This window comes from Macaca mulatta, chromosome 6, assembly GCF_049350105.2.
Source record: "Macaca mulatta isolate MMU2019108-1 chromosome 6, T2T-MMU8v2.0, whole genome shotgun sequence".
NCBI lineage: Eukaryota > Metazoa > Chordata > Mammalia > Primates > Cercopithecidae > Macaca > Macaca mulatta.
The window spans coordinates 49055941-49128029 of NC_133411.1; positions in this window are offsets into that span (position 1 = coordinate 49055941).

Below are 72089 nucleotides of genomic sequence, written 5' to 3' on the forward strand. Positions count from 1 at the left end.
TTTGAAGACTATAGGGTCAAAGGAAATATCCTCCGATAACAAAGAGAAAGAAGCTTTCTGAGAAACTTCTTTGTGTTCTGTGAAATCATCTCACAGAGTTACAGCTATCCCCTCAAGAAGCGTTTCGCTATGACAGTTCTTATTGAATTGTCAAAGTGATATTTGGAAGCCCATAGAGGGCTATGGTGAAAAAGGAAATATCCTCAGATGAAATCTGGAAAGAAGCTTTCTGAGAAACTGCTCTGTGATGTGTGACTTCCACTCACAGAGTTACATCTGTATTTCGTCTATCACTTTGATAGTCTTATTTCTGTGCAATCTGAGAACAGATTTTTCGGATCCCTTTGAAGGCTATAGGGCCAAAGGAAATATCCTCTGATAACAAAGAGAAAGAAGCTTTCTGAGAAATTTCTTTGTGTTCTGTGAAATCATCTCACAGAGTTACAGCTTTCCCCTCAAGAAGCCTTTCGCTAAGACAGTTCTTGTGGAATTGGCAAAGTGATATTTGGAAGCCCATAGAGGGCTATGGTGAAAAAGGAAATATTCTCAGATGAAATCTGGAGAGAAGCTTTCTGAGAAACTGCTTAATGTTCTGTTAATTCATCTCACAGAGTTACATCTGTATTTCGTGGATCTCTTTGCTAACCTTATTTCTGTGGAATCTGAAAACAGATATTTCTGATCCCTTTGAAGACTATAGGGCCAAAGGAAGTATCCTCCGGTAACAAAGAGAAAGAAGCTTTCTGAGAAACTTCTTTGTTTTCTGTGAAATCATCTCACAGAGTTACAGCTTTCCCCTCAAGAAGCCTTTCGCTAAGACAGTTCTTGTGGAATTGGCAAAGTGATATTTGGAAGACCATAGAGGGCTAGGGTGAAAAAGGAAATATCCTCAGATGAAATCTGGAAAGAAGCATTCTCAGAAACTTCTCTGAGATGTGTGACTTCCATTCACAGAGCAATATCTGTATTTCGTGTATCTCTTTGCTAGCCTTATTTCTGTGGAATCTGAGAACAGATATTTCGGATCCCTTTGAAGACTATAGGGCCAAAGGAAATATCCTCCGATAACAAAGAGAAAGAAGCTTTCTGAGAAACTTCATTGTGTTCTGTGAAATCATCTCACAGAGTTACAGCTTTCCCCTCAAGAAGTCTTTCACTAAGACAGTTCTTGTGGAGCTGGCAAAGTGATATTTGGAAGCCCATAGATGGCTATGTTGAAAAAGGAAATATCCTCAGATGAAATCTGGAAAGAAGCTTTCTGAGATACTGCTTAGTGTTCTTTTAATTCATCTCACAGAGTTAGATCTGTATTTCGTCGATCTCTTTGCTAGCCTTATTTCTGTTCAATCTGAGAACAGATATTTCGGATCCCTTTGACGACTATAGGGCCAAAGGAAATATCCAACGATAACAAAGAGAAAGAAGCTTTCTGAGAACCTTCTTTGTGTTCTGTGAAATCATTTCACAGGGTTACAGCTTTCCACTCAAGAAGCCTTTCTCTAAGATAGTTCTTGTGGAATAGGCAAAGTGATATTTGGAAACCCATTGAGGGCTATGGTGAAAAAGGAAATATCCTCCGATGAAATCTGGAAAGAAGCTTTCTGAGAAACTGCTCTGTGATGTGCGACTTCCACTCACAGAGTTACATCTGTATTTCGTGGATCTCTTTGCTAGCCTTATTTCTGTGGATTCTGAGAACAGATATTTCGGATCCCTTTGAAGATTATAGGGCCAAAGGAAATATCCTCCGATAACAAAGAGAAAGAAGCTTTCTGAGAAACTTCTTTTGTCCTGTGAAATCATGTCACAGAGTTACAGCTTTCCCCTCAAGAAGCCTTTCGCTAAGACAGTTCTTGTGCAATTGGCAAAGTGATATTTGTAAGCCCATAGAGGGCTAGGGTGAAAAAGGAAATATCCTCAGATGAAATCTGGAAACAAGCTTTCTGAGAAACTGCTCTGTGATGTGTGACTTCTACTCCCAGAGTTACATCTGTATTTCGTGGATCTCTTTGCTAGCCTTATTTCGGTGGAATCTGAGAACAGATATTTCGGATCCCTTTGAAGACTATAGGGCCAAAGGAAATATCCTCCGATAACAAAGAGAAAGAAGCTTTCTGAGAAACTTCTTTGTGTTCTGTGAAATCAACTCACAGAGTTACAGCTTTCCCCTCCAGAAGCCTTTCGCTAAGACAGTTCTTGTGGAATTGGCAAAGTGATATTTGGAAGCCCATAGACGGCTTTGGTGAAAAAGGAAATATCCTCAGATGAAATCTGGACAGAAACTTTCTGAGGAACTGCTTAGTGTTCTGTTAATTAATCTCACAGAGTTACATATGTATTTCGTGGATCTCTTTGCTAGCCTTATTTCTGTGGAATCTGAGAACAGATATTTCGGATCCCTTTGAAGACTATAGGGCCAAAGGAAATATCCTCCGATAACAAAGAGAAAGAAGCTTTCTGAGACTTATTTGTGTTCTGTGAAATCATCTCACAGAGTTACAGCTTTCCCCTCAAGAAACCTTTCGCTAAGACAGTTCTTGTGGAATTGTCAAAGTGATATTTGGAAGCCCATAGAGGGCTATGGTGAAAAAGGAAATATCCTCAGATGAAATCTGGAAAGAAGCTTTCTGAGAAACTGCCTAGTGTTCTCTTAATTCATCTCACAGAGTTACATCAGAATTTCGTGGATCTCTTTGGGAGCCTTATTTCTGTGGAATCTGAGAACAGATATTTCGGTTCCCTTTAAAGACTATAGGGCCAAAGGAAATATCCTCCGATAACAAAGAGAAAGAAGCTTTCTGAGAAACTTCTTTGTGTTCTGTGAAATCATCTCACGGAGTTACAGCTTTCCCCTCAAGAAGTCTTTCACTAAGACAGTTCTTCTGGAATTGGCAAAATGATATTTGGAACCGACTAGAGGGCTATGGTGAAAAAGGAAATATACTCCGATGAGATCTGGAAAGAAGATTTCAGAGAAACGGCTTATTGTTCTCATAATTCATCTCACAGAGTTATGTCTGTATTTCGTGGATCTCTTTGCTAGCCTTATTTCTGTGGAATCTGAGAACAGATATTTCGGATCCCTTTGAAGACTATAGGGCCAAAGGAAATATCCTCCGATAACAAAGAGAAAGAAGCTTTCTTAGAAACTTCTTTGTGTTCTGTGAAATCATCTCACAGAGTTACAGCTTTCTCCTCAAGAACCCTTTCGCTTAGACAGTTCTTGTGGAATTGGCAAAGTGATATTTGGAAGCCAATAGAGCGCTATGGTGAAAAAGGAAATATCCTCTGATGAAATCTGGAAAGAAGCTTTCTGAGAAACTGCTCTGTGATGTGCGACTTCCACTCACAGAGGTACATCTGTATTTCGTGGATCTCTTTGCTAGCCTTTTTTCTGTGGTATCAGAGAACAGATATTTCGGATCCCTTTGAAGACTACAAGGACAAAGAAAATATCCTCCGATAACAAAGAGAAAGAAGCTTTCTGAGAAACTTCTTTGTGTTCCGTGAAATCAACTCACAGAGTTACAGATTTCCGCTCCAGAAGCCTTTCGCTAAGACAGTTCTTGTGGAATTGGCAAAGTGATATTTGGAAGCCCTTAGAGGGCTATGGTGAAAAAGGAAATATCCTCCGATGAAATCTGGAAATAAGCTTTCTGAGAAACTGCTTAGTGTTCTGTTAATTCATATCACAGAGTTACATCAGTATTTCGTGGATCTCTTTGCTAGCCTTATTTCTGTGGAATCTGAGAACAGATATTTCGGATCCCTTTGAAGACTACAGGGACAAAGAAAATATCCTCCGATAACCAAGAGAAAGAAGCTTTCTGAGAAACTTCTTTGTGTTCCTTGAAATCATCTCACAAAGTTACAGCTTTCCCCTCAAGAAGCCTTTCGCTAACACAGTTCTTGTGGAATAGGCAAAGTGATATTTGGAGGCCCTTAGAGGGCTATGGTGAAAAAGGAAATATCCTCAGATGAAATCTGGAAAGAAGCTTTCTGAAAGACTGCCTAGTGTTCTGTTAATTCATCTCACAGAGTTACATCTGTATTTCGAGGATCTCTTTGCTAGCCTTATTTCTGTGGAATCTGAGAACAGATATTTCGAATCCCTTTGAAGATTATAGGGCCAAAGGAAATATCCTCCGATAACAAAGAGAAAGAAGCTTTCTGAGAAACTTCTTTTGTCCTGTGAAATCATCTCACAGAGTTACAGCTTTCCCCTCAAGAAGCCTTTCGCTAAGACAGTTCTTGTGCAATTGGCAAAGTGATATTTGGAAGCCCATAGAGGGCTAGGGTGAAAAAGGAAATATCCTCAGATGAAATCTGGAAAGAAGCTTTCTGAGAAACTGCTCTGTGATGTGTGACTTCCACTCACAGAGTTACATCTGTATTTCGTCTATCACTTTGATAGTCTTATTTCTGTGCAATCTGAGAACAGATTTTTCGGATCCCTTTGAAGGCTATAGGGCCAAAGGAAATATCCTCTGATAACAAAGAGAAAGAAGCTTTCTGAGAAATTTCTTTGTGTTCTGTGAAATCATCTCACAGAGTTACAGCTTTCCCCTCAAGAAGCCTTTCGCTAAGACAGTTCTTGTGGAATTGGCAAAGTGATATTTGGAAGCCCAAAGAGGGCTATGGTGAAAAAGGAAATATTCTCAGATGAAATCTGGAGAGAAGCTTTCTGAGAAACTGCTTAATGTTCTGTTAATTCATCTCACAGAGTTACATCTGTATTTCGTGGATCTCTTTGCTAACCTTATTTCTGTGGAATCTGAAAACAGATATTTCTGATCCCTTTGAAGACTATAGGGCCAAAGGAAGTATCCTCCGGTAACAAAGAGAAAGAAGCTTTCTGAGAAACTTCTTTGTTTTCTGTGAAATCATCTCACAGAGTTACAGCTTTCCCCTCAAGAAGCCTTTCGCTAAGACAGTTCTTGTGGAATTGGCAAAGTGATATTTGGAAGACCATAGAGGGCTAGGGTGAAAAAGGAAATATCCTCAGATGAAATCTGGAAAGAAGCATTCTCAGAAACTTCTCTGAGATGTGTGACTTCCATTCACAGAGCAATATCTGTATTTCGTGTATCTCTTTGCTAGCCTTATTTCTGTGGAATCTGAGAACAGATATTTCGGATCCCTTTGAAGACTATAGGGCCAAAGGAAATATCCTCCGATAACAAAGAGAAAGAAGCTTTCTGAGAAACTTCATTGTGTTCTGTGAAATCATCTCACAGAGTTACAGCTTTCCCCTCAAGAAGTCTTTCACTAAGACAGTTCTTGTGGAGCTGGCAAAGTGATATTTGGAAGCCCATAGATGGCTATGTTGAAAAAGGAAATATCCTCAGATGAAATCTGGAAAGAAGCTTTCTGAGATATTGCTTAGTGTTCTTTTAATTCATCTCACAGAGTTAGATCTGTATTTCGTCGATCTCTTTGCTAGCCTTATTTCTGTTCAATCTGAGAACAGATATTTCGGATCCCTTTGACGACTATAGGGCCAAAGGAAATATCCAACGATAACAAAGAGAAAGAAGCTTTCTGAGAACCTTCTTTGTGTTCTGTGAAATCATTTCACAGGGTTACAGCTTTCCACTCAAGAAGCCTTTCTCTAAGATAGTTCTTGTGGAATAGGCAAAGTGATATTTGGAAACCCATTGAGGGCTATGGTGAAAAAGGAAATATCCTCCGATGAAATCTGGAAAGAAGCTTTCTGAGAAACTGCTCTGTGATGTGCGACTTCCACTCACAGAGTTACATCTGTATTTCGTGGATCTCTTTGCTAGCCTTATTTCTGTGGATTCTGAGAACAGATATTTCGGATCCCTTTGAAGATTATAGGGCCAAAGGAAATATCCTCCGATAACAAAGAGAAAGAAGCTTTCTGAGAAACTTCTTTTGTCCTGTGAAATCATGTCACAGAGTTACAGCTTTCCCCTCAAGAAGCCTTTCGCTAAGACAGTTCTTGTGCAATTGGCAAAGTGATATTTGGAAGCCCATAGAGGGCTAGGGTGAAAAAGGAAATATCCTCAGATGAAATCTGGAAACAAGCTTTCTGAGATACTGCCTAGTGTTCTGTTAATTCATCTCACAGAGTTACATCTGTATTTCGAGGATCTCTTTCCTAGCCTTATTTCTATGGAATCTGAGAACAGATATTTCGAATCCCTTTGAAGATTATAGGGCCAAAGGAAATATCCTCCGATAACAAAGAGAAAGAAGCTTTCTGAGAAACTTCTTTTGTCCTGTGAAATCATCTCACAGAGTTACAGCTTTCCCCTCAAGAAGCCTTTCGCTAAGACAGTTCTTCTGCAATTGGCAAAGTGATATTTGTAAGCCCATAGAGGGCTAGGGTGAAAAAGGAAATATCCTCAGATGAAATCTGTAAAGAAGCTTTCTGAGAAACTGCTCTGTGATGTGTGACTTCTACTCCCAGAGTTACATCTGTATTTCGTGGATCTCTTTGCTAGCCTTATTTCGGTGGAATCTGAGAACAGATATTTCGGATCCCTTTGAAGACTATAGGGCTAAAGGAAATATCCTCCGATAACAAAGAGAAAGAAGCTTTCTGAGAAACTTCTTTGTGTTCTGTGAAATCAACTCACAGAGTTACAGCTTTCCCCTCCAGAAGCCTTTCGCTAAGACAGTTCTTGTGGAATTGGCAAAGTGATATTTGGAAGCCCATAGACGGCTTTGGTGAAAAAGGAAATATCCTCAGATGAAATCTGGACAGAAACTTTCTGAGGAACTGCTTAGTGTTCTGTTAATTAATCTCACAGAGTTACATTTGTATTTCGTGGATCTCTTTGCTAGCCTTATTTCTGTGGAATCTGAGAACAGATATTTCGGATCCCTTTGAAGACTATAGGGCCAAAGGAAATATCCTCCGATAACAAAGTGAAAGAAGCTTTCTGAGACTTATTTGTGTTCTGTGAAATCATCTCACAGAGTTACAGCTTTCCCCTCAAGAAACCTTTCGCTAAGACAGTTCTTGTGGAATTGTCAAAGTGATATTTGGAAGCCAATAGAGCGCTATGGTGAAAAAGGAAATATCCTCCGATGAAATCTGGAAAGAAGCTTTCTGAGAAACTGCTCTGTGATGTGCGACTTCCACTCACAGAGTTACATCTGTATTTCGTGGATCTCTTTGCTAGCCTTATTTCTGTGGAATCTGAGAACAGATATTTCGGATCCCTTTGAAGACTACAGGGACAAAGAAAATATCCTCCGATAACAAAGAGAAAGAAGCTTTCTGAGAAACTTCTTTGTGTTCCGTGAAATCAACTCACAGAGTTACAGCTTTCCGCTCAAGAAGCCTTCGCTAAGACAGTTCTTGTGGAATTGGCAAAGTGATATTTGGAAGCCCTTAGAGGGATATGGTGAAAAAGGAAATATCCTCCGATGAAATCTGGAAATAAGATTTCTGAGAAACTGCTTAGTGTTCTGTTAATTCATATCACAGAGTTACATCAGTATTTCGTGAATCTCTTTGCTAGCCTTATTTCTGTGGAATCTGAGAACAGATATTTCAGATCCCTTTGAAGACTACAGGGACAAAGAAAATATCCTCCGATAACAAACAGAAAGAAGCTTTCTGAGAAACTTCTTTGTGTTCCTTGAAATCATCTCACAGAGTTACAGCTTTCCCCTCAAGAAGCCTTTCGCTGACACAGTTCTTGTGGAATAGGCAAAGTGATATTTGGAAACCCATAGAGGGCTATGGTGAAAAAGGAAATATCCTCCGATGAAATCTGGAAAGAAGCTTTCTGAGAAACTGCTCTGTGATGTGTGACTTCCACTCACAGATTTACATCTGTATTTCGTGGATCTCTTTGCTAGCCTTATTTCTGTGGAATCTGAGAACAGATATTTCGGATCCCTTTAAAGACTATAGGGCCAAAGGAAATATCCTCCGATAACAAAGAGAAGGAAGCTTTCTGAGAAACTGCTTTGGGTTCTGTGAAATCATCTCACAGAGTTACAGCTTTCCCCTCAAGAAGTCTTTCACTATGACAGTTCTTGTGGAATTGGCAAAGTGATATTAGGAACCCACTAGAGGGCTATGGTGAAAAAGGAAATATACTCCGATGAGATCTGGAAAGAAGATTTCAGAGAAACGGCTTAGTGTTCTCTTAATTCATATCAAAGAGTTACATCTGTATTTCATGGATCTCTTTGCTAGCCTTATTTCTGTGGAATCTGAGAACAGATATTATGGATCCCTTTGAAGACAATAGGGCCAAAGGAAATATCCTCCGATAACAAAGAGATAGAAGCATTCTGAGAAAATTCTTTGTGTTCTGTGAAATCATCTCACAGAGTTACCGCTTTCCCCTCAAGAAGCCTTTCGCTAAGACAGTTCTTGTGGAATTGGCAAAGTGATATTTGGAAGCCCATAGAGGGCTATGGTGAAAAAGGAAATATCCTCAGATGAAATCTGGAAAGAAGCTTTCTGAGAAACTGCTCTGTGATGTGTGACTTCCACTCATTGAGTTACATCTGCATTTCGTGGATCTCTTTGCTAGCCTTATTTCTGTGGAATCTGAGAACAGATATTTCGGATCCCTTTGAAGACTATAGGGAAAAAGGAAATATCCTCCGATAAGAAAGAGAAAGAAGCTTTCTGAGAAACTTCTTTGTGTTCTGTGAAATAATCTCACAGAGTTACACCTTTCCGCTACAGAAGTCTTTCGCTAAGACAGTTCATTTGGAATTGGCAAAGCGATATTTGGAAGCCCTTAGAGGGCTGTGGTGAAAAAGGAAATATTCTCAGTTGGAATCTGAAAAGAAGGTTTCTGAGAAACTGCTTAGTGTTCTGTTAATTCATCTCACAGAGTTACATCTTTATTTCGAGGATCTCGTTGCTAGCCTTATTTCTGTGGAATACGAGAACAGATATTTCGGATCCATTTGAAGACTACAGGGCCAAAGGAAATATCCTCTGATAACAAAGAGAAAGAAGCTTTCTGAGAAACTTCTTTGTGTTCTGTGAAATCATCTCAAACAGTTACAGCTTTTCCCTCAAGAAGCCTTTAACTAAGACAGTTCTTGTGGAATTGGCAAAGTGATATTTGGAAGCCCTTAGAGGGCTATGGTGAAAAAGGAAATATCCTCCGATGTAATCTGGAAAGAAGCTTTCTGAGAAACTGCTCTGTGATGTGTGACCTCCACTCACAGAGTTACATCTGTATTTCGTGGATCTCTTTGCTAGCCTTATTTCTGTGGAATCTGAGAACAGATATTTCGGATCCCTTTGAAGACTATAGGGCCAAAGGAAGTATCCTCCGGTAACAAAGATAAAGAAGCTTTCTGAGAAACTTCTTTGTGTTCTGTGAAATCATCTCACAGAGTAACAGCTTTCCCCTCACTAAGCCTTTCGCTAAGACAGTTCTTGTGGAATTGTCAAAGTGATATTTGGAATCCCATAGAGGGCTATGGTGAAAAAGGAAATATCCTCCGATGAAATCTGGAAAGAAGGTTTCTGAGAAACTGCTTAGTGTTCTGTTAATTCATCTCATAGAGTTACATCTGTATTTCGTGGATCTCTTTGCTAGCCTTATTTCTGTGGAATATTAGAACAGATATTTCGGATCTCTTTGAAGACTGTAGGGCCAAAGGAAACATCCTCCGATAACAAAGAGAAAGAAGCTTTCTGAGAAACTTCTTTTGTGTTCTGTGAAATCATCTCACAGAGTTACAGCTTTTTCCTCAAGAAGCCTTTCACTAAGACAGTTCTTGTGCAATTGGCAAAGTGATATTTGGAGGCCCTTAGAGGGCTATGGTGAAAAAGGAAATACCCTCAGATGAAATCTGGAAAGAAGCTTTCTGAGAAACTGCTCTGTGATGTGTGACTTCCACTCACAGAGTTACATCTGTATTTCGTGGATCTCTTTGCTAGCCTTATTTCTGTGGAATCTGAGAACAGATATTTCGGATCCCTTTGAAGACTATAGGGCCAAAGGAAATATCCTCCGATAACAAAGAGAAAGAAGCTTTCTGAGAAACTTCTTTGTGTTCTGTGAAATCATCTCACAGAGTAACACCTTTCCGCTAAAGAAGCCTTTCGCTAAGACAGTTCTTTTTGGATTGGCAAAGTGATATTTGGAAGCCCATAGAGGGCTTCGGTGAAAAAGGAAATATTCTCAGATGGAATCTGAAAAGAAGCTTTCTGAGAAACTGCTTAGTGTTCTTTTAATTCATCCCACAGAGTTACATCTGTATTTCGTGGTTCTCTTTGCTAGCCTTATTTCTGTGGAATCTGAGAGCGGATATATCGGATCCCTTTGAAGACTATAGGGCCAAAGGAAATATACTCCGATAACAAAGAGATAGAAGCTTTCTGAGAAACTTCTTTGTCTTCTGTGAAATCATCTCACCGAGTTACCGCTTTTCCCTCAAGAAGCCTTTCACTAAGACAGTTCCAGTGGAATTGGCAAAGTGATATTTGAAAGCCCACAGAGGGCTATGGTGAAAAAGGAAATATCTTCAGATGTAATCTGGAAAGAAGGTTTCTGAGAAACTGCTCTGTGATGTGTGACTTCCACTCACAGAGATACATTTGTATTTCGTGGATCTCTTTGCTAGGCGTATTTCTGTGGAATCTGAGAACAGATATTTCGGATCCATTTGAGACTGTAGGGCCAAAGGAGATATCCTCCGATAACAAAGAGAAAGAAGCTTTCTGAGAAACTTCTTTGTGTTTTGTGAAATCATCCCACAGAGTTACAGCTTTCCCCTCAAGACGACTTTCGCTAAGACAGTTCTTGTGGAATTGGCAAAGTGATATTTGGAAGCCCATAGAGGGCTATGGTGAAAAAGGAAATATCCTCAGATGAAATCTGGAAAGAAGCTTTCTGAGAAACTGCTTAGTGTTCTGTTAATTCATCTCACAGTATTACATCTGTATTTCGTGAATCTCTTTGCTAGCCTTATTTCTGTGGAATCTGAGAACAGATATTTCGGATCCCTTTGAAGACTCTAGGGCCAAAGGAAATATCCTCCGATAACAAAGAGAAAGAAGCTTTCTGAGAAACTTCTTTGTGTTCTGTGAAATCATCTCACAGAGTTACAGCTTTTCCCTCAAGAAGCCTTTAACTAAGACAGTTCTTGTGGAATTGGCAAAGTGATATTTGGAAGCCCTTAGAGGGCTATGGTGAAAAAGGAAATATCCTCCGATGTAATCTGGAAAGAAGCTTTCTGAGAAACTGCTCTGTGATGTGTGACCTCCACTCACAGAGTTACATCTGTATTTCGTGGATCTCTTTGCTAGCCTTATTTCTGTGGAATCTGAGAACAGATATTTCGGATCCCTTTGAAGACTATAGGGCCAAAGGAGGTATCCTCCGGTAACAAAGATAAAGAAGCTTTCTGAGAAACTTCTTTGTGTTCTGTGAAATCATCTCACAGAGTAACAGCTTTCCCCTCACTAAGCCTTTCGCTAAGACAGTTCTTGTGGAATTGTCAAAGTGATATTTGGAATCCCATAGAGGGCTATGATGAAAAAGGAAATATCCTCCAATGAAATCTGGAAAGAAGGTTTCTGAGAAACTGCTTAGTGTTCTGTTAATTCATCTCATAGAGTTACATCTGTATTTCGTGGATCTCTTTGCTAGCCTTATTTCTGTGGAATATTAGAACAGATATTTCGGATCTCTTTGAAGACTGTAGGGCCAAAGGAAACATCCTCCGATAACAAAGAGAAAGAAGCTTTCTGAGAAACTTCTTTTGTGTTCTGTGAAATCATCTCACAGAGTTACAGCTTTTTCCTCAAGAAGCCTTTCACTAAGACAGTTCTTGTGCAATTGGCAAAGTGATATTTGGAGGCCCTTAGAGGGCTATGGTGAAAAAGGAAATACCCTCAGATGAAATCTGGAAAGAAGCTTTCTGAGAAACTGCTCTGTGATGTGTGACTTCCACTCACAGAGTTACATCTGTATTTCGTGGATCTCTTTGCTAGCCTTATTTCTGTGGAATCTGAGAACAGATATTTCGGATCCCTTTGAAGACTATAGGGCCAAAGGAAATATCCTCCGATAACAAAGAGAAAGAAGCTTTCTGAGAAACTTCTTTGTGTTCTGTGAAATCATCTCACAGAGTAACACCTTTCCGCTAAAGAAGCCTTTCGCTAAGACAGTTCTTTTTGGATTGGCAAAGTGATATTTGGAAGCCCATAGAGGGCTTCGGTGAAAAAGGAAATATTCTCAGATGGAATCTGAAAAGAAGCTTTCTGAGAAACTGCTTAGTGTTCTTTTAATTCATCCCACAGAGTTACATCTGTATTTCGTGGTTCTCTTTGCTAGCCTTATTTCTGTGGAATCTGAGAACGGATATATCGGATCCCTTTGAAGACTATAGGGCCAAAGGAAATATACTCCGATAACAAAGAGATAGAAGCTTTCTGAGAAACTTCTTTGTCTTCTGTGAAATCATCTCACCGAGTTACCGCATTTCCCTCAAGAAGCCTTTCACTAAGACAGTTCCAGTGGAATTGGCAAAGTGATATTTGAAAGCCCACAGAGGGCTATGGTGAAAAAGGAAATATCTTCAGATGTAATCTGGAAAGAAGGTTTCTGAGAAACTGCTCTGTGATGTGTGACTTCCACTCACAGAGATACATTTGTATTTCGTGGATCTCTTTGCTAGGCGTATTTCTGTGGAATCTGAGAACAGATATTTCGGATCCATTTGAGACTGTAGGGCCAAAGGAGATATCCTCCGATAACAAAGAGAAAGAAGCTTTCTGAGAAACTTCTTTGTGTTTTGTGAAATCATCTCACAGAGTTACAGCTTTCCCCTCAAGAAGACTTTCGCTAAGACAGTTCTTGTGGAATTGGCAAAGTGATATTTGGAAGCCCATAGAGGGCTATGGTGAAAAAGGAAATATCCTCAGATGAAATCTGGAAAGAAGCTTTCTGAGAAACTGCTTAGTGTTCTGTTAATTCATCTCACAGTATTACATCTGTATTTCGTGAATCTCTTTGCTAGCCTTATTTCTGTGGAATCTGAGAACAGATATTTCGGATCCCTTTGAAGACTCTAGGGCCAAAGGAAATATCCTCCGATAACAAAGAGAAAGAAGCTTTCTGAGAAACTTCTTTGTGTTCTGTGAAATCATCTCACAGAGTTACACCTTTCTGCTCAAGAAGCCTTTCGCTAACACAGTTCTTGGGAATTGGCAAAGTGATATTTGGAAGCCCATAGAGGGCTATGGTGAAAAAGGAAATATTCTCAGATGAAATCTGGAAAGAATCTTTCTGAGAAACTGCCTAGTGTTCTCTTAATTCATCTCACAGCGTTACATCTGAATTTCGTGGATTTCTTTGCTAGCCTTATTTCTGTGGAATCTGAAAACACATATTTCGGATCCCTTTGAAGACTATAGGGCCAAAGGAATTTTCCTCTGATAACAAAGAGAAAGAAGCTTTCTGAGAAACTTCTTTGTGTTCTGTGAAATCATCTCAAAGAGTTACAGCTTTGCCCTCAAGAAGACTTTCGTTAAGACAGTTCTTGTGGAATTGGCAAAGTGATATTTGGAAGCCCATAGAGGGCTATGGTGAAAAAGGAAATATCCTCAGATGAAATCTGGAAAGAAGCTTTCTGAGAAACTGCTCTGTGATGTGTGACTTCCACTCACAGAGTGATATCTGTATTTCGTGGATCTCTTTCCTAGTCTTATTTTTGTGGAATCTGAGAGCAGATATTTCGGATCCCTTAGAAGACTATAGGGCCAAAGGAAATATCCTCCGATAACAAAGAGAAAGAAGCTTTCTGAGAAACTTCTTTGTGTTCTGTGAAATCATCTCACAGAGTTACAGTTTTCCCCTCAAGGAGACTTTCGCTAAGACAGTTCTTGTGGAATTGGCAAAGTGATATTTCGAAGCCCAAAGAGGGCAATGGTGAAAAAGGAAATATCCTCAGATGAAATCTGGAAAGAAGCTTTCTGAGAAACTGCTTAGTGTTCTGTTAATTCATCTGACAGAGTTACATCTGTGTTTCGTCGATCTCTTTGCTAGCCTTATTTCTGTGGAATCTGAGAACAGATATTTCGGATCCCTTTGAAGACTATAGGGCCAAAGGAAGTATCCTCCGGTAACAAAGAGAAAGAAGCTTTCTGAGAAACTTCTTTGTGTTCTGTGAAATCATCTCACAGAGTTACACCTTTCCGTTAAAGAAGCCTTTCGCTAAGACAGTTCTTGTGGAATTGGCAAAGTGACATTTGGAAGCCCATAGAGGACTATGGTGAAAAAGGAAATATCCTCCGATGAAATCTGGACAGAAGCTTTCTGAGGAACTGCTTAGTGTTCTGTTAATTCTTCTCACAGAGTTACATCTGTATTTCGTGGATCTCTTTGCTAGCCTTATTTCTGTGGAATCTGAGAACAGATATTTCGGATCCCTTTGAAGACTATAGGGCCAAAGGAAATATCCTCCGATAACAAAGAGAAAGAAGCTTTCTGAGAAACTTCTTTTGTGTTCTGTGAAATCATCTCACAGAGTTACAGCTTTTTCCTCAATAAGTCTTTCACTATGACAGTTATTGTGGAATTGGCAAAGTGATATTTGGAGGCCCATAGAGGGCTATGGTGAAAAAGGAAATATCCTCAGATGAAATCTGGAAAGAAGGTTTCTGAGAAACTGCTCTGTGATGTGTGACTTCCACTCACTGAGTTACATCTGTATTTCGTGGATCTCTTTGCTAGCCTTATTTCTGTGGAATCTGATAACAGATATTTCGGATCCCTTTGAAGACTATAGGGCCAAAGGAAATATCCTCCGATAACAAAGAGAAAGAAGCTTTCTGAGAAACTTCTTTGTGTTCTGTGAAATCATCTCACAGAGTTACAGCTTTTCCCTTAAGAAGCCTTTCACTAAGACAGTTCTTGTGGAATTGGCAAAGTGATATTTGGAAGCCGATAGATTGCTATGGTGAAAAAGGAAATATCCTCAGATGAAATCTGTAAAGAACCTTTCTGAGAAACTGCTTAGTGTTCTGTTAATTCATCTAACAGAGTTACATCTGTATTTCTTGGATCTCTTTGCTAGCCTTATTTCTGTGGAATCTGAGAACAGATATTTCGGATCCCTTTGAAGACTATAGGGTCAAAGGAAATATCCTCCGATAACAAAGAGAAAGAAGCTTTCTGAGAAACTTCTTTGTGTTCTGTGAAATCATCTCACAGAGTTACAGCTTTCCCCTCAAGAAGCCTTTCGCTAAGACATTTCTTGTGGAATTGGCAAAGTGATATTTGGAAGCCCATAGAGGGCTATGGTGAAAAAGGAAATATCCTCAGATGAAATCTGGAGAGAAGCTTTCTGAGAAACTGCTCTGTGATGTGTGACTTCCACTCATTGAGTTACATTTGTATTTCGTGGATCTCTTTGCTAGCCTTATTTCTGTGGAATCTGAGAACAGATAATTCGGATCCCTTTGAAGACTATAGGGCCAAAGGAAATATCCTCCGATAACAAAGAGAAAGAAACTTTCTGAGAAACTTCTTTGTGTTCTGTGAAATTTTCTCACAGAGTTACAACTTTTCCCTCAAGAAGCCTTTCACTAAGACAGTTCTTGTGGAATTGGCAAAGTGATATTTGGAAGCCCATAGAGGGCTATGGTGAAAAAGGAAATATCCTCAGATGAAATCCGGAAAGAAGCTTTCTGAGAAACAGCTCTGTTATGTGTGTCTTCCACTCACAGAGCTACATCTGTATTTCGTGGATGTCTTTGCGAGCCTAATTTCTGTGGAATCTGAGAACAGATATTTCGGATCCCTTTGAAAACTATAGGGCCAAAGGAAATATCCTCCGATAACAAAGAGAAAGAAGCTTTCTGAGATACTTCTTTGTGTTCTGTGAAATCATCTCACAGAGTAACACCTTTCCGCTAAAGAAGCCTTTCGCTAAGACAGTTCTTTTTGGATTGGCAAAGTGATATTTGGAAGCCCATAGAGGGCTACGGTGAAAAAGGAAATATTCTCAGATGGAATCTGAAAAGAAGCTTTCTGAGAAACTGCTTAGTGTTCTGTTAATTCATCCCACAGAGTTACATCTGTATTTCGTGGATCTCTTTGCTAGCCTTATTTCTGTGGAATCTGAGAACGGATATTTCGGATCCCTTTGAAGACTATAGGGCCAAAGGAAATATACTCCGATAACAAAGAGATAGAAGCTTTCTGAGAAACTTTTTTGTCTTCTGAGAAATCATCTCACCGAGTTACCGCTTTTCCCTCAAGAAGCCTTTCACTAAGACATTTCTAGTGGAACTGGCAAAGTGATATTTGAAAGCCCACAGAGGGCTATGGTGAAAAAGGAAATATCTTCAGATGTAATCTGGAAAGAAGGTTTCTGAGAAACTGCTCTGTGATGTGTGACTTCCACTCACAGAGATACATTTGTATGTCGTGGATATCTTTGCTATGCTTATTTCTGTGGAATCTGAGAACAGATATTTCGGATCCATTTGAGGACTGTAGGGCCAAAGGAGATATCCACCGATAACAAAGAGAAAGAAGCTTTCTGAGAAACTTCTTTGTGTTTTGTGAAATCATCTCACAGAGTAACAGCTTTCCCCTCAAGAAGACTTTCGCTAAGACAGTTCTTGTGGAATTGGCAAAGTGATATTTGGAAGCCCATAGAGGGCTATGGTGAAAAAGGAAATATCCTCATATGAAATCTGGAAAGAAGCTTTCTGAGAAACTGCTTACTGTTCTGTTAATTCATCTCACAGTGTTACATCTGTATTTCGTGAATCTCTTTGCTAGCCTTATTTCTGTGGAATCTGAGAACAGATATTTCGGATCCCTATGAAGACTCTAGGTCCAAAGGAAATATCCTCCGATAACAAAGAGAAAGAAGCTTTCTGAGAAACTTCTTTGTGTTCTGTGAAATCATCTCACAGAGTTACACCTTTCTGCTCAAGAAGCCTTTCGCTAACACAGTTCTTGGGAATTGGCAAAGTGATATTTGGAAGCCCATAGAGGGCTATGGTGAAAAAGGAAATATCCTCAGATGAAATCTGGAAAGAATCTTTCTGAGAAACTGCCTAGTGTTCTCTTAATTCATCTCACAGCGTTATATCTGAATTTCGTGGATTTCTTTGCTAGCCTTATTTCTGTGGAATCTGAAAACAGATATTTCGGATCCCTTTGAAGACTATAGGGCCAAAGGAATTTTCCTCTGATAACAAAGAGAAAGAAGCTTTCTGAGAAACTTCTTTGTGTTCTGTGAAATCATCTCACAGAGTTACAGCTTTCCCCTCAAGAAGCCTTTCGTTAAGATAGTTCTTGTGGAATTGGCAAAGTGATATTTGGAAGCCCATAGAGGGCTATGGTGAAAAAGGAAATATCCTCAGATGAAATCTGGAAAGAAGCTTTCTGAGAAACTGCTCTGTGATGTGTGACTTCCACTCACAGAGTGACATCTGTATTTCGTCGATCTCTTTCCTAGTCTTATTTTTGTGGAATCTGAGAGCAGATATTTCGGATCCCTTAGAAGACTATAGGGCCAAAGGAAATATCCTCCGATAACAAAGAGAAAGAAGCTTTCTGAGAAACTTCTTTGTGTTCTGTAAAATCATCTCACAGAGTTACAGTTTTCCCCTCAAGGAGACTTTCGCTAAGACAGTTCTTGTGGAATTGGCAAAGTTATATTTCGAAGCCCAAAGAGGGCAATGGTGAAAAAGGAAATATCCTCATATGAAATCTGGAAAGAAGCTTTCTGAGAAACTGCTTAGTGTTCTGTTAATTCATCTGACAGAGTTACATCTGTATTTCGTGGATCTCTTTGCTAGCCTTATTTCTGTGGAATCTGAGAACAGATATTTCGGATCCCTTTGAAGACTCTAGGGCCAAAGGAAGTATCCTCCGGTAACAAAGAGAAAGAAGCTTTCTGAGAAACTTCTTTGTGTTCTGTGAAATCATCTCACAGAGTTACACCTTTCCGTTAAAGAAGCCTATCGTTAAGACAGTTCTTGTGTAATTGGCAAAGTGACATTTGGAAGCCCATAGAGGACTATGGTGAAAAAGGAAATATCCACCGATGAAATCTGGACAGAAGCTTTCTGAGGAACTGATTAGTGTTCTGTTAATTCATCTAACAGAGTTACATCTGTATTTCGTGAAACTCTTTGCTAGCCTTATTTCTGTGGAATCTGAGAACAGATATTTCGGATCCCTTTGAAGACTATAGTGCCAAAGGAAATATCCTCCGATAACAAAGAGAAAGAAGCTTTCTGAGAAACTTCTTTTGTGTTCTGTGAAATCATCTCACAGAGTTACAGCTTTTCCCTCAAGAAGTCTTTCACTAAGACAGTTCTTGTGGAATTCGCAAACTGATATTTGGAAGCCCATAGAGGGCTATGGTGAAAAAGGAAATATCCTCCGATGAAATCTGGAAAGAAGCTTTCTGAGAAACTGCTCTGTTATGTGTGACTTCCACTCACAGAGATACATCTGTATTTCGTGGATCTCTTTGCTAGCTTTATTTCTGTGGAATCTGAGAACAGATATTTCGGATACCTTTGAAGTCTATAGGTCCAAAGGAAATATGCTCCGATAACAAAGAGAAAGAAACTTTCTGAGAAACTTCTTTGTGTTCTGTGAAATTTTCTCACAGAGTTACAACTTTTCCCTCAAGAAGCCTTTCACTAAGACAGTTCTTGTGGAATTGGCAAACTGATATTTGGAAGCCCATAGAGGGCTATGGTGAAAAAGGAAATATCCTCAGATGAAATCCGGAAAGAAGCTTTCTGAGAAACAGCTCTGTTATGTGTGACTTCCACTCACAGAGCTACATCTGTATTTCGTGGATCTCTTTGCGAGCCTAATTTCTGTGGAATCTGAGAACAGATATTTCGGATCCCTTTGAAGACTATAGGGCCAAAGGAAATATCCTCCGATAACAAAGAGAAAGAAGCTTTCTGAGAAACTTCTTTGTGTTCTGTGAAATCATCTCACAGAGTTACAGCTTGCCCCTCAGGAAGCCTTTCGCTAACACAGTTCTTGGGAATTGGCAAAGTGATATTTGGAAGCCCATAGAGGGCTATGGTGAAAAAGGAAATATCCTCATATGAAATCTGGAAAGAATCTTTCTGAGAAACTGCCTAGTGTTCTCTTAATTCATCTCACAGCGTTACATCTGAATTTCGTGGATTTCTTTGCTAGCCTTATTTCTGTGGAATCTGAAAACAGATATTTCGGATCCCTTTGAAGACTATAGGGCCAAAGGAATTTTCCTCTGATAACAAAGAGAAAGAAGCTTTCTGAGAAACTTCTTTGTGTTCTGTGAAATCATCTCACAGAGTTACAGCTTTCCCCTCAAGAAGCCTTTCGTTAAGATAGTTCTTGTGGAATTGGCAAAGTGATATTTGGAAGCCCATAGAGGGCTATGGTGAAAAAGGAAATATCCTCAGATGAAATCTGGAAAGAAGCTTTCTGAGAAACTGCTCTGTGATGTGTGACTTCCACTCACAGAGTGACATCTGTATTTCGTGGATCTCTTTCCTCGTCTTATTTTTGTGGAATCTGAGAGCAGATATTTCGGATCCCTTAGAAGACTATAGGGCCAAAGGAAATATCCTCCGATAACAAAGAGAAAGAAGCTTTCTGAGAAACTTCTTTGTGTTCTGTAAAATCATCTCACAGAGTTACAGTTTTCCCCTCAAGGAGACTTTCGCTAAGACAGTTCTTGTGGAATTGGCAAAGTGATATTTCGAAGCCCAAAGAGGGCAATGGTGAAAAAGGAAATATCCTCATATGAAATCTGGAAAGAAGCTTTCTGAGAAACTGCTTAGTGTTCTGTTAATTCATCTGACAGAGTTACATCTGTATTTCGTGGATCTCTTTGCTAGCCTTATTTCTGTGGAATCTGAGAACAGATATTTCGGATCCCTTTAAAGACTATAGGGCCAAAGGAAGTATCCTCCGGTAACAAAGAGAAAGAAGCTTTCTGAGAAACTTCTTTGTGTTCTGTGAAATCATCTCACAGAGTTACACCTTTCCGTTAAAGAAGCCTATCGTTAAGACAGTTCTTGTGTAATTGGCAAAGTGACATTTGGAAGCCCTTAGAGGACTATGGTGAAAAAGGAAATATCCTCCGATGAAATCTGGACAGAAGCTTTCTGAGGAACTGATTAGTGTTCTGTTAATTCATCTAACAGAGTTACATCTGTATTTCGTGAATCTCTTTGCTAGCCTTATTTCTGTGGAATCTGAGAACAGATATTTCGGATCCCTTTGAAGACTATAGGGCCAAAGGAAATATCCTCCGATAACAAAGAGAAAGAAGCTTTCTGAGAAACTTCTTTTGTGTTCTGTGAAATCATCTCACAGAGTTACAGCTTTCCCCTCAAGAAGCCTTTCGCTAAGACAGTTCTTGTGGAATTGTCAAAGTGATATTTGGAAGCCCATAGAGGGCTATGGTGAAAAAGGAAATATCCTCCGATGAAATCTGGAAAGAAGCTTTCTGAGAAACTGCTCTGTTATGTGTGACTTCCACTCACAGAGATACATCTGTATTTCGTGGATCTCTTTGCAAGCTTTATTTCTGTGGAATCTGAGAACAGATATTTCGGATACCTTTGAAGTCTATAGGTCCAAAGGAAATATGCTCCGATAACAAAGAGAAAGAAAGTTTCTGAGAAACTTCTTTGTGTTCTGTGAAATTTTCTCACAGAGTTACAACTTTTCCCTCAAGAAGCCTTTCACTAAGACAGTTCTTGTGGAATTGGCAAACTGATATTTGGAAGCCCATAGAGGGCTATGGTGAAAAAGGAAATATCCTCAGATGAAATCCGGAAAGAAGCTTTCTGAGAAACAGCTCTGTTATGTGTGACTTCCACTCACAGAGATACATCTGTATTTCGCGGATCTCTTTGCTAGCTTTATTTCTGTGGAATCTGAGAACAGATATTTCGGATACCTTTGAAGTCTATAGGTCCAAAGGAAATATGCTCCGATAACAAAGAGAAAGAAACTTTCTGAGAAACTTCTTTGTGTTCTGTGAAATTTTCTCACAGAGTTACAACTTTTCCCTCCAGAAGCCTTTCACTAAGACAGTTCTTGTGGAATTGGCAAACTGATATTTGGAAGCCCATAGAGGGCTATGGTGAAAAAGGAAATATCCTCAGATGAAATCCGGAAAGAAGCTTTCTGAGAAACAGCTCTGTTATGTGTGACTTCCACTCACAGAGCTACATCTGTATTTCGTGGATCTCTTTGCGAGCCTAATTTCTGTGGAGTCTGAGAACAGATATTTCGGATCCCTTTGAAGACTATAGGGCCAAAGGAAATATCCTCCGATAACAAAGAGAAAGAAGCTTTCTGAGAAACTTCTTTGTGTTCTGTGAAATCATCTCACAGAGTTACAGCTTGCCCCTCAGGAAGCCTTTCGCTAACACAGTTCTTGGGAATTGGCAAAGTGATATTTGGAAGCCCATAGAGGGCTATGGTGAAAAAGGAAATATCCTCATATGAAATCTGGAAAGAATCTTTCTGAGAAACTGCCTAGTGTTCTCTTAATTCATCTCACAGCGTTACATCTGAATTTCGTGGATTTCTTTGCTAGCCTTATTTCTGTGGAATCTGAAAACAGATATTTCGGATCCCTTTGAAGACTATAGGGCCAAAGGAATTTTCCTCTGATAACAAAGAGAAAGAAGCTTTCTGAGAAACTTCTTTGTGTTCTGTGAAATCATCTCACAGAGTTACAGCTTTCCCCTCAAGAAGCCTTTCGTTAAGATAGTTCTTGTGGAATTGGCAAAGTGATATTTGGAAGCCCATAGAGGGCTATGGTGAAAAAGGAAATATCCTCAGATGAAATCTGGAAAGAAGCTTTCTGAGAAACTGCTCTGTGATGTGTGACTTCCACTCACAGAGTGACATCTGTATTTCGTGGATCTCTTTCCTCGTCTTATTTTTGTGGAATCTGAGAGCAGATATTTCGGATCCCTTAGAAGACTATAGGGCCAAAGGAAATATCCTCCGATAACAAAGAGAAAGAAGCTTTCTGAGAAACTTCTTTGTGTTCTGTAAAATCATCTCACAGAGTTACAGTTTTCCCCTCAAGGAGACTTTCGCTAAGACAGTTCTTGTGGAATTGGCAAAGTGATATTTCGAAGCCCAAAGAGGGCAATGGTGAAAAAGGAAATATCCTCATATGAAATCTGGAAAGAAGCTTTCTGAGAAACTGCTTAGTGTTCTGTTAATTCATCTGACAGAGTTACATCTGTATTTCGTGGATCTCTTTGCTAGCCTTATTTCTGTGGAATCTGAGAACAGATATTTCGGATCCCTTTAAAGACTATAGGGCCAAAGGAAGTATCCTCCGGTAACAAAGAGAAAGAAGCTTTCTGAGAAACTTCTTTGTGTTCTGTGAAATCATCTCACAGAGTTACACCTTTCCGTTAAAGAAGCCTATCGTTAAGACAGTTCTTGTGTAATTGGCAAAGTGACATTTGGAAGCCCATAGAGGACTATGGTGAAAAAGGAAATATCCTCCGATGAAATCTGGACAGAAGCTTTCTGAGGAACTGATTAGTGTTCTGTTAATTCATCTAACAGAGTTACATCTGTATTTCGTGAATCTCTTTGCTAGCCTTATTTCTGTGGAATCTGAGAACAGATATTTCGGATCCCTTTGAAGACTATAGGGCCAAAGGAAATATCCTCCGATAACAAAGAGAAAGAAGCTTTCTGAGAAACTTCTTTTGTGTTCTGTGAAATCATCTCACAGAGTTACAGCTTTCCCCTCAAGAAGCCTTTCGCTAAGACAGTTCTTTTGGAATTGTCAAAGTGATATTTGGAAGCCCATAGAGGGCTATGGTGAAAAAGGAAATATCCTCCGATGAAATCTGGAAAGAAGGTTTCTGAGAAACTGCTCTATTATGTGTGACTTCCACTCACAGAGATACATCTGTATTTCGTGGATCTCTTTGCTAGCTTTATTTCTGTGGAATCTGAGAACAGATATTTCGGATACCTTTGAAGTCTATAGGTCCAAAGGAAATATGCTCCGATAACAAAGAGAAAGAAACTTTCTGAGAAACTTCTTTGTGTTCTGTGAAATTTTCTCACAGAGTTACAACTTTTCCCTCAAGAAGCCTTTCACTAAGACAGTTCTTGTGGAATTGGCAAACTGATATTTGGAAGCCCCTAGAGGGCTATGGTGAAAAAGGAAATATCCTCAGATGAAATCCGGAAAGAAGCTTTCTGAGAAACAGCTCTGTTATGTGTGACTTCCACTCACAGAGCTACATCTGTATTTCGTGGATCTCTTTGCGAGCCTAATTTCTGTGGAATCTGAGAACAGATATTTCGGATCCCTTTGAAGACTATAGGGCCAAAGGAAATATCCTCCGATATCAAAGAGAAAGAAGCTTTCTGAGAAACTTCTTTGTGTTCTGTGAAATCATCTCACAGAGTTACAGCTTGCCCCTCAGGAAGCCTTTCGCTAAGACAGTTCTTGTGGAATTGGTAAAGTGATATTTGGAAGCCCCTAGAGGGCTATGGTGAAAAAGGAAATATCCTCCGATGAAATCTGGAAAGAAGCTTTCTGAGAAACTGCTTAGTGTTCTTTTAATTCATCTCACAGAGGTACATCTGTATTTCGTGGATCTCTTTGCTAGCCTTATTTCTGTTCAATCTGAGAACAGATATTTCGGATCCCTTTCAAGACTATAGGGCCAAAGGAAATATCCTCCGATAACAAAGAGAAAGAAGCTTTCTGAGAAACTTCTTTGTGTTCTGTGAAATCATCTCACAGAGTTACACCTTTCTGCTCAAGAAGCCTTTCGCTAAAAGAGTTCTTGTGGAATTGGCAAAGTGATATTTGGAAGCCCATAGAGGGCTATGGTGAAAAAGGAAATATCCTCAGATGAAATCTGGAAAGAAGCTTTCTGAGAAACTTCTCTGTGATGTGTGACTTCCACTCACAGAGTGACATCTGTATTTCGTGGATCTCTTTCCTAGTCTTATTTCTGTGGAATCTGAGAACAGATATTTCGGATCCCTTAGAAGACTATAGGGCCAAAGGAAATATCCTCCGATAACAAAGAGAAAGAAGCCTTCTGAGAAACTTCTTTGTGTTCTGTGAAATCATCTCACAGAGTTACAGTTTTCCCCTCAAGAAGACTTTCGCTAAGACAGTTCTTGTGGAATTGGCAAAGTGATATTTCGAAGCCCAAAGAGGGCTATGGTGAAAAAGGAAATATCCTCAGACGAAATCCGGAAAGAAGCATTCTGAGAAACAGCTCTGTTATGTGTGACTTCCACTCACAGAGCTACATCTGTATTTCGTGGATCTCTTTGCGAGCCTAATTTCTGTGGAATCTGAGAGCAGATATTTCGGATCCATTTGAAGACTACAGGGCCAAAGGAAATATCCTCCGATAACAAAGAGAAAGAAGCTTTCTGAGAAACTTCTTTGTGTTCTGTGAAATCATCTCACAGAGTTACAGCTTTCGCCTCCAAAAGCCTTTCGCTAAGACAGTTCTTGTGGAATTGGCAAAGTGATATTTGGAAACCCATAGAGGGCTATGGTGAAAAAGGAAATATCCTCAGGTGAAATCTGGAAAGAAGCTTTCTGAGGAACAGCTTAGTGTTCTGTTAATTCATCTCACAGAGTTACATCTGTATTTCGTGATCTCTTTGCTAGCCTTATTTCTGTGGAATCAGAACAGATATTTCTGATCCCTTTGAAGACTATAGGATCAGAGGAAATATCCTCCGATAACAAAGATAAAGAAGCTTTCGGAGAAACTTCTTTGTGTTCTGTGAAATCATCTCACAGAGTTACAGCTTTCCCCTCAAGAAGCCTTTCGCTATGACAGTTCTTGTGGAATTGTCAAAGTGATATTTGGAAGCCCATAGAGGGCTATGGTGAAAAAGGAAATATCCTCAGACGAAATCTGGAAAGAAGCATTCTCAGAAACTGTTCTGAGATGTGTGACTTCCTTTCACAGAGTAATATCTGTATTTCGTGAATCTCCTAGCGAGCCTTATTTCTGTGGAATCTGAGAATAGATATTTCGGATGCCTTTGAAGTCTATAGGGCCAAAGGAAATATCCTCCGATAACAAAGAGAAAGAGGCTTTCTGAGAAACTTCTTTATGTTCTCTGAAATCATCTCACACAGTTACAGCTTTCCCCTGAAGAAGCCTTACGCTAAGACAGTTCTTGTGGAATTGGCAAAGTGATATTTGGAAGCCCATAGAGGGCTATGGTGAAAAAGGAAATATCCTCCGATGAAATCTGGAAAGAAGCTTTCTGAGAAACTGCTCGGTTATGTGTGACTTCCACTCACAGAGATACATCTGTATTTCTTGGATCTCTTTGCTAGCTTTATTTCTGTGGAATCTGAGAACAGATATTTCGGATACCTTTGAAGTCTATAGGTCCAAAGGAAATATCCTCCGATAACAAAGAGAAAGAAACTTTCTTAGAAACTTCTTTGTGTTCTGTGAAATTTTCTCACAGAGTTACAACTTTTCCCTCAAGAAGCCTTTCACTAAGACAGTTCTTGTGGAATTGGCAAAGTGATATTTGGAAGCCCATAGAGTTCTATGGTGAAAAAGGAAATATCCTCAGATGAAATCCGGAAAGAAGCTTTCTGAGAAACAGCTCTGTTATGTGTGACTTCCACTCACAGAGCTACATCTGTATTTCGTGGATGTCTTTGCGAGCCTAATTTCTGTGGAATCTGAGAACAGATATTTTGGATCCCTTTGAAGACTATAGGGCCAAAGGAAATATCCTCCGATAACAAAGAGAAAGAAGCTTTCTGAGAAACTTCTTTGTGTTCTGTGAAATCATCTCACAGAGTTACAGCTTTCCCCTCCAGAAGCCTTTCGCTAAGACAGTTCTTGTGGAATTGGTAAAGTGATATTTGGAAGCCCCTAGAGGGCTATGGTGAAAAAGGAAATATCCTCAGATGAAATCTGAAAAGAAGCTTTCTGAGAAACTGCTTAGTGTTCTGTTAATTCATCTCACAGAGTTACATCTGTATTTCGTGAATCTCTTTGCTAGCCTTATTTCTGTGGAATCTGAGAAGAGATATTTCGGATCCCTTTGAAGACTATAGGGCCAAAGGAAATATCCTCCGATAACAAAGAGAAAGAAGCTTTCTGAGAAACTTCTTTGTGTTTAGTGAAATCATCTCACAGAGTTACAGCTTTCCCCTCAAGAAGCCTTTCGTTAAGACAGTTCTTGTGTAGTTGGCAAAGTGATATTTGGAAGCCCATAGAGGGCTACGGTGAAAAGGGAAATATCCTCAGATGAAATCTGGAAAGAAGCTTTCTGAGAAACTGCTCTGTGATGTGTGACTTCCACTTATGGAGTTACATCTGTATTTCGTGGATCTCTTTGGTAGCATTATTTCTGTGGAATCTGAGAACAGATATTTCGAATCCCGTTGAAGACTATAGGGCCAAAGGAAATATCCTCCGATAACCAAGAGAAAGAAGCTTTCTGAGAAACTTCTTTGTGTTCTGTGAAATCATCTCACAGAGTTACAGTTTTCCCCTCAAGAAGACTTTCGCTAAGACAGTTCTTGTGGAATTGGCAAAGTGATATTTCGAAGCCCAAAGAGGGCTATGGTGAAAAAGGAAATATCCTCAGATGAAATCTGGAAAGAAGCTTTCTGAGAAACTGCTTAGTGTTCTGTTAATTCATCTCAAAGAGTTACATCTGTATTTCGTGGATCCCTTTTCTAGCCTTATTTCTGTGGAATCTGAGAACAGATATTTCGGATCCCTTTGAAGACTATAGGGCCAAAGGAAGTATCCTCCGGTAACAAAGATAAAGAAGCTTTCTGAGAAACTTCTTTGTGTTCTGTGAAATCATCTCACAGAGTTACAGCTTTCCCCTCAAGAAGCCTTTCGCTAAGACAGTTCTTGTGGAATTGGCAAAGTGATATTTGGAAGCCCATAGAGGGCTATGGTGAAAAAGGAAATATCCTCCGATGAAATCTGGAAAGAAGCTTTCTGAGAAACTGCTCTGTTATGTGTGACTTCCACTCACAGAGATACATCTGTATTTCGTGGATCTCTTTGCTAGCTTTATTTCTGTGGAATCTGAGAACAGATATTTCGGACACCTTTGAAGTCTATAGGTCCAAAGGAAATATCCTCCGATAACAAAGAGAAAGAAACTTTCTGAGAAATTTCTTCGTGTTCTGTGAAATTTTCTCACAGAGTTACAACTTTTCCCTCAAGAAGCCTTTCACTAACACAGTTCTTGTGGAATTGGCAAAGTGATATTTGGAAGCACATAGAGGGCTATGGTGAAAAAGGAAATATCCTCCGATGAAATCTGGAAAGAAGCTTTCTGAGAAACTGCTCTGTTATGTGTGACTTCCACTCACAGAGTTACATCTGTATTTCGTGGATATCTTTGCTAGCCTTATTTCTGTGGAGTCAGAACAGATATTTCGGATCCCTTTGAATGCTATAGGGTCAGAGAAAATATCCTCCGATAACAAAGAGAAAGAAGCTTTCTGAGAAACTTCTTTGTGTTCTGTGAAATCATCTCACAGAGTTACAGCTTTCCCCTCAAGAAGCCTTTCGCTATGACAGTTCTTGTGGAATTGTCAAAGTGATATTTGGAAGCCCATAGAGGGCTATGGTGAAAAAGGAAATATCCTCAGATGAAATCTGGAAAGAAGCTTTCTGAGAAACTGCTCTGTGATGTGTGACTTCCACTCACAGAGTTACATCTGTATTTCGTGGATCTCTTTGTTAGCCTTATTTCTGTGGAATCTGAGAACAGATATTTCGGATGCCTTTGAAGTCTATAGGGCCAAAGGAAATATCCTCCGATAACAAAGAGAAAGAAGCTTTCTGAGAAACTTCTTTGTGTTCTGTGAAATCATCTCACAGAGTTACAGCTTTCCCCACAAGAAGCCTTTCGCTAAGACAGTTCTTGTGGAATTGGCAAAGTGATATTTGGAAGCCCATAGAGGGCTATGGTGAAAACAGGAAATATCCTCAGATGAAATCTTGAAAGAAGCTTTCTGAGAAACTGCTTAGTGTTCTGTTAATTCATCTGACAGAGTTACATCTGTATTTCGTGGATCTCTTTGCTAGCCTTATTTCTGTGGAATCTGAGAACAGATATTTCGGATCCCTTTGAAGACTATAGGGCCAAAGGAAGTATCCTCCGGTAACAAAGAGAAAGAAGCTTTCTGAGAAACTTCTTTGTGTTGTCTGAAATCATCTCACAGAGTTACAGCTTTTCCCTCAAGAAGCCTTTCGCTAAGACAGTTCTTGTGGAATTGGCAAAGTGATATTTGGAAGCCCATAGAGGGCTATGGTGAAAAAGGAAATATCCTCAGACGAAATCTGGAAAGAAGCATTCTCAGAAACTGTTCTGAGATGTGTGACTTCCTTTCACAGAGTAATATCTGTATTTCGTGAATCTCCTAGCGAGCCTTATTTCTGTGGAATCTGAGAAAAGATATTTCGGATCCCTTTGAAGACTATAGGGCCAAAGGAAATATCCTCCGATAACAAAGAGAAAGAGGCTTTCTGAGAAACTTCTTTATGTTCTCTGAAATCATCTCACACAGTTACAGCTTTCCCCTGAAGAAGCCTTACGCTAAGACAGTTCTTGTGGAATTGGCAAAGTGATATTTGGAAGCCCATAGAGGGCTACAGTTTAAAAGGAAATATCCTCCGATGAAATCTGGAAAGAAGCTTTATGAGAAACTGCTTTTTGTTCTTTTAATTCATCTCATAGAGTTACATCTGTATTTCGTGGATCTCTTTGCTAGCCTTATTTCTGTGGAATCTGAGAACAGATATTTCGGATCCCTTTGAAGACTATAGGAACAAAGGAAATATCCTCCGATAAAAAAGAGAAAGAAGCTTTCTGAGAAACTTCTTTGTGTTCTCTGAAATCATCTCACAGAGGAAATATCCTCAGATGAAATCTGGAAAGAAGTTTTCTGAGAAACTGCTCTGTGATGTGTGACTTCCACTCACAGAGTTACATCTGTATTTCGTGGATCTCTTTGCTAGCCTTATTTCTGTGGAATCTGAGAACAGATATTTTGGATCCTTTTAAAGACTATAGGGCCAAAGGAAATATCCTCACATAACAAAGAGAAAGAAGCTTTCTGAGAAACTTCTTTGTGTTCTGTGAAATCATCTCACAGAGTTACAGCTTTCCCCTCAAGAAGTCTTTCACTAAGACAGTTCTTGTGGAATTGGCAAAGTGATATTTGGAACCCGCTAGAGTGCTATGGTGAAAAAGGAAATATACTCCGATGAGATCTGGAAAGAAGATTTCAGAGAAACGGCTTAGTGTTCTCTTAATGCATCTCACAGAGTTAGATCTGTATTTCGTGGATCTCTTTGCTTGTCTTATTTCTGTGGAATCTGAGAACAGATATTTCGGATCCCTTTGAAGACTATAGGGCCAAAGGAAATATCCTCCGATAACAAAGAGAAAGAAGCTTTCTGAGAAACTTCTTTGTGTTCTGTGAAATCATCTCACAGAGTTACAGCTTTCCCCTCAAGAAGCCTTTCGCTAACACAGTTCTTGTGTAATTGGCAAAGTGACATTTGGAAGTCCATAGAGGGCTATGGTGAAAAAGGAAATATCCTCAGATGAATTCTGGAAAGAAGCTTTCTGAGAAACTGCTTAGTGTTTTGTTAATTCATCTCACAGAGTTACATCTGTATTTCGTGGATCTCTTTGCTAGCCTTATTTCTGTGCAATCTGAGAACAGATATTTCCGATCCCTTTGAAGACTATAGGGCCAAAGGAAATATCGTCCGATAACAAAGAGAAAGAAGCTTTCTGAAAACTTCTTTGTGTTCTGTGAAATCATCTCACAGAGTTACAGCTTTCCCCTCAAGAAGCCTTTCGCTAACACAGTTCTTGTGGAATTGGCAAAGTGATATTTGGAAGCCCATAGAGGGCTATGGTGAAAAAGGAAATATCCTCAGATGAAATCTGGAAATAAGCTTTCTGAGAAACTGCTCTGTGATGTTTGACTTCCACTCAAAGAGTTACATGTGTATTTCGTGGATCTCTTTGCTAGCCTTATTTCTGTGGAATCTGAGAACAGATATTTCGGATCCCTTTGAAGACTATAGGGCCAAAGGAAATATCGTCCGATAACAAAGAGAAAGAAGCTTTCTGAAAACTTCTTTGTGTTCTGTGAAATCATCTCACAGAGTTACAGCTTTCCCCTCAAGAAGCCTTTCGCTAAGACAGTTCTTGTGGAATTGGCAAAGTGATGTTTGGAAGCCCATAGAGGGCTTTGGTGAAAAAGGAAATATCCTCAGATGAAATCTGGAAAGAAGTTTTCTGTGGAACTTCTTAGTGTTCTGTTAATTCATTTCACAGAGTTACATCTGTATTTCGTGGATCTCTTTGCTAGCCTTATTTCTGTTCAATCTGAGAACAGATATTTCAGATCCCTTTGAAGACTATAGGGCCAAAGGAAATATCCTCCGATAACAAAGAGAAAGAAGCTTTCTGGGAAACTTCTTTGTGTTCTGTGAAATCATCTCACAGAGTTAAAGCTTTAACCTCAAGAATCCTTTCGCTAAGACAGTTCTTGTGGAATTGGCAAAGTGATATTTGGAAGCCCATAGAGGGATATGGTGAAAAAGGAAATATCCTCAGATGAAATCTGGAAAGAAGCTTTCTGAGAAACTGCTCTGTGATGTGTGACTTCCACTCACAGAGTTATATCTGTATTTCGTGGATCTCTTTGCTAGCCTTATTTCTGTGGAATCTGAGAACAGATATTTCGGATCCCTTTGAAGACTATAGGGCCAAAGGAAATATCCTCCGATAACAAAGAGAAAGAAGCTTTCTGAGAAACATGTTTGTGTTCTGTGAAATCATCTCACAGAGTTACAGCTTTTCCCTCAAGAAGCCTTTCACTAAGACAGTTCTTGTGGAATTGGCAAAGTGATATTTGGAAGCCCATAGAGGGCTATGGTGAAAAAGGATATATCCTCCGATGAAATCTGGAAAGAAGCTTTCTGAGGAACTGCTCTGTGATGTGTGACTTCCACTCACAGAGTTACATCGGTATTTCGTGGATCTCTTTGCTAGCCTTATTTCTGTGAAATCTGAGAACAGATATTTCGGATCCCTTTGAAGAGTATAGGGCCAAAGGAAATATCCTCCGATAACAAAAAAAAAAACTTTCTGAGAAACTTCTTTGTGTTCTGTGAAATCATCTCGCAGAGTTACAGCTTTCCCCTCAAGAAGCCTTTCGCTAAGACAGTTCTTGTGGAATTGTCAAAGTGATATTTGGAAGCACATAGAGGGCTATGGTGAAAAAGGAAATATCCTCCGATGAAATCTGGAAAGAAGCTTTCTGAGAAACTGCTCTGTTATGTGTGACTTCCACTCACAGAGTTACATCTGTATTTCGTGGATCTCTTTGCTAGCCTTATTTCTGTGGAGTCAGAACAGATATTTCGGATCCCTTTGAATGCTATAGGGTCAGAGAAAATATCCTCCGATAACAAAGAGAAAGAAGCTTTCTGAGAAACTTCTTTGTGTTCTGTAAAATCATCTCACAGAGTTACAGTTTTCCCCTCAAGGAGACTTTCGCTAAGACAGTTCTTGTGGAATTGGCAAAGTGATATTTCGAAGCCCAAAGAGGGCAATGGTGAAAAAGGAAATATCCTCATATGAAATCTGGAAAGAAGCTTTCTGAGAAACTGCTTAGTGTTCTGTTAATTCATCTGACAGAGTTACATCTGTATTTCGTGGATCTCTTTGCTAGCCTTATTTCTGTGGAATCTGAGAACAGATATTTCGGATCCCTTTAAAGACTATAGGGCCAAAGGAAGTATCCTCCGGTAACAAAGAGAAAGAAGCTTTCTGAGAAACTTCCTTGTGTTCTGTGAAATCATCTCACAGAGTTACACCTTTCCGTTAAAGAAGCCTATCGTTAAGACAGTTCTTGTGTAATTGGCAAAGTGACATTTGGAAGCCCATAGAGGACTATGGTGAAAAAGGAAATATCCTCCGATGAAATCTGGACAGAAGCTTTCTGAGGAACTGATTAGTGTTCTGTTAATTCATCTAACAGAGTTACATCTGTATTTCGTGAATCTCTTTGCTAGCCTTATTTCTGTGGAATCTGAGAACAGATATTTCGGATCCCTTTGAAGACTATAGGGCCAAAGGAAATATCCTCCGATAACAAAGAGAAAGAAGCTTTCTGAGAAACTTCTTTTGTGTTCTGTGAAATCATCTCACAGAGTTACAGCTTTCCCCTCAAGAAGCCTTTCGCTAAGACAGTTCTTGTGGAATTGTCAAAGTGATATTTGGAAGCCCATAGAGGGCTATGGTGAAAAAGGAAATATCCTCCGATGAAATCTGGAAAGAAGCTTTCTGAGAAACTGCTCTGTTATGTGTGACTTCCACTCACAGAGATACATCTGTATTTCGTGGATCTCTTTGCAAGCTTTATTTCTGTGGAATCTGAGAACAGATATTTCGGATACCTTTGAAGTCTATAGGTCCAAAGGAAATATGCTCCGATAACAAAGAGAAAGAAAGTTTCTGAGAAACTTCTTTGTGTTCTGTGAAATTTTCTCACAGAGTTACAACTTTTCCCTCAAGAAGCCTTTCACTAAGACAGTTCTTGTGGAATTGGCAAACTGATATTTGGAAGCCCATAGAGGGCTATGGTGAAAAAGGAAATATCCTCAGATGAAATCCGGAAAGAAGCTTTCTGAGAAACAGCTCTGTTATGTGTGACTTCCACTCACAGAGATACATCTGTATTTCGTGGATCTCTTTGCTAGCTTTATTTCTGTGGAATCTGAGAACAGATATTTCGGATACCTTTGAAGTCTATAGGTCCAAAGGAAATATGCTCCGATAACAAAGAGAAAGAAACTTTCTGAGAAACTTCTTTGTGTTCTGTGAAATTTTCTCACAGAGTTACAACTTTTCCCTCAAGAAGCCTTTCACTAAGACAGTTCTTGTGGAATTGGCAAACTGATATTTGGAAGCCCATAGAGGGCTATGGTGAAAAAGGAAATATCCTCAGATGAAATCCGGAAAGAAGCTTTCTGAGAAACAGCTCTGTTATGTGTGACTTCCACTCACAGAGCTACATCTGTATTTCGTGGATCTCTTTGCGAGCCTAATTTCTGTGGAGTCTGAGAACAGATATTTCGGATCCCTTTGAAGACTATAGGGCCAAAGGAAATATCCTCCGATAACAAAGAGAAAGAAGCTTTCTGAGAAACTTCTTTGTGTTCTGTGAAATCATCTCACAGAGTTACAGCTTGCCCCTCAGGAAGCCTTTCGCTAACACAGTTCTTGGGAATTGGCAAAGTGATATTTGGAAGCCCATAGAGGGCTATGGTGAAAAAGGAAATATCCTCATATGAAATCTGGAAAGAATCTTTCTGAGAAACTGCCTAGTGTTCTCTTAATTCATCTCACAGCGTTACATCTGAATTTCGTGGATTTCTTTGCTAGCCTTATTTCTGTGGAATCTGAAAACAGATATTTCGGATCCCTTTGAAGACTATAGGGCCAAAGGAATTTTCCTCTGATAACAAAGAGAAAGAAGCTTTCTGAGAAACTTCTTTGTGTTCTGTGAAATCATCTCACAGAGTTACAGCTTTCCCCTCAAGAAGCCTTTCGTTAAGATAGTTCTTGTGGAATTGGCAAAGTGATATTTGGAAGCCCATAGAGGGCTATGGTGAAAAAGGAAATATCCTCAGATGAAATCTGGAAAGAAGCTTTCTGAGAAACTGCTCTGTGATGTGTGACTTCCACTCACAGAGTGACATCTGTATTTCGTGGATCTCTTTCCTCGTCTTATTTTTGTGGAATCTGAGAGCAGATATTTCGGATCCCTTAGAAGACTATAGGGCCAAAGGAAATATCCTCCGATAACAAAGAGAAAGAAGCTTTCTGAGAAACTTCTTTGTGTTCTGTAAAATCATCTCACAGAGTTACAGTTTTCCCCTCAAGGAGACTTTCGCTAAGACAGTTCTTGTGGAATTGGCAAAGTGATATTTCGAAGCCCAAAGAGGGCAATGGTGAAAAAGGAAATATCCTCATATGAAATCTGGAAAGAAGCTTTCTGAGAAACTGCTTAGTGTTCTGTTAATTCATCTGACAGAGTTACATCTGTATTTCGTGGATCTCTTTGCTAGCCTTATTTCTGTGGAATCTGAGAACAGATATTTCGGATCCCTTTAAAGACTATAGGGCCAAAGGAAGTATCCTCCGGTAACAAAGAGAAAGAAGCTTTCTGAGAAACTTCTTTGTGTTCTGTGAAATCATCTCACAGAGTTACACCTTTCCGTTAAAGAAGCCTATCGTTAAGACAGTTCTTGTGTAATTGGCAAAGTGACATTTGGAAGCCCATAGAGGACTATGGTGAAAAAGGAAATATCCTCCGATGAAATCTGGACAGAAGCTTTCTGAGGAACTGATTAGTGTTCTGTTAATTCATCTAACAGAGTTACATCTGTATTTCGTGAATCTCTTTGCTAGCCTTATTTCTGTGGAATCTGAGAACAGATATTTCGGATCCCTTTGAAGACTATAGGGCCAAAGGAAATATCCTCCGATAACAAAGAGAAAGAAGCTTTCTGAGAAACTTCTTTTGTGTTCTGTGAAATCATCTCACAGAGTTACAGCTTTCCCCTCAAGAAGCCTTTCGCTAAGACAGTTCTTTTGGAATTGTCAAAGTGATATTTGGAAGCCCATAGAGGGCTATGGTGAAAAAGGAAATATCCTCCGATGAAATCTGGAAAGAAGGTTTCTGAGAAACTGCTCTATTATGTGTGACTTCCACTCACAGAGATACATCTGTATTTCGTGGATCTCTTTGCTAGCTTTATTTCTGTGGAATCTGAGAACAGATATTTCGGATACCTTTGAAGTCTATAGGTCCAAAGGAAATATGCTCCGATAACAAAGAGAAAGAAACTTTCTGAGAAACTTCTTTGTGTTCTGTGAAATTTTCTCACAGAGTTACAACTTTTCCCTCAAGAAGCCTTTCACTAAGACAGTTCTTGTGGAATTGGCAAACTGATATTTGGAAGCCCATAGAGGGCTATGGTGAAAAAGGAAATATCCTCAGATGAAATCCGGAAAGAAGCTTTCTGAGAAACAGCTCTGTTATGTGTGACTTCCACTCACAGAGCTACATCTGTATTTCGTGGATCTCTTTGCGAGCCTAATTTCTGTGGAATCTGAGAACAGATATTTCGGATCCCTTTGAAGACTATAGGGCCAAAGGAAATATCCTCCGATATCAAAGAGAAAGAAGCTTTCTGAGAAACTTCTTTGTGTTCTGTGAAATCATCTCACAGAGTTACAGCTTGCCCCTCAGGAAGCCTTTCGCTAAGACAGTTCTTGTGGAATTGGTAAAGTGATATTTGGAAGCCCCTAGAGGGCTATGGTGAAAAAGGAAATATCCTCCGATGAAATCTGGAAAGAAGCTTTCTGAGAAACTGCTTAGTGTTCTTTTAATTCATCTCACAGAGGTACATCTGTATTTCGTGGATCTCTTTGCTAGCCTTATTTCTGTTCAATCTGAGAACAGATATTTCGGATCCCTTTCAAGACTATAGGGCCAAAGGAAATATCCTCCGATAACAAAGAGAAAGAAGCTTTCTGAGAAACTTCTTTGTGTTCTGTGAAATCATCTCACAGAGTTACACCTTTCTGCTCAAGAAGCCTTTCGCTAAAAGAGTTCTTGTGGAATTGGCAAAGTGATATTTGGAAGCCCATAGAGGGCTATGGTGAAAAAGGAAATATCCTCAGATGAAATCTGGAAAGAAGCTTTCTGAGAAACTTCTCTGTGATGTGTGACTTCCACTCACAGAGTGACATCTGTATTTCGTGGATCTCTTTCCTAGTCTTATTTCTGTGGAATCTGAGAACAGATATTTCGGATCCCTTAGAAGACTATAGGGCCAAAGGAAATATCCTCCGATAACAAAGAGAAAGAAGCCTTCTGAGAAACTTCTTTGTGTTCTGTGAAATCATCTCACAGAGTTACAGTTTTCCCCTCAAGAAGACTTTCGCTAAGACAGTTCTTGTGGAATTGGCAAAGTGATATTTCGAAGCCCAAAGAGGGCTATGGTGAAAAAGGAAATATCCTCAGACGAAATCCGGAAAGAAGCTTTCTGAGAAACAGCTCTGTTTTGTGTGACTTCCACTCACAGAGCTACATCTGTATTTCGTGGATCTCTTTGCGAGCCTAATTTCTGTGGAATCTGAGAGCAGATATTTCGGATCCATTTGAAGACTACAGGGCCAAAGGAAATATCCTCCGATAACAAAGAGAAAGAAGCTTTCTGAGAAACTTCTTTGTGTTCTGTGAAATCATCTCACAGAGTTACAGCTTTCGCCTCCAAAAGCCTTTCGCTAAGACAGTTCTTGTGGAATTGGCAAAGTGATATTTGGAAACCCATAGAGGGCTATGGTGAAAAAGGAAATATCCTCAGGTGAAATCTGGAAAGAAGCTTTCTGAGGAACAGCTTAGTGTTCTGTTAATTCATCTCACAGAGTTACATCTGTATTTCGTGATCTCTTTGCTAGCCTTATTTCTGTGGAATCAGAACAGATATTTCTGATCCCTTTGAAGACTATAGGATCAGAGGAAATATCCTCCGATAACAAAGATAAAGAAGCTTTCGGAGAAACTTCTTTGTGTTCTGTGAAATCATCTCACAGAGTTACAGCTTTCCCCTCAAGAAGCCTTTCGCTATGACAGTTCTTGTGGAATTGTCAAAGTGATATTTGGAAGCCCATAGAGGGCTATGGTGAAAAAGGAAATATCCTCAGACGAAATCTGGAAAGAAGCATTCTCAGAAACTGTTCTGAGATGTGTGACTTCCTTTCACAGAGTAATATCTGTATTTCGTGAATCTCCTAGCGAGCCTTATTTCTGTGGAATCTGAGAATAGATATTTCGGATGCCTTTGAAGTCTATAGGGCCAAAGGAAATATCCTCCGATAACAAAGAGAAAGAGGCTTTCTGAGAAACTTCTTTATGTTCTCTGAAATCATCTCACACAGTTACAGCTTTCCCCTGAAGAAGCCTTACGCTAAGACAGTTCTTGTGGAATTGGCAAAGTGATATTTTGAAGCCCATAGAGGGCTACGGTTTAAAAGGAAATATCCTCCGATGAAATCTGGAAAGAAGCTTTCTGAGAAACTGCTTTTTGTTCTTTTAATTCATCTCATAGAGTTACATCTGTATTTCGTGGATCTCTTTGCTAGCCTTATTTCTGTGGAATCTGAGAACAGATATTTCGGATCCCTTTGAAGACTATAGGAACAAAGGAAATATCCTCCGATAAAAAAGAGAAAGAAGCTTTCTGAGAAACTTCTTTTGTGTTCTGTGAAATCATCTCACAGAGTTACAGCTTTTTCCTCAAGAAGCCTTTCACTAAGACAGTTCTTGTGCAATTGGCAAAGTGATATTTGGAGGCCCTTAGAGGGCTATGGTGAAAAAGGAAATACCCTCAGATGAAATCTGGAAAGAAGCTTTCTGAGAAACTGCTCTGTGATGTGTGACTTCCACTCACAGAGTTACATCTGTATTTCGTGGATCTCTTTGCTAGCCTTATTTCTGTGGAATCTGAGAACAGATATTTCGGATCCCTTTGAAGACTATAGGGCCAAAGGAAATATCCTCCGATAACAAAGAGAAAGAAGCTTTCTGAGAAACTTCTTTGTGTTCTGTGAAATCATCTCACAGAGTAACACCTTTCCGCTAAAGAAGCCTTTCGCTAAGACAGTTCTTTTTGGATTGGCAAAGTGATATTTGGAAGCCCATAGAGGGCTTCGGTGAAAAAGGAAATATTCTCAGATGGAATCTGAAAAGAAGCTTTCTGAGAAACTGCTTAGTGTTCTTTTAATTCATCCCACAGAGTTACATCTGTATTTCGTGGTTCTCTTTGCTAGCCTTATTTCTGTGGAATCTGAGAACGGATATATCGGATCCCTTTGAAGACTATAGGGCCAAAGGAAATATACTCCGATAACAAAGAGATAGAAGCTTTCTGAGAAACTTCTTTGTCTTCTGTGAAATCATCTCACCGAGTTACCGCTTTTCCCTCAAGAAGCCTTTCACTAAGACAGTTCCAGTGGAATTGGCAAAGTGATATTTGAAAGCCCACAGAGGGCTATGGTGAAAAAGGAAATATCTTCAGATGTAATCTGGAAAGAAGGTTTCTGAGAAACTGCTCTGTGATGTGTGACTTCCACTCACAGAGATACATTTGTATTTCGTGGATCTCTTTGCTAGGCGTATTTCTGTGGAATCTGAGAACAGATATTTCGGATCCATTTGAGACTGTAGGGCCAAAGGAGATATCCTCCGATAACAAAGAGAAAGAAGCTTTCTGAGAAACTTCTTTGTGTTTTGTGAAATCATCTCACAGAGTTACAGCTTTCCCCTCAAGAAGACTTTCGCTAAGACAGTTCTTGTGGAATTGGCAAAGTGATATTTGGAAGCCCATAGAGGGCTATGGTGAAAAAGGAAATATCCTCAGATGAAATCTGGAAAGAAGCTTTCTGAGAAACTGCTTAGTGTTCTGTTAATTCATCTCACAGTATTACATCTGTATTTCGTGAATCTCTTTGCTAGCCTTATTTCTGTGGAATCTGAGAACAGATATTTCGGATCCCTTTGAAGACTCTAGGGCCAAAGGAAATATCCTCCGATAACAAAGAGAAAGAAGCTTTCTGAGAAACTTCTTTGTGTTCTGTGAAATCATCTCACAGAGTTACACCTTTCTGCTCAAGAAGCCTTTCGCTAACACAGTTCTTGGGAATTGGCAAAGTGATATTTGGAAGCCCATAGAGGGCTATGGTGAAAAAGGAAATATTCTCAGATGAAATCTGGAAAGAATCTTTCTGAGAAACTGCCTAGTGTTCTCTTAATTCATCTCACAGCGTTACATCTGAATTTCGTGGATTTCTTTGCTAGCCTTATTTCTGTGGAATCTGAAAACACATATTTCGGATCCCTTTGAAGACTATAGGGCCAAAGGAATTTTCCTCTGATAACAAAGAGAAAGAAGCTTTCTGAGAAACTTCTTTGTGTTCTGTGAAATCATCTCAAAGAGTTACAGCTTTGCCCTCAAGAAGACTTTCGTTAAGACAGTTCTTGTGGAATTGGCAAAGTGATATTTGGAAGCCCATAGAGGGCTATGGTGAAAAAGGAAATATCCTCAGATGAAATCTGGAAAGAAGCTTTCTGAGAAACTGCTCTGTGATGTGTGACTTCCACTCACAGAGTGATATCTGTATTTCGTGGATCTCTTTCCTAGTCTTATTTTTGTGGAATCTGAGAGCAGATATTTCGGATCCCTTAGAAGACTATAGGGCCAAAGGAAATATCCTCCGATAACAAAGAGAAAGAAGCTTTCTGAGAAACTTCTTTGTGTTCTGTGAAATCATCTCACAGAGTTACAGTTTTCCCCTCAAGGAGACTTTCGCTAAGACAGTTCTTGTGGAATTGGCAAAGTGATATTTCGAAGCCCAAAGAGGGCAATGGTGAAAAAGGAAATATCCTCAGATGAAATCTGGAAAGAAGCTTTCTGAGAAACTGCTTAGTGTTCTGTTAATTCATCTGACAGAGTTACATCTGTGTTTCGTCGATCTCTTTGCTAGCCTTATTTCTGTGGAATCTGAGAACAGATATTTCGGATCCCTTTGAAGACTATAGGGCCAAAGGAAGTATCCTCCGGTAACAAAGAGAAAGAAGCTTTCTGAGAAACTTCTTTGTGTTCTGTGAAATCATCTCACAGAGTTACACCTTTCCGTTAAAGAAGCCTTTCGCTAAGACAGTTCTTGTGGAATTGGCAAAGTGACATTTGGAAGCCCATAGAGGACTATGGTGAAAAAGGAAATATATCCGATGAAATCTGGACAGAAGCTTTCTGAGGAACTGCTTAGTGTTCTGTTAATTCTTCTCACAGAGTTACATCTGTATTTCGTGGATCTCTTTGCTAGCCTTATTTCTGTGGAATCTGAGAACAGATATTTCGGATCCCTTTGAAGACTATAGGGCCAAAGGAAATATCCTCCGATAACAAAGAGAAAGAAGCTTTCTGAGAAACTTCTTTTGTGTTCTGTGAAATCATCTCACAGAGTTACAGCTTTTTCCTCAATAAGTCTTTCACTATGACAGTTATTGTGGAATTGGCAAAGTGATATTTGGAGGCCCATAGAGGGCTATGGTGAAAAAGGAAATATCCTCAGATGAAATCTGGAAAGAAGGTTTCTGAGAAACTGCTCTGTGATGTGTGACTTCCACTCACTGAGTTACATCTGTATTTCGTGGATCTCTTTGCTAGCCTTATTTCTGTGGAATCTGATAACAGATATTTCGGATCCCTTTGAAGACTATAGGGCCAAAGGAAATATCCTCCGATAACAAAGAGAAAGAAGCTTTCTGAGAAACTTCTTTGTGTTCTGTGAAATCATCTCACAGAGTTACAGCTTTTCCCTTAAGAAGCCTTTCACTAAGACAGTTCTTGTGGAATTGGCAAAGTGATATTTGGAAGCCGATAGATTGCTATGGTGAAAAAGGAAATATCCTCAGATGAAATCTGTAAAGAACCTTTCTGAGAAACTGCTTAGTGTTCTGTTAATTCATCTAACAGAGTTACATCTGTATTTCGTGGATCTCTTTGCTAGCCTTATTTCTGTGGAATCTGAGAACAGATATTTCGGATCCCTTTGAAGACTATAGGGTCAAAGGAAATATCCTCCGATAACAAAGAGAAAGAAGCTTTCTGAGAAACTTCTTTGTGTTCTGTGAAATCATCTCACAGAGTTACAGCTTTCCCCTCAAGAAGCCTTTCGCTAAGACATTTCTTGTGGAATTGGCAAAGTGATATTTGGAAGCCCATAGAGGGCTATGGTGAAAAAGGAAATATCCTCAGATGAAATCTGGAGAGAAGCTTTCTGAGAAACTGCTCTGTGATGTGTGACTTCCACTCATTGAGTTACATTTGTATTTCGTGGATCTCTTTGCTAGCCTTATTTCTGTGGAATCTGAGAACAGATAATTCGGATCCCTTTGAAGACTATAGGGCCAAAGGAAATATCCTCCGATAACAAAGAGAAAGAAACTTTCTGAGAAACTTCTTTGTGTTCTGTGAAATTTTCTCACAGAGTTACAACTTTTCCCTCAAGAAGCCTTTCACTAAGACAGTTCTTGTGGAATTGGCAAAGTGATATTTGGAAGCCCATAGAGGGCTATGGTGAAAAAGGAAATATCCTCAGATGAAATCCGGAAAGAAGCTTTCTGAGAAACAGCTCTGTTATGTGTGTCTTCCACTCACAGAGCTACATCTGTATTTCGTGGATGTCTTTGCGAGCCTAATTTCTGTGGAATCTGAGAACAGATATTTCGGATCCCTTTGAAAACTATAGGGCCAAAGGAAATATCCTCCGATAACAAAGAGAAAGAAGCTTTCTGAGATACTTCTTTGTGTTCTGTGAAATCATCTCACAGAGTAACACCTTTCCGCTAAAGAAGCCTTTCGCTAAGACAGTTCTTTTTGGATTGGCAAAGTGATATTTGGAAGCCCATAGAGGGCTACGGTGAAAAAGGAAATATTCTCAGATGGAATCTGAAAAGAAGCTTTCTGAGAAACTGCTTAGTGTTCTGTTAATTCATCCCACAGAGTTACATCTGTATTTCGTGGATCTCTTTGCTAGCCTTATTTCTGTGGAATCTGAGAAAGGATATTTCGGATCCCTTTGAAGACTATAGGGCCAAAGGAAATATACTCCGATAACAAAGAGATAGAAGCTTTCTGAGAAACTTTTTTGTCTTCTGAGAAATCATCTCACCGAGTTACCGCTTTTCCCTCAAGAAGCCTTTCACTAAGACATTTCTAGTGGAACTGGCAAAGTGATATTTGAAAGCCCACAGAGGGCTATGGTGAAAAAGGAAATATCTTCAGATGTAATCTGGAAAGAAGGTTTCTGAGAAACTGCTCTGTGATGTGTGACTTCCACTCACAGAGATACATTTGTATGTCGTGGATATCTTTGCTATGCTTATTTCTGTGGAATCTGAGAACAGATATTTCGGATCCATTTGAGGACTGTAGGGCCAAAGGAGATATCCACCGATAACAAAGAGAAAGAAGCTTTCTGAGAAACTTCTTTGTGTTTTGTGAAATCATCTCACAGAGTAACAGCTTTCCCCTCAAGAAGACTTTCGCTAAGACAGTTCTTGTGGAATTGGCAAAGTGATATTTGGAAGCCCATAGAGGGCTATGGTGAAAAAGGAAATATCCTCATATGAAATCTGGAAAGAAGCTTTCTGAGAAACTGCTTACTGTTCTGTTAATTCATCTCACAGTGTTACATCTGTATTTCGTGAATCTCTTTGCTAGCCTTATTTCCGTGGAATCTGAGAACAGATATTTCGGATCCCTTTGAAGACTCTAGGTCCAAAGGAAATATCCTCCGATAACAAAGAGAAAGAAGCTTTCTGAGAAACTTCTTTGTGTTCTGTGAAATCATCTCACAGAGTTACACCTTTCTGCTCAAGAAGCCTTTCGCTAACACAGTTCTTGGGAATTGGCAAAGTGATATTTGGAAGCCCATAGAGGGCTATGGTGAAAAAGGAAATATCCTCAGATGAAATCTGGAAAGAATCTTTCTGAGAAACTGCCTAGTGTTCTCTTAATTCATCTCACAGCGTTACATCTGAATTTCGTGGATTTCTTTGCTAGCCTTATTTCTGTGGAATCTGAAAACAGATATTTCGGATCCCTTTGAAGACTATAGGGCCAAAGGAATTTTCCTCTGATAACAAAGAGAAAGAAGCTTTCTGAGAAACTTCTTTGTGTTCTGTGAAATCATCTCACAGAGTTACAGCTTTCCCCTCAAGAAGCCTTTCGTTAAGATAGTTCTTGTGGAATTGGCAAAGTGATATTTGGAAGCCCATAGAGGGCTATGGTGAAAAAGGAAATATCCTCAGATGAAATCTGGAAAGAAGCTTTCTGAGAAACTGCTCTGTGATGTGTGACTTCCACTCACAGAGTGACATCTGTATTTCGTGGATCTCTTTCCTAGTCTTATTTTTGTGGAATCTGAGAGCAGATATTTCGGATCCCTTAGAAGACTATAGGGCCAAAGGAAATATCCTCCGATAACAAAGAGAAAGAAGCTTTCTGAGAAACTTCTTTGTGTTCTGTAAAATCATCTCACAGAGTTACAGTTTTCCCCTCAAGGAGACTTTCGCTAAGACAGTTCTTGTGGAATTGGCAAAGTTATATTTCGAAGCCCAAAGAGGGCAATGGTGAAAAAGGAAATATCCTCATATGAAATCTGGAAAGAAGCTTTCTGAGAAACTGCTTAGTGTTCTGTTAATTCATCTGACAGAGTTACATCTGTATTTCGTGGATCTCTTTGCTAGCCTTATTTCTGTGGAATCTGAGAACAGATATTTCGGATCCCTTTGAAGACTATAGGGCCAAAGGAAGTATCCTCCGGTAACAAAGAGAAAGAAGCTTTCTGAGAAACTTCTTTGTGTTCTGTGAAATCATCTCACAGAGTTACACCTTTCCGTTAAAGAAGCCTATCGTTAAGACAGTTCTTGTGTAATTGGCAAAGTGACATTTGGAAGCCCATAGAGGACTATGGTGAAAAAGGAAATATCCACCGATGAAATCTGGACAGAAGCTTTCTGAGGAACTGATTAGTGTTCTGTTAATTCATCTAACAGAGTTACATCTGTATTTCGTGAAACTCTTTGCTAGCCTTATTTCTGTGGAATCTGAGAACAGATATTTCGGATCCCTTTGAAGACTATAGGGCCAAAGGAAATATCCTCCGATAACAAAGAGAAAGAAGCTTTCTGAGAAACTTCTTTTGTGTTCTGTGAAATCATCTCACAGAGTTACAGCTTTTCCCTCAAGAAGTCTTTCACTAAGACAGTTCTTGTGGAATTCGCAAACTGATATTTGGAAGCCCATAGAGGGCTATGGTGAAAAAGGAAATATCCTCCGATGAAATCTGGAAAGAAGCTTTCTGAGAAACTGCTCTGTAATGTGTGACTTCCACTCACAGAGATACATCTGTATTTCGTGGATCTCTTTGCTAGCTTTATTTCTGTGGAATCTGAGAACAGATATTTCGGATACCTTTGAAGTCTATAGGTCCAAAGGAAATATGCTCCGATAACAAAGAGAAAGAAACTTTCTGAGAAACTTCTTTGTGTTCTGTGAAATTTTCTCACAGAGTTACAACTTTTCCCTCAAGAAGCCTTTCACTAAGACAGTTCTTGTGGAATTGGCAAACTGATATTTGGAAGCCCATAGAGGGCTATGGTGAAAAAGGAAATATCCTCAGATGAAATCCGGAAAGAAGCTTTCTGAGAAACAGCTCTGTTATGTGTGACTTCCACTCACAGAGCTACATCTGTATTTCGTGGATCTCTTTGCGAGCCTAATTTCTGTGGAATCTGAGAACAGATATTTCGGATCCCTTTGAAGACTATAGGGCCAAAGGAAATATCCTCCGATAACAAAGAGAAAGAAGCTTTCTGAGAAACTTCTTTGTGTTCTGTGAAATCATCTCACAGAGTTACAGCTTGCCCCTCAGGAAGCCTTTCGCTAACACAGTTCTTGGGAATTGGCAAAGTGATATTTGGAAGCCCATAGAGGGCTATGGTGAAAAAGGAAATATCCTCATATGAAATCTGGAAAGAATCTTTCTGAGAAACTGCCTAGTGTTCTCTTAATTCATCTCACAGCGTTACATCTGAATTTCGTGGATTTCTTTGCTAGCCTTATTTCTGTGGAATCTGAAAACCGATATTTCGGATCCCTTTGAAGACTATAGGGCCAAAGGAATTTTCCTCTGATAACAAAGAGAAAGAAGCTTTCTGAGAAACTTCTTTGTGTTCTGTGAAATCATCTCACAGAGTTACAGCTTTCCCCTCAAGAAGCCTTTCGTTAAGATAGTTCTTGTGGAATTGGCAAAGTGATATTTGGAAGCCCATAGAGGGCTATGGTGAAAAAGGAAATATCCTCAGATGAAATCTGGAAAGAAGCTTTCTGAGAAACTGCTCTGTGATGTGTGACTTCCACTCACAGAGTGACATCTGTATTTCGTGGATCTCTTTCCTCGTCTTATTTTTGTGGAATCTGAGAGCAGATATTTCGGATCCCTTAGAAGACTATAGGGCCAAAGGAAATATCCTCCGATAACAAAGAGAAAGAAGCTTTCTGAGAAACTTCTTTGTGTTCTGTAAAATCATCTCACAGAGTTACAGTTTTCCCCTCAAGGAGACTTTCGCTAAGACAGTTCTTGTGGAATTGGCAAAGTGATATTTCGAAGCCCAAAGAGGGCAATGGTGAAAAAGGAAATATCCTCATATGAAATCTGGAAAGAAGCTTTCTGAGAAACTGCTTAGTGTTCTGTTAATTCATCTGACAGAGTTACATCTGTATTTCGTGGATCTCTTTGCTAGCCTTATTTCTGTGGAATCTGAGAACAGATATTTCGGATCCCTTTAAAGACTATAGGGCCAAAGGAAGTATCCTCCGGTAACAAAGAGAAAGAAGCTTTCTGAGAAACTTCTTTGTGTTCTGTGAAATCATCTCACAGAGTTACACCTTTCCGTTAAAGAAGCCTGTCGTTAAGACAGTTCTTGTGTAATTGGCAAAGTGACATTTGGAAGCCCTTAGAGGACTATGGTGAAAAAGGAAATATCCTCCGATGAAATCTGGACAGAAGCTTTCTGAGGAACTGATTAGTGTTCTGTTAATTCATCTAACAGAGTTACATCTGTATTTCGTGAATCTCTTTGCTAGCCTTATTTCTGTGGAATCTGAGAACAGATATTTCGGATCCCTTTGAAGACTATAGGGCCAAAGGAAATATCCTCCGATAACAAAGAGAAAGAAGCTTTCTGAGAAACTTCTTTTGTGTTCTGTGAAATCATCTCACAGAGTTACAGCTTTCCCCTCAAGAAGCCTTTCGCTAAGACAGTTCTCGTGGAATTGTCAAAGTGATATTTGGAAGCCCATAGAGGGCTATGGTGAAAAAGGAAATATCCTCCGATGAAATCTGGAAAGAAGCTTTCTGAGAAACTGCTCTGTTATGTGTGCCTTCCACTCACAGAGATACATCTGTATTTCGTGGATCTCTTTGCAAGCTTTATTTCTGTGGAATCTGAGAACAGATATTTCGGATACCTTTGAAGTCTATAGGTCCAAAGGAAATATGCTCCGATAACAAAGAGAACGAAAGTTTCTGAGAAACTTCTTTGTGTTCTGTGAAATTTTCTCACAGAGTTACAACTTTTCCCTCAAGAAGCCTTTCACTAAGACAGTTCTTGTGGAATTGGCAAACTGATATTTGGAAGCCCATAGAGGGCTATGGTGAAAAAGGAAATATCCTCAGATGAAATCCGGAAAGAAGCTTTCTGAGAAACAGCTCTGTTATGTGTGACTTCCACTCACAGAGATACATCTGTATTTCGCGGATCTCTTTGCTAGCTTTATTTCTGTGGAATCTGAGAACAGATATTTCGGATACCTTTGAAGTCTATAGGTCCAAAGGAAATATGCTCCGATAACAAAGAGAAAGAAACTTTCTGAGAAACTTCTTTGTGTTCTGTGAAATTTTCTCACAGAGTTACAACTTTTCCCTCAAGAAGCCTTTCACTAAGACAGTTCTTGTGGAATTGGCAAACTGATATTTGGAAGCCCATAGAGGGCTATGGTGAAAAAGGAAATATCCTCAGATGAAATCCGGAAAGAAGCTTTCTGAGAAACAGCTCTGTTATGTGTGACTTCCACTCACAGAGCTACATCTGTATTTCGTGGATCTCTTTGCGAGCCTAATTTCTGTGGAGTCTGAGAACAGATATTTCGGATCCCTTTGAAGACTATAGGGCCAAAGGAAATATCCTCCGATAACAAAGAGAAAGAAGCTTTCTGAGAAACTTCTTTGTGTTCTGTGAAATCATCTCACAGAGTTACAGCTTGCCCCTCAGGAAGCCTTTCGCTAACACAGTTCTTGGGAATTGGCAAAGTGATATTTGGAAGCCCATAGAGGGCTATGGTGAAAAAGGAAATATCCTCATATGAAATCTGGAAAGAATCTTTCTGAGAAACTGCCTAGTGTTCTCTTAATTCATCTCACAGCGTTACATCTGAATTTCGTGGATTTCTTTGCTAGCCTTATTTCTGTGGAATCTGAAAACAGATATTTCGGATCCCTTTGAAGACTATAGGGCCAAAGGAATTTTCCTCTGATAACAAAGAGAAAGAAGCTTTCTGAGAAACTTCTTTGTGTTCTGTGAAATCATCTCACAGAGTTACAGCTTTCTCCTCAAGAAGCCTTTCGTTAAGATAGTTCTTGTGGAATTGGCAAAGTGATATTTGGAAGCCCATAGAGGGCTATGGTGAAAAAGGAAATATCCTCAGATGAAATCTGGAAAGAAGCTTTCTGAGAAACTGCTCTGTGATGTGTGACTTCCACTCACAGAGTGACATCTGTATTTCGTGGATCTCTTTCCTCGTCTTATTTTTGTGGAATCTGAGAGCAGATATTTCGGATCCCTTAGAAGACTATAGGGCCAAAGGAAATATCCTCCGATAACAAAGAGAAAGAAGCTTTCTGAGAAACTTCTTTGTGTTCTGTAAAATCATCTCACAGAGTTACAGTTTTCCCCTCAAGGAGACTTTCGCTAAGACAGTTCTTGTGGAATTGGCAAAGTGATATTTCGAAGCCCAAAGAGGGCAATGGTGAAAAAGGAAATATCCTCATATGAAATCTGGAAAGAAGCTTTCTGAGAAACTGCTTAGTGTTCTGTTAATTCATCTGACAGAGTTACATCTGTATTTCGTGGATCTCTTTGCTAGCCTTATTTCTGTGGAATCTGAGAACAGATATTTCGTATCCCTTTAAAGACTATAGGGCCAAAGGAAGTATCCTCCGGTAACAAAGAGAAAGAAGCTTTCTGAGAAACTTCTTTGTGTTCTGTGAAATCATCTCACAGAGTTACACCTTTCCGTTAAAGAAGCCTATCGTTAAGACAGTTCTTGTGTAATTGGCAAAGTGACATTTGGAAGCCCATAGAGGACTATGGTGAAAAAGGAAATATCCTCCGATGAAATCTGGACAGAAGCTTTCTGAGGAACTGATTAGTGTTCTGTTAATTCATCTAACAGAGTTACATCTGTATTTCGTGAATCTCTTTGCTAGCCTTATTTCTGTGGAATCTGAGAACAGATATTTCGGATCCCTTTGAAGACTATAGGGCCAAAGGAAATATCCTCCGATAACAAAGAGAAAGAAGCTTTCTGAGAAACTTCTTTTGTGTTCTGTGAAATCATCTCACAGAGTTACAGCTTTCCCCTCAAGAAGCCTTTCGCTAAGACAGTTCTTTTGGAATTGTCAAAGTGATATTTGGAAGCCCATAGAGGGCTATGGTGAAAAAGGAAATATCCTCCGATGAAATCTGGAAAGAAGGTTTCTGAGAAACTGCTCTATTATGTGTGACTTCCACTCACAGAGATACATCTGTATTTCGTGGATCTCTTTGCTAGCTTTATTTCTGTGGAATCTGAGAACAGATATTTCGGATACCTTTGAAGTCTATAGGTCCAAAGGAAATATGCTCCGATAACAAAGAGAAAGAAACTTTCTGAGAAACTTCTTTGTGTTCTGTGAAATTTTCTCACAGAGTTACAACTTTTCCCTCAAGAAGCCTTTCACTAAGACAGTTCTTGTGGAATTGGCAAACTGATATTTGGAAGCCCATAGAGGGCTATGGTGAAAAAGGAAATATCCTCAGATGAAATCCGGAAAGAAGCTTTCTGAGAAACAGCTCTGTTATGTGTGACTTCCACTCACAGAGCTACATCTGTATTTCGTGGATCTCTTTGCGAGCCTAATTTCTGTGGAATCTGAGAACAGATATTTCGGATCCCTTTGAAGACTATAGGGCCAAAGGAAATATCCTCCGATATCAAAGAGAAAGAAGCTTTCTGAGAAACTTCTTTGTGTTCTGTGAAATCATCTCACAGAGTTACAGCTTGCCCCTCAGGAAGCCTTTCGCTAAGACAGTTCTTGTGGAATTGGTAAAGTGATATTTGGAAGCCCCTAGAGGGCTATGGTGAAAAAGGAAATATCCTCCGATGAAATCTGGAAAGAAGCTTTCTGAGAAACTGCTTAGTGTTCTTTTAATTCATCTCACAGAGGTACATCTGTATTTCGTGGATCTCTTTGCTAGCCTTATTTCTGTTCAATCTGAGAACAGATATTTCGGATCCCTTTGAAGACTATAGGGCCAAAGGAAATATCCTCCGATAACAAAGAGAAAGAAGCTTTCTGAGAAACTTCTTTGGGTTCTGTGAAATCATCTCACAGAGTTACACCTTTCTGCTCAAGAAGCCTTTCGCTAAAAGAGTTCTTGTGGAATTGGCAAAGTGATATTTGGAAGCCCATAGAGGGCTATGGTGAAAAAGGAAATATCCTCAGATGAAATCTGGAAAGAAGCTTTCTGAGAAACTTCTCTGTGATGTGTGACTTCCACTCACAGAGTGACATCTGTATTTCGTGGATCTCTTTCCTAGTCTTATTTCTGTGGAATCTGAGAACAGATATTTCGGATCCCTTAGAAGACTATAGGGCCAAAGGAAATATCCTCCGATAACAAAGAGAAAGAAGCCTTCTGAGAAACTTCTTTGTGTTCTGTGAAATCATCTCACAGAGTTACAGTTTTCCCCTCAAGAAGACTTTCGCTAAGACAGTTCTTGTGGAATTGGCAAAGTGATATTTCGAAGCCCAAAGAGGGCTATGGTGAAAAAGGAAATATCCTCAGACGAAATCCGGAAAGAAGCTTTCTGAGAAACAGCTCTGTTATGTGTGACTTCCACTCACAGAGCTACATCTGTATTTCGTGGATCTCTTTGCGAGCCTAATTTCTGTGGAATCTGAGAGCAGATATTTCGGATCCATTTGAAGACTACAGGGCCAAAGGAAATATCCTCCGATAACAAAGAGAAAGAAGCTTTCTGAGAAACTTCTTTGTGTTCTGTGAAATCATCTCACAGAGTTACAGCTTTCGCCTCCAAAAGCCTTTCGCTAAGACAGTTCTTGTGGAATTGGCAAAGTGATATTTGGAAACCCATAGAGGGCTATGGTGAAAAAGGAAATATCCTCAGGTGAAATCTGGAAAGAAGCTTTCTGAGGAACAGCTTAGTGTTCTGTTAATTCATCTCACAGAGTTACATCTGTATTTCGTGATCTCTTTGCTAGCCTTATTTCTGTGGAATCAGAACAGATATTTCTGATCCCTTTGAAGACTATAGGATCAGAGGAAATATCCTCCGATAACAAAGATAAAGAAGCTTTCGGAGAAACTTCTTTGTGTTCTGTGAAATCATCTCACAGAGTTACAGCTTTCCCCTCAAGAAGCCTTTCGCTATGACAGTTCTTGTGGAATTGTCAAAGTGATATTTGGAAGCCCATAGAGGGCTATGGTGAAAAAGGAAATATCCTCAGACGAAATCTGGAAAGAAGCATTCTCAGAAACTGTTCTGAGATGTGTGACTTCCTTTCACAGAGTAATATCTGTATTTCGTGAATCTCCTAGCGAGCCTTATTTCTGTGGAATCTGAGAATAGATATTTCGGATGCCTTTGAAGTCTATAGGGCCAAAGGAAATATCCTCCGATAACAAAGAGAAAGAGGCTTTCTGAGAAACTTCTTTATGTTCTCTGAAATCATCTCACACAGTTACAGCTTTCCCCTGAAGAAGCCTTACGCTAAGACAGTTCTTGTGGAATTGGCAAAGTGATATTTTGAAGCCCATAGAGGGCTACGGTTTAAAAGGAAATATCCTCCGATGAAATCTGGAAAGAAGCTTTCTGAGAAACTGCTTTTTGTTCTTTTAATTCATCTCATAGAGTTACATCTGTATTTCGTGGATCTCTTTGCTAGCCTTATTTCTGTGGAATCTGAGAACAGATATTTCGGATCCCTTTGAAGACTATAGGAACAAAGGAAATATCCTCCGATAAAAAAGAGAAAGAAGCTTTCTGAGAAACTTCTTTGTGTTCTCTGAAATCATCTCACAGAGTTACAGCTTTCCCCTCAAGAAGCCGTTCACTAAGACAGTTCTTGTGGAATTGGCAAAGTGATATTTGGAGGCCCATAGAGGGCTATGGTGAAAAAGGAAATATCCTCAGATGAAATCTGGAAAGAAGGTTTCTGAGAAACTGCTCTGTTATGTGTGACTTCCACTCACAGAGTTACATCTGTATTTCGTGGATCTCTTTGCTAGCCTTATTTCTGTGGAATCTGAGAACAGATATTTCGGATCCTTTTAAAGACTATAGGGCCAAAGGAAATATCCTCCGATAACAAAGAGAAAGAAGCTTTCTGAGAAACTTCTTTGTGTTCTGTGAAATCATCTCACAGAGTTACAGCTTTCCCCTCAAGAAGTCTTTCACTAAGACAGTTCTTGTGGAATTGGCAAAGTGATATTTGGAACCCACTAGAGGGCTAGGGTGAAAAAGGAAATATACTCCGATGAGATCTGGAAAGAAGATTTCAGAGAAACGGCTTAGTGTTCTCTTAATTCATCTCACAGAGTTAGATCTGTATTTCGTGGATCTCTTTGCTAGTCTTATTTCTGTGGAATCTGAGAACAGATATTTCTGATCCCTTTGAAGACTATAGGGCCAAAGGAAATATCCTCCCATAACAAAGAGAAAGAAGCTTTCTGAGAAACTTCTTTGTGTTCTGTGAAATCATCTCACAGAGTTACAGCTTTCTCCTCAAGAAGCCTTTCACTAAGACAGTTCTTGTGGAATTGGCAAAGTGATATTTGGAAGCCCATAGAGGGCTATGGTGAAAAAGGAAATATCCTCCGATGAAATCTGGAAAGAAGCTTTCTGAGAAACTGCTCGGTTATGTGTGACTTCCACTCACAGAGATACATCTGTATTTCTTGGATCTCTTTGCTAGCTTTATTTCTGTGGAATCTGAGAACAGATATTTCGGATACCTTTGAAGTCTATAGGTCCAAAGGAAATATCCTCCGATAACAAAGAGAAAGAAACTTTCTTAGAAACTTCTTTGTGTTCTGTGAAATTTTCTCACAGAGTTACAACTTTTCCCTCAAGAAGCCTTTCACTAAGACAGTTCTTGTGGAATTGGCAAAGTGATATTTGGAAGCCCATAGAGTTCTATGGTGAAAAAGGAAATATCCTCAGATGAAATCCGGAAAGAAGCTTTCTGAGAAACAGCTCTGTTATGTGTGACTTCCACTCACAGAGCTACATCTGTATTTCGTGGATGTCTTTGCGAGCCTAATTTCTGTGGAATCTGAGAACAGATATTTTGGATCCCTTTGAAGACTATAGGGCCAAAGGAAATATCCTCCGATAACAAAGAGAAAGAAGCTTTCTGAGAAACTTCTTTGTGTTCTGTGAAATCATCTCACAGAGTTACAGCTTTCCCCTCCAGAAGCCTTTCGCTAAGACAGTTCTTGTGGAATTGGTAAAGTGATATTTGGAAGCCCCTAGAGGGCTATGGTGAAAAAGGAAATATCCTCAGATGAAATCTGAAAAGAAGCTTTCTGAGAAACTGCTTAGTGTTCTGTTAATTCATCTCACAGAGTTACATCTGTATTTCGTGAATCTCTTTGCTAGCCTTATTTCTGTGGAATCTGAGAAGAGATATTTCGGATCCCTTTGAAGACTATAGGGCCAAAGGAAATATCCTCCGATAACAAAGAGAAAGAAGCTTTCTGAGAAACTTCTTTGTGTTTAGTGAAATCATCTCACAGAGTTACAGCTTTCCCCTCAAGAAGCCTTTCGTTAAGACAGTTCTTGTGTAGTTGGCAAAGTGATATTTGGAAGCCCATAGAGGGCTACGGTGAAAAGGGAAATATCCTCAGATGAAATCTGGAAAGAAGCTTTCTGAGAAACTGCTCTGTGATGTGTGACTTCCACTTATGGAGTTACATCTGTATTTCGTGGATCTCTTTGGTAGCATTATTTCTGTGGAATCTGAGAACAGATATTTCGAATCCCGTTGAAGACTATAGGGCCAAAGGAAATATCCTCCGATAACCAAGAGAAAGAAGCTTTCTGAGAAACTTCTTTGTGTTCTGTGAAATCATCTCACAGAGTTACAGTTTTCCCCTCAAGAAGACTTTCGCTAAGACAGTTCTTGTGGAATTGGCAAAGTGATATTTCGAAGCCCAAAGAGGGCTATGGTGAAAAAGGAAATATCCTCAGATGAAATCTGGAAAGAAGCTTTCTGAGAAACTGCTTAGTGTTCTGTTAATTCATCTCAAAGAGTTACATCTGTATTTCGTGGATCCCTTTTCTAGCCTTATTTCTGTGGAATCTGAGAACAGATATTTCGGATCCCTTTGAAGACTATAGGGCCAAAGGAAGTATCCTCCGGTAACAAAGATAAAGAAGCTTTCTGAGAAACTTCTTTGTGTTCTGTGAAATCATCTCACAGAGTTACAGCTTTCCCCTCAAGAAGCCTTTCGCTAAGACAGTTCTTGTGGAATTGGCAAAGTGATATTTGGAAGCCCATAGAGGGCTATGGTGAAAAAGGAAATATCCTCCGATGAAATCTGGAAAGAAGCTTTCTGAGAAACTGCTCTGTTATGTGTGACTTCCACTCACAGAGATACATCTGTATTTCGTGGATCTCTTTGCTAGCTTTATTTCTGTGGAATCTGAGAACAGATATTTCGGACACCTTTGAAGTCTATAGGTCCAAAGGAAATATCCTCCGATAACAAAGAGAAAGAAACTTTCTGAGAAATTTCTTCGTGTTCTGTGAAATTTTCTCACAGAGTTACAACTTTTCCCTCAAGAAGCCTTTCACTAACACAGTTCTTGTGGAATTGGCAAAGTGATATTTGGAAGCACATAGAGGGCTATGGTGAAAAAGGAAATATCCTCCGATGAAATCTGGAAAGAAGCTTTCTGAGAAACTGCTCTGTTATGTGTGACTTCCACTCACAGAGTTACATCTGTATTTCGTGGATATCTTTGCTAGCCTTATTTCTGTGGAGTCAGAACAGATATTTCGGATCCCTTTGAATGCTATAGGGTCAGAGAAAATATCCTCCGATAACAAAGAGAAAGAAGCTTTCTGAGAAACTTCTTTGTGTTCTGTGAAATCATCTCACAGAGTTACAGCTTTCCCCTCAAGAAGCCTTTCGCTATGACAGTTCTTGTGGAATTGTCAAAGTGATATTTGGAAGCCCATAGAGGGCTATGGTGAAAAAGGAAATATCCTCAGATGAAATCTGGAAAGAAGCTTTCTGAGAAACTGCTCTGTGATGTGTGACTTCCACTCACAGAGTTACATCTGTATTTCGTGGATCTCTTTGTTAGCCTTATTTCTGTGGAATCTGAGAACAGATATTTCGGATGCCTTTGAAGTCTATAGGGCCAAAGGAAATATCCTCCGATAACAAAGAGAAAGAAGCTTTCTGAGAAACTTCTTTGTGTTCTGTGAAATCATCTCACAGAGTTACAGCTTTCCCCACAAGAAGCCTTTCGCTAAGACAGTTCTTGTGGAATTGGCAAAGTGATATTTGGAAGCCCATAGAGGGCTATGGTGAAAACAGGAAATATCCTCAGATGAAATCTTGAAAGAAGCTTTCTGAGAAACTGCTTAGTGTTCTGTTAATTCATCTGACAGAGTTACATCTGTATTTCGTGGATCTCTTTGCTAGCCTTATTTCTGTGGAATCTGAGAACAGATATTTCGGATCCCTTTGAAGACTATAGGGCCAAAGGAAGTATCCTCCGGTAACAAAGAGAAAGAAGCTTTCTGAGAAACTTCTTTGTGTTGTCTGAAATCATCTCACAGAGTTACAGCTTTTCCCTCAAGAAGCCTTTCGCTAAGACAGTTCTTGTGGAATTGGCAAAGTGATATTTGGAAGCCCATAGAGGGCTATGGTGAAAAAGGAAATATCCTCAGACGAAATCTGGAAAGAAGCATTCTCAGAAACTGTTCTGAGATGTGTGACTTCCTTTCACAGAGTAATATCTGTATTTCGTGAATCTCCTAGCGAGCCTTATTTCTGTGGAATCTGAGAACAGATATTTCGGATCCCTTTGAAGACTATAGGGCCAAAGGAAATATCCTCCGATAACAAAGAGAAAGAGGCTTTCTGAGAAACTTCTTTATGTTCTCTGAAATCATCTCACACAGTTACAGCTTTCCCCTGAAGAAGCCTTACGCTAAGACAGTTCTTGTGGAATTGGCAAAGTGATATTTGGAAGCCCATAGAGGGCTACAGTGTAAAAGGAAATATCCTCCGATGAAATCTGGAAAAAAGCTTTATGAGAAACTGCTTTTTGTTCTTTTAATTCATCTCATAGAGTTACATCTGTATTTCGTGGATCTCTTTGCTAGCCTTATTTCTGTGGAATCTGAGAACAGATATTTCGGATCCCTTTGAAGACTATAGGAACAAAGGAAATATCCTCCGATAAAAAAGAGAAAGAAGCTTTCTGAGAAACTTCTTTGTGTTCTCTGAAATCATCTCACAGAGGAAATATCCTCAGATGAAATCTGGAAAGAAGTTTTCTGAGAAACTGCTCTGTGATGTGTGACTTCCACTCACAGAGTTACATCTGTATTTCGTGGATCTCTCTGCTAGCCTTATTTCTGTGGAATCTGAGAACAGATATTTTGGATCCTTTTAAAGACTATAGGGCCAAAGGAAATATCCTCACATAACAAAGAGAAAGAAGCTTTCTGAGAAACTTCTTTGTGTTCTGTGAAATCATCTCACAGAGTTACAGCTTTCCCCTCAAGAAGTCTTTCACTAAGACAGTTCTTGTGGAATTGGCAAAGTGATATTTGGAACCCGCTAGAGTGCTATGGTGAAAAAGGAAATATACTCCGATGAGATCTGGAAAGAAGATTTCAGAGAAACGGCTTAGTGTTCTCTTAATGCATCTCACAGAGTTAGATCTGTATTTCGTGGATCTCTTTGCTTGTCTTATTTCTGTGGAATCTGAGAACAGATATTTCGGATCCCTTTGAAGACTATAGGGCCAAAGGAAATATCCTCCGATAACAAAGAGAAAGAAGCTTTCTGAGAAACTTCTTTGTGTTCTGTGAAATCATCTCACAGAGTTACAGCTTTCCCCTCAAGAAGCCTTTCGCTAACACAGTTCTTGTGTAATTGGCAAAGTGACATTTGGAAGTCCATAGAGGGCTATGGTGAAAAAGGAAATATCCTCAGATGAATTCTGGAAAGAAGCTTTCTGAGAAACTGCTTAGTGTTTTGTTAATTCATCTCACAGAGTTACATCTGTATTTCGTGGATCTCTTTGCTAGCCTTATTTCTGTGCAATCTGAGAACAGATATTTCCGATCCCTTTGAAGACTATAGGGCAAAGGAAATATCGTCCGATAACAAAGAGAAAGAAGCTTTCTGAAAACTTCTTTGTGTTCTGTGAAATCATCTCACAGAGTTACAGCTTTCCCCTCAAGAAGCCTTTCGCTAACACAGTTCTTGTGGAATTGGCAAAGTGATATTTGGAAGCCCATAGAGGGCTATGGTGAAAAAGGAAATATCCTCAGATGAAATCTGGAAAGAAGCTTTCTGAGAAACTGCTCTGTGATGTTTGACTTCCACTCAAAGAGTTACATGTGTATTTCGTGGATCTCTTTGCTAGCCTTATTTCTGTGGAATCTGAGAACAGATATTTCGGATCCCTTTGAAGACTATAGGGCCAAAGGAAATATCGTCCGATAACAAAGAGAAAGAAGCTTTCTGAAAACTTCTTTGTGTTCTGTGAAATCATCTCACAGAGTTACAGCTTTCCCCTCAAGAAGCCTTTCGCTAAGACAGTTCTTGTGGAATTGGCACAGTGATGTTTGGAAGCCCATAGAGGGCTTTGGTGAAAAAGGAAATATCCTCAGATGAAATCTGGAAAGAAGTTTTCTGAGGAACTTCTTAGTGTTCTGTTAATTCATTTCACAGAGTTACATCTGTATTTCGTGGATCTCTTTGCTAGCCTTATTTCTGTTCAATCTGAGAACAGATATTTCAGATCCCTTTGAAGACTATAGGGCCAAAGGAAATATCCTCCGATAACAAAGAGAAAGAAGCTTTCTGGGAAACTTCTTTGTGTTCTGTGAAATCATCTCACAGAGTTAAAGCTTTAACCTCAAGAATCCTTTCGCTAAGACAGTTCTTGTGGAATTGGCAAAGTGATATTTGGAAGCCCATAGAGGAATATGGTGAAAAAGGAAATATCCTCAGATGAAATCTGGAAAGAAGCTTTCTGAGAAACTGCTCTGTGATGTGTGACTTCCACACACAGAGTTATATCTGTATTTCGTGGATCTCTTTGCTAGCCTTATTTCTGTGGAATCTGAGAACAGATATTTCGGATCCCTTTGAAGACTATAGGGCCAAAGGAAATATCCTCCGATAACAAAGAGAAAGAAGCTTTCTGAGAAACATGTTTGTGTTCTGTGAAATCATCTCACAGAGTTCCAGCTTTTCCCTCCAGAAGCCTTTCACTAAGACAGTTCTTGTGGAATTGGCAAAGTGATATTTGGAAGCCCATAGAGGGCTATGGTGAAAAAGGATATATCCTCCGATGAAATCTGGAAAGAAGCTTTCTGAGGAACTGCTCTGTGATGTGTGACTTCCACTCACAGAGTTACATCGGTATTTCGTGGATCTCTTTGCTAGCCTTATTTCTGTGAAATCTGAGAACAGATATTTCGGATCCCTTTGAAGAGTATAGGGCCAAAGGAAATATCCTCCGATAACAAAAAAAAAAACTTTCTGAGAAACTTCTTTGTGTTCTGTGAAATCATCTCGCAGAGTTACAGCTTTCCCCTCAAGAAGCCTTTCGCTAAGACAGTTCTTGTGGAATTGTAAAAGTGATATTTGGAAGCACATAGAGGGCTATGGTGAAAAAGGAAATATCCTCCGATGAAATCTGGAAAGAAGCTTTCTGAGAAACTGCTCTGTTATGTGTGACTTCCACTCACAGAGTTACATCTGTATTTCGTGGATCTCTTTGCTAGCCTTATTTCTGTGGAGTCAGAACAGATATTTCGGATCCCTTTGAATGCTATAGGGTCAGAGAAAATATCCTCCGATAACAAAGAGAAAGAAGCTTTCTGAGAAACTTCTTTGTGTTCTGTAAAATCATCTCACAGAGTTACAGTTTTCCCCTCAAGGAGACTTTCGCTAAGACAGTTCTTGTGGAATTGGCAAAGTGATATTTCGAAGCCCAAAGAGGGCAATGGTGAAAAAGGAAATATCCTCATATGAAATCTGGAAAGAAGCTTTCTGAGAAACTGCTTAGTGTTCTGTTAATTCATCTGACAGAGTTACATCTGTATTTCGTGGATCTCTTTGCTAGCCTTATTTCTGTGGAATCTGAGAACAGATATTTCGGATCCCTTTAAAGACTATAGGGCCAAAGGAAGTATCCTCCGGTAACAACGAGAAAGAAGCTTTCTGAGAAACTTCTTTGTGTTCTGTGAAATCATCTCACAGAGTTACACCTTTCCGTTAAAGAAGCCTATCGTTAAGACAGTTCTTGTGTAATTGGCAAAGTGACATTTGGAAGCCCATAGAGGACTATGGTGAAAAAGGAAATATCCTCCGATGAAATCTGGACAGAAGCTTTCTGAGGAACTGATTAGTGTTCTGTTAATTCATCTAACAGAGTTACATCTGTATTTCGTGAATCTCTTTGCTAGCCTTATTTCTGTGGAATCTGAGAACAGATATTTCGGATCCCTTTGAAGACTATAGGGCCAAAGGAAATATCCTCCGATAACAAAGAGAAAGAAGCTTTCTGAGAAACTTCTTTTGTGTTCTGTGAAATCATCTCACAGAGTTACAGCTTTCCCCTCAAGAAGCCTTTCGCTAAGACAGTTCTTGTGGAATTGTCAAAGTGATATTTGGAAGCCCATAGAGGGCTATGGTGAAAAAGGAAATATCCTCCGATGAAATCTGGAAAGAAGCTTTCTGAGAAACTGCTCTGTTATGTGTGACTTCCACTCACAGAGATACATCTGTATTTCGTGGATCTCTTTGCAAGCTTTATTTCTGTGGAATCTGAGAACAGATATTTCGGATACCTTTGAAGTCTATAGGTCCAAAGGAAATATGCTCCGATAACAAAGAGAAAGAAAGTTTCTGAGAAACTTCTTTGTGTTCTGTGAAATTTTCTCACAGAGTTACAACTTTTCCCTCAAGAAGCCTTTCACTAAGACAGTTCTTGTGGAATTGGCAAACTGATATTTGGAAGCCCATAGAGGGCTATGGTGAAAAAGGAAATATCCTCAGATGAAATCCGGAAAGAAGCTTTCTGAGAAACAGCTCTGTTATGTGTGACTTCCACTCACAGAGATACATCTGTATTTCGTGGATCTCTTTGCTAGCTTTATTTCTGTGGAATCTGAGAACAGATATTTCGGATACCTTTGAAGTCTATAGGTCCAAAGGAAATATGCTCCGATAACAAAGAGAAAGAAACTTTCTGAGAAACTTCTTTGTGTTCTGTGAAATTTTCTCACAGAGTTACAACTTTTCCCTCAAGAAGCCTTTCACTAAGACAGTTCTTGTGGAATTGGCAAACTGATATTTGGAAGCCCATAGAGGGCTATGGTGAAAAAGGAAATATCCTCAGATGAAATCCGGAAAGAAGCTTTCTGAGAAACAGCTCTGTTATGTGTGACTTCCACTCACAGAGCTACATCTGTATTTCGTGGATCTCTTTGCGAGCCTAATTTCTGTGGAGTCTGAGAACAGATATTTCGGATCCCTTTGAAGACTATAGGGCCAAAGGAAATATCCTCCGATAACAAAGAGAAAGAAGCTTTCTGAGAAACTTCTTTGTGTTCTGTGAAATCATCTCACAGAGTTACAGCTTGCCCCTCAGGAAGCCTTTCGCTAACACAGTTCTTGGGAATTGGCAAAGTGATATTTGGAAGCCCATAGAGGGCTATGGTGAAAAAGGAAATATCCTCATATGAAATCTGGAAAGAATCTTTCTGAGAAACTGCCTAGTGTTCTCTTAATTCATCTCACAGCGTTACATCTGAATTTCGTGGATTTCTTTGCTAGCCTTATTTCTGTGGAATCTGAAAACAGATATTTCGGATCCCTTTGAAGACTATAGGGCCAAAGGAATTTTCCTCTGATAACAAAGAGAAAGAAGCTTTCTGAGAAACTTCTTTGTGTTCTGTGAAACCATCTCACAGAGTTACAGCTTTCCCCTCAAGAAGCCTTTCGTTAAGATAGTTCTTGTGGAATTGGCAAAGTGATATTTGGAAGCCCATAGAGGGCTATGGTGAAAAAGGAAATATCCTCAGATGAAATCTGGAAAGAAGCTTTCTGAGAAACTGCTCTGTGATGTGTGACTTCCACTCACAGAGTGACATCTGTATTTCGTGGATCTCTTTCCTCGTCTTATTTTTGTGGAATCTGAGAGCAGATATTTCGGATCCCTTAGAAGACTATAGGGCCAAAGGAAATATCCTCCGATAACAAAGAGAAAGAAGCTTTCTGAGAAACTTCTTTGTGTTCTGTAAAATCATCTCACAGAGTTACAGTTTTCCCCTCAAGGAGACTTTCGCTAAGACAGTTCTTGTGGAATTGGCAAAGTGATATTTCGAAGCCCAAAGAGGGCAATGGTGAAAAAGGAAATATCCTCATATGAAATCTGGAAAGAAGCTTTCTGAGAAACTGCTTAGTGTTCTGTTAATTCATCTGACAGAGTTACATCTGTATTTCGTGGATCTCTTTGCTAGCCTTATTTCTGTGGAATCTGAGAACAGATATTTCGGATCCCTTTAAAGACTATAGGGCCAAAGGAAGTATCCTCCGGTAACAAAGAGAAAGAAGCTTTCTGAGAAACTTCTTTGTGTTCTGTGAAATCATCTCACAGAGTTACACCTTTCCGTTAAAGAAGCCTATCGTTAAGACAGTTCTTGTGTAATTGGCAAAGTGACATTTGGAAGCCCATAGAGGACTATGGTGAAAAAGGAAATATCCTCCGATGAAATCTGGACAGAAGCTTTCTGAGGAACTGATTAGTGTTCTGTTAATTCATCTAACAGAGTTACATCTGTATTTCGTGAATCTCTTTGCTAGCCTTATTTCTGTGGAATCTGAGAACAGATATTTCGGATCCCTTTGAAGACTATAGGGCCAAAGGAAATATCCTCCGATAACAAAGAGAAAGAAGCTTTCTGAGAAACTTCTTTTGTGTTCTGTGAAATCATCTCACAGAGTTACAGCTTTCCCCTCAAGAAGCCTTTCGCTAAGACAGTTCTTTTGGAATTGTCAAAGTGATATTTGGAAGCCCATAGAGGGCTATGGTGAAAAAGGAAATATCCTCCGATGAAATCTGGAAAGAAGGTTTCTGAGAAACTGCTCTATTATGTGTGACTTCCACTCACAGAGATACATCTGTATTTCGTGGATCTCTTTGCTAGCTTTATTTCTGTGGAATCTGAGAACAGATATTTCGGATACCTTTGAAGTCTATAGGTCCAAAGGAAATATGCTCCGATAACAAAGAGAAAGAAACTTTCTGAGAAACTTCTTTGTGTTCTGTGAAATTTTCTCACAGAGTTACAACTTTTCCCTCAAGAAGCCTTTCACTAAGACAGTTCTTGTGGAATTGGCAAACTGATATTTGGAAGCCCATAGAGGGCTATGGTGAAAAAGGAAATATCCTCAGATGAAATCCGGAAAGAAGCTTTCTGAGAAACAGCTCTGTTATGTGTGACTTCCACTCACAGAGCTACATCTGTATTTCGTGGATCTCTTTGCGAGCCTAATTTCTGTGGAATCTGAGAACAGATATTTCGGATCCCTTTGAAGACTATAGGGCCAAAGGAAATATCCTCCGATATCAAAGAGAAAGAAGCTTTCTGAGAAACTTCTTTGTGTTCTGTGAAATCATCTCACAGAGTTACAGCTTGCCCCTCAGGAAGCCTTTCGCTAAGACAGTTCTTGTGGAATTGGTAAAGTGATATTTGGAAGCCCCTAGAGGGCTATGGTGAAAAAGGAAATATCCTCCGATGAAATCTGGAAAGAAGCTTTCTGAGAAACTGCTTAGTGTTCTTTTAATTCATCTCACAGAGGTACATCTGTATTTCGTGGATCTCTTTGCTAGCCTTATTTCTGTTCAATCTGAGAACAGATATTTCGGATCCCTTTGAAGACTATAGGGCCAAAGGAAATATCCTCCGATAACAAAGAGAAAGAAGCTTTCTGAGAAACTTCTTTGGGTTCTGTGAAATCATCTCACAGAGTTACACCTTTCTGCTCAAGAAGCCTTTCGCTAAAAGAGTTCTTGTGGAATTGGCAAAGTGATATTTGGAAGCCCATAGAGGGCTATGGTGAAAAAGGAAATATCCTCAGATGAAATCTGGAAAGAAGCTTTCTGAGAAACTTCTCTGTGATGTGTGACTTCCACTCACAGAGTGACATCTGTATTTCGTGGATCTCTTTCCTAGTCTTATTTCTGTGGAATCTGAGAACAGATATTTCGGATCCCTTAGAAGACTATAGGGCCAAAGGAAATATCCTCCGATAACAAAGAGAAAGAAGCCTTCTGAGAAACTTCTTTGTGTTCTGTGAAATCATCTCACAGAGTTACAGTTTTCCCCTCAAAAAAACTTTCGCTAAGACAGTTCTTGTGGAATTGGCAAAGTGATATTTCGAAGCCCAAAGAGGGCTATGGTGAAAAAGGAAATATCCTCAGACGAAATCCGGAAAGAAGCTTTCTGAGAAACAGCTCTGTTATGTGTGACTTCCACTCACAGAGCTACATCTGTATTTCGTGGATCTCTTTGCGAGCCTAATTTCTGTGGAATCTGAGAGCAGATATTTCGGATCCATTTGAAGACTACAGGGCCAAAGGAAATATCCTCCGATAACAAAGAGAAAGAAGCTTTCTGAGAAACTTCTTTGTGTTCTGTGAAATCATCTCACAGAGTTACAGCTTTCGCCTCCAAAAGCCTTTCGCTAAGACAGTTCTTGTGGAATTGGCAAAGTGATATTTGGAAACCCATAGAGGGCTATGGTGAAAAAGGAAATATCCTCAGGTGAAATCTGGAAAGAAGCTTTCTGAGGAACAGCTTAGTGTTCTGTTAATTCATCTCACAGAGTTACATCTGTATTTCGTGATCTCTTTGCTAGCCTTATTTCTGTGGAATCAGAACAGATATTTCTGATCCCTTTGAAGACTATAGGATCAGAGGAAATATCCTCCGATAACAAAGATAAAGAAGCTTTCGGAGAAACTTCTTTGTGTTCTGTGAAATCATCTCACAGAGTTACAGCTTTCCCCTCAAGAAGCCTTTCGCTATGACAGTTCTTGTGGAATTGTCAAAGTGATATTTGGAAGCCCATAGAGGGCTATGGTGAAAAAGGAAATATCCTCAGACGAAATCTGGAACGAAGCATTCTCAGAAACTGTTCTGAGATGTGTGACTTCCTTTCACAGAGTAATATCTGTATTTCGTGAATCTCCTAGCGAGCCTTATTTCTGTGGAATCTGAGAATAGATATTTCGGATGCCTTTGAAGTCTATAGGGCCAAAGGAAATATCCTCCGATAACAAAGAGAAAGAGGCTTTCTGAGAAACTTCTTTATGTTCTCTGAAATCATCTCACACAGTTACAGCTTTCCCCTGAAGAAGCCTTACGCTAAGACAGTTCTTGTGGAATTGGCAAAGTGATATTTTGAAGCCCATAGAGGGCTACGGTTTAAAAGGAAATATCCTCCGATGAAATCTGGAAAGAAGCTTTCTGAGAAACTGCTTTTTGTTCTTTTAATTCATCTCATAGAGTTACATCTGTATTTCGTGGATCTCTTTGCTAGCCTTATTTCTGTGGAATCTGAGAACAGATATTTCGGATCCCTTTGAAGACTATAGGAACAAAGGAAATATCCTCCGATAAAAAAGAGAAAGAAGCTTTCTGAGAAACTTCTTTGTGTTCTCTGAAATCATCTCACAGAGTTACAGCTTTCCCCTCAAGAAGCCGTTCACTAAGACAGTTCTTGTGGAATTGGCAAAGTGATATTTGGAGGCCCATAGAGGGCTATGGTGAAAAAGGAAATATCCTCAGATGAAATCTGGAAAGAAGGTTTCTGAGAAACTGCTCTGTGATGTGTGACTTCCACTCACAGAGTTACATCTGTATTTCGTGGATCTCTTTGCTAGCCTTATTTCTGTGGAATCTGAGTACAGATATTTCGGATCCTTTTAAAGACTATAGGGCCAAAGGAAATATCCTCCGATAACAAAGAGAAAGAAGCTTTCTGAGAAACTTCTTTGTGTTCTGTGAAATCATCTCACAGAGTTACAGCTTTCCCCTCAAGAAGTCTTTCACTAAGACAGTTCTTGTGGAATTGGCAAAGTGATATTTGGAACCCACTAGAGGGCTAGGGTGAAAAAGGAAATATACTCCGATGAGATCTGGAAAGAAGATTTCAGAGAAACGGCTTAGTGTTCTCTTAATTCATCTCACAGAGTTAGATCTGTGTTTCGTGGATCTCTTTGCTAGTCTTATTTCTGTGGAATCTGAGAACAGATATTTCTGATCCCTTTGAAGACTATAGGGCCAAAGGAAATATCCTCCCATAACAAAGAGAAAGAAGCTTTCTGAGAAACTTCTTTGTGTTCTGTGAAATCATCTCACAGAGTTACAGCTTTCTCCTCAAGAAGCCTTTCACTAAGACAGTTCTTGTGGAATTGGCAAAGTGATATTTGGAAGCCCATAGAGGGCTATGGTGAAAAAGGAAATATCCTCCGATGAAATCTGGAAAGAAGTTTTCTGAGAAACTGCTCGGTTATGTGTGACTTCCACTCACAGAGATACATCTGTATTTCTTGGATCTCTTTGCTAGCTTTATTTCTGTGGAATCTGAGAACAGATATTTCGGATACCTTTGAAGTCTATAGGTCCAAAGGAAATATCCTCCGATAACAAAGAGAAAGAAACTTTCTTAGAAACTTCTTTGTGTTCTGTGAAATTTTCTCACAGAGTTACAACTTTTCCCTCAAGAAGCCTTTCACTAAGACAGTTCTTGTGGAATTGGCAAAGTGATATTTGGAAGCCCATAGAGTTCTATGGTGAAAAAGGAAATATCCTCAGATGAAATCCGGAAAGAAGCTTTCTGAGAAACAGCTCTGTTATGTGTGACTTCCACTCACAGAGCTACATCTGTATTTCGTGGATGTCTTTGCGAGCCTAATTTCTGTGGAATCTGAGAACAGATATTTTGGATCCCTTTGAAGACTATAGGGCCAAAGGAAATATCCTCCGATAACAAAGAGAAAGAAGCTTTCTGAGAAACTTCTTTGTGTTCTGTGAAATCATCTCACAGAGTTACAGCTTTCCCCTCCAGAAGCCTTTCGCTAAGACAGTTCTTGTGGAATTGGTAAAGTGATATTTGGAAGCCCCTAGAGGGCTATGGTGAAAAAGGAAATATCCTCAGATGAAATCTGAAAAGAAGCTTTCTGAGAAACTGCTTAGTGTTCTGTTAATTCATCTCACAGAGTTACATCTGTATTTCGTGAATCTCTTTGCTAGCCTTATTTCTGTGGAATCTGAGAAGAGATATTTCGGATCCCTTTGAAGACTATAGGGCCAAAGGAAATATCCTCCGATAACAAAGAGAAAGAAGCTTTCTGAGAAACTTCTTTGTGTTCTGTGAAATCATCTCACAGAGTTACAGTTTTCCCCTCAAGAAGACTTTCGCTAAGACAGTTCTTGTGGAATTGGCAAAGTGATATTTCGAAGCCCAAAGAGGGCTATGGTGAAAAAGGAAATATCCTCAGATGAAATCTGGAAAGAAGCTTTCTGAGAAACTGCTTAGTGTTCTGTTAATTCATCTCAAAGAGTTACATCTGTATTTCGTGGATCCCTTTTCTAGCCATATTTCTGTGGAATCAGAGAACAGATATTTCGGATCCCTTTGAAGACTATAGGGCCAAAGGAAGTATCCTCCGGTAACAAAGATAAAGAAGCTTTCTGAGAAACTTCTTTGTGTTCTGTGAAATCATCTCACAGAGTTACAGCTTTCCCCTCAAGAAGCCTTTCGCTAAGACAGTTCTTGTGGAATTGGCAAAGTGATATTTGGAAGCCCATAGAGGGCTATGGTGAAAAAGGAAATATCCTCCGATGAAATCTGGAAAGAAGCTTTCTGAGAAACTGCTCTGTTATGTGTGACTTCCACTCACAGAGATACATCTGTATTTCGTGGATCTCTTTGCTAGCTTTATTTCTGTGGAATCTGAGAACAGATATTTCGGACACCTTTGAAGTCTATAGGTCCAAAGGAAATATCCTCCGATAACAAAGAGAAAGAAACTTTCTGAGAAATTTCTTCGTGTTCTGTGAAATTTTCTCACAGAGTTACAACTTTTCCCTCAAGAAGCCTTTCACTAACACAGTTCTTGTGGAATTGGCAAAGTGATATTTGGAAGCACATAGAGGGCTATGGTGAAAAAGGAAATATCCTCCGATGAAATCTGGAAAGAAGCTTTCTGAGAAACTGCTCTGTTATGTGTGACTTCCACTCACAGAGTTACATCTGTATTTCGTGGATCTCTTTGCTAGCCTTATTTCTGTGGAGTCAGAACAGATATTTCGGATCCCTTTGAATGCTATAGGGTCAGAGAAAATATCCTCCGATAACAAAGAGAAAGAAGCTTTCTGAGAAACTTCTTTGTGTTCTGTGAAATCATCTCACAGAGTTACAGCTTTCCCCTCAAGAAGCCTTTCGCTATGACAGTTCTTGTGGAATTGTCAAAGTGATATTTGGAAGCCCATAGAGGGCTATGGTGAAAAAGGAAATATCCTCAGATGAAATCTGGAAAGAAGCTTTCTGAGAAACTGCTCTGTGATGTGTGACTTCCACTCACAGAGTTACATCTGTATTTCGTGGATCTCTTTGTTAGCCTTATTTCTGTGGAATCTGAGAACAGATATTTCGGATTCCTTTGAAGTCTATAGGGCCAAAGGAAATATCCTCCGATAACAAAGAGAAAGAAGCTTTCTGAGAAACTTCTTTGTGTTCTGTGAAATCATCTCACAGAGTTACAGCTTTCCCCACAAGAAGCCTTTCGCTAAGACAGTTCTTGTGGAATTGGCAAAGTGATATTTGGAAGCCCATAGAGGGCTATGGTGAAAACAGGAAATATCCTCAGATGAAATCTTGAAAGAAGCTTTCTGAGAAACTGCTTAGTGTTCTGTTAATTCATCTGACAGAGTTACATCTGTATTTCGTGGATCTCTTTGCTAGCCTTATTTCTGTGGAATCTGAGAACAGATATTTCGGATCCCTTTGAAGACTATAGGGCCAAAGGAAGTATCCTCCGGTAACAAAGAAAAAGAAGCTTTCTGAGAAACTTCTTTGTGTTGTCTGAAATCATCTCACAGAGTTACAGCTTTTCCCTCAAGAAGCCTTTCGCTAAGACAGTTCTTGTGGAATTGGCAAAGTGATATTTGGAAGCCCATAGAGGGCTATGGTGAAAAAGGAAATATCCTCAGACGAAATCTGGAAAGAAGCTTTCTCAGAAACTGTTCTGAGATGTGTGACTTCCTTTCACAGAGTAATATCTGTATTTCGTGAATCTCCTAGCGAGCCTTATTTCTGTGGAATCTGAGAACAGATATTTCTGATCCCTTTGAAGACTATAGGGCCAAAGGAAATATCCTCCGATAACAAAGAGAAAGAGGCTTTCTGAGAAACTTCTTTATGTTCTCTGAAATCATCTCACACAGTTACAGCTTTCCCCTGAAGAAGCCTTACGCTAAGACAGTTCTTGTGGAATTGGCAAAGTGATATTTGGAAGCCCATAGAGGGCTACAGTTTAAAAGGAAATATCCTCCGATGAAATCTGGAAAGAAGCTTTATGAGAAACTGCTTTTTGTTCTTTTAATTCATCTCATAGAGTTACATCTGTATTTCGTGGATCTCTTTGCTAGCCTTATTTCTGTGGAATCTGAGAACAGATATTTCGGATCCCTTTGAAGACTATAGGAACAAAGGAAATATCCTCCGATAAAAAAGAGAAAGAAGCTTTCTGAGAAACTTCTTTGTGTTCTCTGAAATCATCTCACAGAGGAAATATCCTCAGATGAAATCTGGAAAGAAGTTTTCTGAGAAACTGCTCTGTGATGTGTGACTTCCACTCACAGAGTTACATCTGTATTTCGTGGATCTCTTTGCTAGCCTTATTTCTGTGGAATCTGAGAACAGATATTTTGGATCCTTTTAAAGACTATAGGGCCAAAGGAAATATCCTCACATAACAAAGAGAAAGAAGCTTTCTGAGAAACTTCTTTGTGTTCTGTGAAATCATCTCACAGAGTTACAGCTTTCCCCTCAAGAAGTCTTTCACTAAGACAGTTCTTGTGGAATTGGCAAAGTGATATTTGGAACCCGCTAGAGTGCTATGGTGAAAAAGGAAATATACTCCGATGAGATCTGGAAAGAAGATTTCAGAGAAACGGCTTAGTGTTCTCTTAATGCATCTCACAGAGTTAGATCTGTATTTCGTGGATCTCTTTGCTTGTCTTATTTCTGTGGAATCTGAGAACAGATATTTCGGATCCCTTTGAAGACTATAGGGCCAAAGGAAATATCCTCCGATAACAAAGAGAAAGAAGCTTTCTGAGAAACTTCTTTGTGTTCTGTGAAATCATCTCACAGAGTTACAGCTTTCCCCTCAAGAAGCCTTTCGCTAACACAGTTCTTGTGTAATTGGCAAAGTGACATTTGGAAGTCCATAGAGGGCTATGGTGAAAAAGGAAATATCCTCAGATGAATTCTGGAAAGAAGCTTTCTGAGAAACTGCTTAGTGTTTTGTTAATTCATCTCACAGAGTTACATCTGTATTTCGTGGATCTCTTTGCTAGCCTTATTTCTGTGCAATCTGAGAACAGATATTTCCGATCCCTTTGAAGACTATAGGGCCAAAGGAAATATCGTCCGATAACGAAGAGAAAGAAGCTTTCTGAAAACTTCTTTGTGTTCTGTGAAATCATCTCACAGAGTTACAGCTTTCCCCTCAAGAAGCCTTTCGCTAACACAGTTCTTGTGGAATTGGCAAAGTGATATTTGGAAGCCCATAGAGGGCTATGGTGAAAAAGGAAATATCCTCAGATGAAATCTGGAAAGAAGCTTTCTGAGAAACTGCTTAGTGTTCTGTTAATTCATCTCACAGAGTTACATCTGTATTTCGTGGATCTCTTTGCTAGCCTTATTTTTTTGCAATTTGAGAACAGATATTTCGGAACCCTTTGAAGAATCTAGGGCCAAAGGAAATATCCTCCGATAACAAAGAGAAAGAAGCTTTCTGAGAAACTTCTTTGTGTTCTGTGAAATCATCTCACAGAGTTACAGCTTTCCCCTCAAGAAGCCTATCGCTAAGACAGTTCTTGTGGAATTGGCAAAGTGATATTTGGAAGCCCATTGAGGGCTATGGTGAAAAAGGAAATATCCTCAGATGAAATCTGGAAAGAAGCTTTCTGAGAAACTGCTTAGTGTTCTGTTAATACATCTCACAGAGTTACATCTGTATTTCGTGGATCTCTTTGCAAGCCTTATTTCTGTGGAGTCTGAGAACAGATATTTCGGATCCCTTTGAAGACTATAGGGCCAAAGGAAATGTCCTCCGATAACAAAGAGAAACAAGCTTTCTGAGAAACTTCTTTGTGTTCTTTGAAATCATCTCACAGAGTTACAGCTTTGCCCTCAAGAAGCCTTTCGCTAAGACAGTTCTTGTGGAATTGGCAAAGTGATATTTGGAAGCCCATAGAGGGCTATGGTGAAAAAGGAAATATCCTCACATGAAATCTGGAAAGTAGCTTTCTGAGAAACTGCTTAGTGTTCTGTTAATTCATCTCACAGAGTTACATCTGTATTTCGTGGATCTCTTTGCTAGCCTTATTTCTGTGCAATCTGAGAACAGATATTTCGGATCCCTTTGAAGACTCTAGGGCCAAAGGAAATATCCTCCGATAGCAAAGAGAAAGAAGTTTTCTGAAAACTTCTTTGTGTTCTGTGAAATCATCTCACAGAGTTACAGCTTTCCCCTCAAGAAGCCTTTCGCTAAGACAGTTCTTGTGGAATTGTCAAAGTGATATTTGGAAGTCCATTGAGGGCTATGGTGAAAAACGAAATATCCTCCGATGAAATCTGGAAAGAAGCTTTCTGAGAAACTGTTCTATGATGTGTGACTTCCACTCACAGAGTTACATCTGTATTCCGTGGATCTCTTTGCGAGCCTTATTTCTGTGGAATCTGAGAACAGATATTTCGGATACCTTTGAATACTATAGGGCCAAAGGAAATATCCTCCGATAAAAAAGGGAAAGAAGCTTTCAGAGAAACTTCTTTGTGTTCTGTGAAATCATCTCACAGAGTTACAGCTTTCCCCTCCAGAAGCCTTTCGCTAAGACAGTTCTTGTGGAATTGGCAAAGTGATATTTGGAAGCCCATAGAGGGCGATGGTGAAAAAGGAAATATCCTCAGATGAAATCTGGAAAGAAGCATTCTGAGAAACTGCTTAGTGTTCTGTTAATTCACCTCACAGAGTTAAATCTGTACTCCGTGGATCTCTTTGCTAGCCTTATTTCTGTGGAATCTGAGAAGAGATATTTCGGATCCCTTTGAAGACTATAGGGCCAAAGGAAATATCCTCCGATAACAAAGAGAAAGAAGTTTTCTGAAAACTTCTTTGTGTTCTGTGAAATCATCTCACAGAGTTACAGCTTTCCCCTCAAGAAGCCTTTCGCTAAGACAGTTCTTGTGGAATTGGCAAGGTGATATTTGGAGGCCCATAGAGGGCTACGGTGAAAAAGGAAATATCCTCATATGAAATCTGGAAAGAAGCTTTCTGAGAAACTGCTCTGTGATGTCTGACTTCCACTCACTGAGTTACATCGGTATTTCGTGGATCTCTTTGCTAGCCTTATTTCTGTGGAATCTGAGAACAGATATTTCGGAACCCTTTGATGACTATAGGGCCAAAGGAAATATCCTCCGATAACAAAGAGAAAGAAGCTTTCTGAGAAACTTCTTTGTGTTCTGTGAAATCATCTCACAGAGTTACAGCTTTCACCTCAAGAAGCCTTTCGCTCAGACAGTTCTGGTGGAATTGGCAAAGTGATATTTGGAAGCCCATAGAGGGCTCTGGTGAAAAAGGAAATATCCACCGATGAAATCTGGAAAGAAGCTTTCTGAGAAACTGCTTAGTATTCTGTTAATTCATCTCACAGAGTTACATCTGTATTTCGTGGATCTCTTTGCTAGCCTTATTTCTGTAGAATCTGAGAACAGATATTTCAGATCCCTTTGAAGACTCAAGGAACAAAGGAAATATCCTCCGATACCAAATAGAAAGAAGCTTTCAGAGAAACTTCTTTGTGTTCTGTGAAATCATCTCACAGAATTACAGCATTCCCCTCAAGAAGCCTTTCGCTAACACATTTCTTGTGTAATTGGCAAAGTGACTTTTGGAAGCCCATAGAGGGCTATGGTGAAAAAGGAAATATCCTCAGATGAAATCTGGAAAGAAGCTTTCTGAGAAACTGCTTAGTGTTCTCTTAATTCATCTCACAGAGTTACATCTGTATTTCGTGGATCTCTTTCCTAGCCTTTTTTCTGTGCAATTTGAGAACAGATATTTCGGATCCCTTTGAAGACTCTAGGGCCAAAGGAAATATCCTCCGATAACAAAGAGAAAGAAGCTTTCTGAGAAACTTCTTTGTGTTCTGTGAAATCATCTCACAGAGTTACAGCTTTCCCCTCAAGAAGCCTATCGCTAAGACAGTTCTTGTGGAATTGGCAAAGTGATATTTGGAAGCCCATAGAGGTCTATGGTGAAAAAGGAATTATCGTCAGATGAAATCTGGAAAGAAGCTTTCTGAGAAACTGCTTAGTGTTCTGTTAATTCATCTCATGGAGTTACATTCTGTATTTCGTGGATGTCTTTGCTAGCCTTATTTCTGTGGAATCTGAGTACAGATATTTCGGATCCCTTTGAAGACTATAGGGCCAAAGGAAATATCCTCCGATAACAA